Source organism: Barbus barbus (assembly GCF_936440315.1).
Source record: "Barbus barbus genome assembly, chromosome: 14".
Classification (NCBI taxonomy): Eukaryota; Metazoa; Chordata; class Actinopteri; order Cypriniformes; family Cyprinidae; genus Barbus; species Barbus barbus.
In genome coordinates this window covers 2,577,674-2,649,762 of record NC_136742.1, presented here as the reverse complement: position 1 = coordinate 2,649,762, position 72,089 = coordinate 2,577,674, and the positions used below count along the sequence as shown (strand labels likewise).

Below are 72,089 nucleotides of genomic sequence, written 5' to 3'. Positions count from 1 at the left end.
CATGAAACTCTAGATGGCACATTCTTACTCAACCTGATTTAATGACATAATTATCACAATTATCATTATTGTGCTTCTCTATCTATATCTGACTAAATAGTTGATAAAATAACTGATTAAAATGTAGTTAAGGCTTCTAAACAAAATGTGAGCTTCAAAACGCTACAATGACAGATTTAAAGTCTTAATGCTGATAACAGCTTGGTAGATCATTTAATGCATCTAGCCTACTAAAAGAAAAGAGAGAGCCCTTTTGTCTTATTAGATCTGCTCAAGGGCTCTTACGTTTAAGCTACTCTTACTTTATCCAAAGCAAACCGCAATGCAATTAACACAGAGACCTGTTTTTTTGTGGTGTGCATGGGCTATGAGATCGACTCGAACCCATGATTCTGATTAGCTACTTTTTTACCGAAATCATGCTGTGAAAATCTTCTCTAATAAAATGTTATAAATAACCAAAAGATTACTTGTTACAAATAAACAAAGATTTATTTTTTCTAAAAAGAAATTTATCAAGTGAGCATCAATCGCTTATTTGACATTATTATAGTTGCACATTTTCCATGAAAATATCTACATTAATTAAAAAAAAATATATATATATATGTACTGCTTCCTTTTTGAGTAAATATATATAAAAATAGGCATAATTTAGAGACAAAAAAAACCTGTTTAAAATGAGAGCAATATGGCAATGTTTTGTTTGTGGTAAGGAGTAATGGGAGTCACTTTTTTCACCCCTGATTGACCGTTTTCTGTGAGGGTTAATGCTAGGGATTAAATTGTGTCCCGTGCAGGCAATATGAGTCAGAATGAGCATTTTTCAAAAATGAGTTCTTTTGATTTTCATTCTCCATTAAAATACCTTCAAAATGACAAGTGACTTGGAATTGGACAAAAAAATACCTGAGCTGCAGCTGTTTGAAGGAGATACAGTCAGCAGTGATGATTTTGAGAAAAATCAAGCTGAACTTTTCTGAAGATTCCAAAGCGAACTCACCAAGCAACATCGCATATTTCCCTCCAATTCTTTTCTTTATAATAGTTACTGTATTATTAATCACAATATAACTATTTTTTATTTTATCTTTGTAATAAGAACAAAGGTGCAAATAAACAGTAGTTTAATGAAGAGCAGCGAGTGATTCCATCTTTTCTTTTAATGTTTGATTAACATTGAGACAGATCTATATTAGGACCTGTAATGCATGGATATAATATAATGTAACACATTAACTAAACATTCATGTCAGACAAAACATATTTTGCAATAATGTAGGGAGCGCGCTTGCGGAAATTTGCAGTCGTCCAGAAGTGAGCAGAGAAAAGGTACTCCTCTCAGAAAACGTACAAATAAAGATAATTTTAGATATTTAATTACTATTTGGAGCATTGGGATCGCTAGAAGGCGGCTTAATGAACTAATTTTTGTGAAAACCTCAAATTTAACCAAAACCGACATTTTTGTGGGGGTGACAACGCTGATCTGGCATACCCTTCAGCAAATTTGCACCCCTGGTGACAAGCCTAGTTGCCACCCCTCATTCTGCTCTTAACCCCCCCCCCCCCCCCCCCCCCCCCCCTTTGCCACCCCAAGTATAAAATCCTGGACACGCCCCTGCTCTCCAGTATCGGTAGCCAGTGAGCTCGCTGCTCAACATTAAAATATATAACTACTTGCTGTAGCAGTTGCAGCACACTTCAGAAACCCTCCACCTTCCCCAGCTCCACCTGTATAGATCTGCTCTGGGCTGATCATGTATGCTGTGGGGATTATTCATTTGTGATATATGTGCAGCAGCAGTATTTCTGACATGCTCACAGCAGCATGTTGTGGATGTATCGGCAGTAGCAAGTCTCGGTACTTGCTCTGCCGCAGCAGCAGCGTAGCAGATCTATTCTGCCAAAACCAAACACATTAACACTGTCATGTATATTACCATGCAAATCCTTCTGAGAGTTGTCATGACAGAACTATATATGGCAGAATAGATCTGCTACGCTGCTGCTGCGGCAGAGCAAGTACCGAGACTTGCTACTGCCGATACATCCACAACATGCTGCTGTGAGCATGTCAGAAATACTGCATATGTATGTATAAGCATGCAACACAATCTGATATTGTTCTCAGGTGTGTCAGAAGTAAATGCTGGTCTGTCTGGAGGAATCAGAGCGTGACTGAAGCATGGAGCGCATGTGTTTCTGTTAATGTACATGCACATTACTGAAGCGCCGTGAGCAATTACAGCACGCTTACATAAGCCATAATGGAGATCTTGAGCTTTACTCAGTCAGTGGGAAGTGTTAAAGGATCAGATGTTAAGATCACATCTTTATAGCTTCATGTTTTATGCAGAAAGTGCTGTCGAGCACTCAACGGGCGTTAGGACATGCTGGCTAATTAATTTCCTCTGCTTCTGGTTTCTATCATGTGCGTGAGGTGTTGAGTGCTTAGTCATGTGATGCTTCTGCTCCTCTCACACCTCACACTACTGTATTTACTTGCAGAAGAAAGTCAGTCAGTGCTCAGCTGCTTGTTCTTGTTTTTGGTGTGATGTAAACTAGCCAACTTCTCAAAACATTTACTTCAAACCTCCATCGATGGAAATTAAAAACTGAACCAGGTAAATGCATTACAAAATGTGTTCATAATAGAACAGATGTATTCAAGTCATCATGATATTACAATATCATGAGGGATAGGTTTTCATGACAATACTGTACACATGAACAAATCGTGTTTGTTTTTATAAACTGAGGAATTTGACTGAGATCTTGATATAAAATTAAGCAACATCATAACATCATCATTTGGCCATTAAATATTTCAGGATCTTTCTAACAGTAGAGCAGATACTGACATAAAATGATCTAAATATCAGTCGTCGCTCTAGATCTCCAATAATATATCTTAGTAAGATGAAATGCTCCAAACATATAATGCAATGCAGCTCAAACTCTACGTTTCTACAATTACATTAAAATAAATTACATTACGTAATAAAAAAAACTATAAACTATCAATCAGACGAAAATTGAGTATCAAATATGATACAGTAGTGTTAGTAGTGTCTCTCGTTTCAACTTCAGTATGAGAGTTCATATTTTCATTTGTGTGAGCACTTCAAACTGTCCTTTTCATTAAATCATAACTACATTTGACTAATTATATAGACAAAATACTTCCAAGGCACTCACGTGGTAAGATAAAAAGCCTTAAAACCATGACACAATGATAAGTAGATCTACATCAATTGCTCAAACGGGTATTCTTAAACTGGCGTTAATTAATAAATCATCAAAAACAGCTGGTTAATATGTGGGTGTGGCTAAGACTAGCTTCTTAGTCCAAAAAAAGAAAATTCAATAAAAAAAATATATAATAATATTAATAAAAAGAAAAGAAAAACTCAAGAGTGAGAAAAAAACACACAACAGTGTAGGAATAAAATGCTAGATCTTCAGAAAAACAATCACAGTTTTACCCATTTCAGAACAAATGTGAATATATTGAGTTGAATACACACTAAGTCTAATGTTGATGTGTATATTTTAGCTCAGTATGTGAGAAGAAAATCCCACTAAATCAGTCGCACACATCAGATGCATCCTGGCCGCGGTCAGCACGGTCAGTCGGCTGAGCCATGTGTGTTTGTCTGGAGCTGCGGGGCTGAATGTGGAGGAGAATTCAGCCGGCAGACTCCTGCTCTCATATAGTTCAAGTTCAAGTTCATTTTATTTGTATAGCACATTTACAACAGCCACCAGTCTGACCAAAGTACTTTACAGAAGAGCAAGATTATACCACTTACACAGAAAACAGACCAGACAAAAAAATAAAATGTAATATCCGTTTAAAAAATAAAAATGGCCATATCACAGTAGTCAATACACTAAGGTTTTTGCCATTCTAATATAACCATATGAGACTATTACTAACCGTCAGGCGGACAGTAACAGTAAGTGCGTTTACTTGAGTATTGTACTTAAGTACACTTTCTGAGTATCTGTACTTTACTCGAGTAATATTTTTCTGGAAACTTATGACTTTAACTTCAGTACATTTGAAAGACAAATATTGTACTTTTCACTCCACTACAGTTCTATCAAGGTCCTGGAAGTAGAAAGTCATTACTATGTAGCAGCTTTGAAAGTCAGTGGGTGATTTTGTTTATTCTCTAAAACGTGACTTTCTTTTTTTCAGACAGTTTATCAGTAATCACTCTCGTAGGGCTACATGAAGTGATTTCCCAGCATTTTTTGAACACTGACCAGTTGCAGATGTGATATTTATTTACAACAATTCAATAATAAGAAGTTAATATTAGACACAATATTGTCTCATTTTGCTAAATTGTGTAAGTGAAAATAGTACCTATAAAGCCACAGAAGAACTGTTGTGCGTCTCCCAATAAAACACAATAGGTGTTGGACTCGAAGCAGCACTGCAGACCGTTCTGTGTGTGACGTCAAAGAACTGAGAGAGCCATTAGACAGCAAATTTTTTATTTGTTGTCAAATCTTGCTGTTTTGCTTTTTCGTTAAAGCAGTGTTGCTGTTGTAAAGTTGTACAGCTACAGTTGTGTTGCTGGGTTTTAAAGCAGGTTTGATTTTTTTTTTCTTCCGTATCAGCTTCAGCAGATTTTTGAGTTTTGAGAACTGAAGATGCGTCCTGTGATGTGTGTGACGGCAGTCGAGGAGTGTTTCTGGAGGTCTGCACATTTCTAGTGGTCCTGATGACAGAGATCGGCTGCTTCAGGTGTGTGTGTTTATGGAGTTGAACCAGGAGCAAGCTGGATTACACTGCATGACTTTTACATGATTTACAGTCTGGACGAGTTGGTGCTGGTTGCCAAAAGTCAGAGAAAGTCCATTTTAATTGACAGACTTCACAGAAAATCATACAGTGTGTGTCTCTAATATTAGACAATAATAGGCAATATTGTGTCTCTGTTCTTTTAGTTTCAGACTTTGATTCCATCTACACAGACATGTTTGATATTTTGAACTGATCTCAGAACACATTGTTTTCATTTGTTGTGCATCTTATATTAACATGGCATGAGTTTGTTGCTTTCAGAACAACTTGAAAGTCTTGTAGCATGTGATATGCAGTCGTTTGGGGAAGTCGTGGCCTAATGGTTAGAGAGTCGGACCTGTAATCCAAAGGTTGCGGGTTCGAGTCCCCGGCCGGCAGGAATTGTAGGTGGGGGGAGTGAATGTCCAGCGCTCTCTCCACCCTCAATACCACGACTTAGGTGCCCTTGAGCAAGACACCGAACCCCCAACTGCTCCCCGGGCGCCGCAGCATGGCTGCCCGTGCGTGTGCACGCGCACTTGGATGGGTTAAACGCAGAGCACCAATTTCGAGTATGGGTCACCATACTTGACAATACGTCACGACTTTACTTTTTTTTTTTTTAGTGTGTGATGGCCAGTTTTCTTTGTGAGCATTTACAGTGTCTGTGCCTACATGGCAAAAAAATATTTTCTTACTCAATATTTTTTGTCTCATCTTCTAGTCTTGTTTTAGTAAAATTAAAATCAAATATTTGCTCAAAGCAAGAACAAATATCTACCAATGGTGTAAGAAAAATAATCTTAATTCAAAGGGAAAACAATATTATTTTTCTTGCCCCATTGGTAGATATTTTTTGCTCATTTAAAAAAAGATTTTTAAAATCTGTTCAGATCTGAAAAGTTGTATATTCCACCCTTGAGAAACCCGCTCATTTTGCTTTGTTAAACCTGTGAGTTTAGCTTTTACCTAACTTTTGTTGAAACGGGCCAATGCACCGCCATTAGTACAGAGTTTGGCATCTTGTGGCATTTGTTGAGTTTCTGTGGCATTTCAGTTCTTCCATACCAAGCCTGCAGATGAGTTTTGTTGAATATTGCATCTGGATTTAATTTATAAATGGATTTGCTTTCAGGCCTTTTTTCAGAGAAAGTTTTTCTGGTCAAACCTGTGAAAGACGACCACGCTCATTGCTAACCCACACCATGAATCACTGTAACAATGATCACGGTCATGACATTAAGGCAACATATTCTGTTGTTATTGTCCATTCATGGATGAGCTATTCTTTTAAAGCTATTGCCAGATGACACCCAGTGTGAAGGGTTTCTGGTTGGGGTTGATGGAGGATGGGAGCTTTATGAACTGGATAAAGTACAGTCTCAACGACTGCGATGCTTACCATGTTTGGTCTTTCACTCCAGAGCTCTGGTTTTTATAAGGCACATCTGCTCCACAACCCTCTGATTTATGTCTGCTTACAAAGTTAAGCCAACCTTTAGCACTCCAGCGCTCGCCCTCCAACTCGGTTATTTAAGACTTGTTCAGACAGACAGGGACTCAGAGGTAAACTGTCGTGCCTCTCCAGTTTCCATTGCGTTTGACTCTCTGCCTGGCTGGAAGACGTCAGGAATACGCAGCTCAGCGGCAGCATCTCGTGCTTGACTCGTACCTTTCATGTCTATCACCATTTAAAAGAATCAAGTGTTTGCCACGAATGAGATTCTTGTCTGTCCGCACTCCTTTGTCTGAAGCGAGCACACCATCTACTCTCTTCATGTTTCATTTTCTAGTCATTCTGAGTATCCATGGCAACACGGAACATCAAGGCATTCTGTGTGTGTGTGTGTGTGTGTGTGTGTGTGTGTGCGTGCGTGTGCGTGTGTGTGTGCCTAGTGAGTTAATCTACATTCACGTTTTCTTTAGCTCTGGCAAACGCACATTCCCTCTCTAGTGCTGACAGCAGTTTTCCGGTCACTTCAAAATGCATTAAATTGATGAAAAGTGACAGCAAAAACTTTAGTGTTACCAAAGACTTTTGAGCTTTATATTGTTTTTAACATTGACTATAACAAGAACTATTATTAATAACTGAACACCAATAATAACTGAGAATTAATCATTATTAATAACGAATAATTTGTGTTTTTACTATATTGTAGATCAAATAAAGGCAGCCTTTGGTAAGCAGAAGAGACTTTGTTAAAAACCAAATCAAAATGTTTCCAACATTTATTGAGCATAATGAAAATAATGAATAAAAAGTAATCCATATGACTTCTGCACTAGTCATGCTATAGCAGATTTAAGTCATTATTCATTGAAAATCATCCACTCCAGTGAGCTGTACTGAACCAGATCACTAAAAACTAGATGCGTCTGATTCATGAATGAATTGCTCACACCGATGAACCTGAGATCCAAAGACACTGCAAAGATCTAACAGTTCAGTATATTAATGAATCAAACACAGCTGCTTCTTTCATCAACTGATGATTGCATCAAAGAGAGCTGGAGTGGAGTCGGCATTAATCTGTCAATAAATCTATTGTGCAGAACTATATTAAATGATTTTTTTACAGTGCCTATACTACACGTTCTTTTGCATCTTGCATTGCTTGAAAGCACCAGTGGCCATTCATTGTAACGGCATGGAAAAAAGCAATCAACTGCACTTCTCAAATGTTTTTGAAGTTCTACAAACACGTTTGGATCAGCAATGACAGCGTGCATGCTGGTGTGTGAACCGTCCCTTGAAAGGCTCTTGACACAGGAGCTGGTTGGATACTACGGTTTAGCAGCAACATTAACTAGAGAGCAGCAGCGCAGTGACTCAGTGACTGCCAGCGTTTCACTGGACCTCAGTGTGAACCCACCATTAATACAGCAGTTAAGCAGTTGTTTTTTGATAAGCAAATGATTGTAGAGAAATCTCTCCAGACGAGGCGGTGCTGGGCCATACGCATAGCTCAATGGGCCCACGAGGGTCCCGCGGCTCCTTTAACACTGATTTGTGGCATATAATGATCCCCTGTGGCTGCTGAGATGTTTACCATGGCGCTCCAGTGTTAATTGTTACTGCCGCTGGTTTATGGGCGAGCTGTTAAGTGAACATAATTGTGAACTGTTTAAAGAGCTGAACGGACTGGACAGATCTAATACTGAGATACACAACAGCACACATGAAGAGAGAGCAGCGTTTCTGCTTCAGGCCTCAGGTGGAGAGTAAAGCTGCACTGGCTGATTACTGTTTGGACTTCAGTTCTTATGTAAATAACTGTAGGGGACGAAACACAGCTATTGTTTTACCAACAGTATTAGTCATAACCGCTAATGCTCTAATGTTCAGACTGGAGAATTTGTGAGACCATCAGCATGAGACTCATAGTCGTGGGGCCTTATTTATAAAATGTGTGTGCACAGATTTGATCTTAGAGTGTGTGTGTACGCTAAAATCCACGCCAACGTTCATGTTTGATGTGAAAAGTGTGCCACACCAGGGTCTAGGCAGACGTTCGCATTCTGAGTACTGCAGGTATTTAGAAATGTAAAGGTAGGGCAGATGATTTCGGAGAGGCTAGCAATAGCAAACTAGATAGCATAAGATTCCACCCTCCCTGCAAATCACATGATCACCTACCCTGCCTTTCAGCAATTCTTCCCGCTCGCCAGTCTTAAATAAAGGATTTGGACGTTGAGTGGCACTCTATTATATGTTAATAACATTAATTATGCAGAGTTTACATGCAGACATCTGAAACCGTTCAGCTGCGCACAGTATCTGGATCATTTGTAACATCTAGAAGAGAGGCGGATGATCGTAAGCTCAAATGTAGGACCGTTTCTATGCAATGTGTAAATAAGTAAAATGCAGGTTACTTTCTGAATTATGTTCAAATATGTGACCCTGGACCACAAAATCAGTCTTAAGCGTCAATTTTTCTGAAATTAAGATTTATACATCATCTGAAAGCTGAATAAATAATTTTTCCACTGATGTATGGTTTGTTATGATAGGACAATATTTGTCCGAGATACAACTATTTGAAAATCTGAGGGTGCAAAAAAAATCTAAATATTGAGAAAATCTACAAATATTGAGAAATTTACAAAATATCTTCATGGAACATGATCTTAATATCCTAATGATTTTTGACATAAAAGAAAAATGTATAATTTTGACCCATACAATGTATTTTTGGCTATTGCTACAAATATACCCTAGCGACCTAAGACTGATTTTGTGCTGCAGGGACACATATGTCAAACTCTGTAGCTGTTTTAAGAAATCTTTCTAGATGTATTTGTCATTCTCCACCTCCTTATTTTCACTGTTTTCAAAGGTGATTGTTCATATAAAAAGGACTCCCAAAAATTACACATCATATCATTCCAAACCTGTATGAAGATATTTTGAAGAATGTTAATGTGTATGCTTTGTCAATGAAAGTCTGGTCACGGTTTATTTTAAGGTCCATTTCTCACCATTAACAAACCATTACTTAGGACTTTTGCCTCAATAAATCTTTAATGTTATGCTTATTAATAGTTAACAAGGTAGTTTAGGATTAGGGGTGTAGAATATGGTCATGCAAAATAAATACTAATAAACAGCCAATATGTTAATAATAGGCATGCTTATAAACAACTAGTTAATAGTGAGAATTGGTCCCTATGCTAAAGTATTACCGAAAGTCTTTCATTCAGGTTTAAGTGTGATTTTATTGATTTTGATTGCTTATTTCACATCATGTTCGTGATGATGGTTGTTTGTAAGAACACTGGTTTTCTGGAGGCAGCGCAGTTCAAATTACTAACAAGACACAAGTGGAGTCCTGCTGCTGTTCTCAAGAGCCCTCGGGAGATCTCTGGCTCGCCTCCCACCTCACACTCCACTAACACCTCCTCACTAGTAAATAAACACGCTGCCAGCACTGATCGAATGCATTTAGAAGAGCTGCCCATGATAATGGCCTGGTTAGGTCTCCATGGAGACCGCATCTGCATCCTTCATCATGTGAATGCTTTACAGTGAGTTTGAGTGAAGAGCTTCTCCTGCCACAGGCGGGTTTGGATCACGTACTGAATTATGACTTTTTATTTTCTACATGTCATAACAATTGTAAATTGTCATCGGGACTAAGAAATAATACATACGAAAGAATGGTGAATTAAAACATGTTGAATAAACTTTCTAATATTTTACATTCTTTATCCAACAGCGTTTAAGAAAGAAATATAATTTGTGTGTTACTACACTGAAAAATAGGTAACACTTTAGAATACTGTTCCATCGTTAATGAATAACTATACAGGAACAAATTTAGTAGTAGTTATTAGTAGTATCCGAAGATATTGCATTACTCATGTGTTCTTGTGTAATTATTCATTAATGATGGAACAGTATTCTAAAGTGTTAGCCAAAAATGTTTGCAGTGTAGCATCAGTTACCAGAATTTCAATAATAATAACTGTCTTCAACATTTTCAACAGTCAAACAGATAGTCTTGCATTTAATATGCATTTATAGATGTGTGTAGTGTTGTAAACGCATGGGCCCAGTGATCCTAGAATCTTTCTACATCAAAGTAGTGGTGTTGGAGCAGGCACATCTCTCTCATCACTTCAACCACCTCTGTGTGCAGGTATCCGCTCTCGGCAGACTCCTGTGTGTCTGAGCAGCTCTATAAAGGAATCGCATTGCTCACCCCTATTAGGGAAGGATCTAGAAAAGGGTATCCAAATATTGGTATGTAAACCCACAATTTACGTGAAAGAGCATGAAAATCTGACTAAATCTCCTATTACACTTTACATTGTTTCATATCATTGAGGCTGAAAAAAGAAAACAACGCTGCAGACAACAGGAAAATGCCATTATTGCTTTTTTTCCATGTTCATGGAGTAGATATTTTTGCATGGCTTTTTAAAAATGCCACTATTTTCATTATTTTCAGTGCTTATGCACCCAGTCTTCCATCAGAAAAGAAGGTGAAGGATAGTTTTTATGAGACACTGGATGAGGCCCTTAGGACAGCTCCATGAGGCAAAAAAATCATGGTGCTGGATGATTTCAATGCAAGAGTGGGAAACCATATTGACATTTGGGATGGAATAATTAACGATCCACACTCTGTTGCTAATAAGCTACTTGACATTGAGCTTTTACTCACGAATGAAGAGGCAACTGACAGTATACGGAGCTTTATATGTTGAATCTTTTGGTATAAGCTATAAAAAGAAATCAGGATTATTTCTTTTTATAGCTTGGCTTGATGAAATTTCCACACGTATTTCCACTCTCCTTGAAAATATACACAGTGCCCACAAAGCCTACCTTTCTAATAAATCTTCTGAACCATTTAAGAAGGTCTGGCATGAACAGAGAAAAGTAATGCAACTACAGAATCAATGGTGGATGTCGTAAAGCTCATCGTAAAATCGTATGCAGACAAGCATGATATGCATTCTTTTTTTCTTTTTTTTTTTTACAATGCAGCGAAGGCCATTTATGGCCCAAGTTCTTACTTTGTCTGTCCTTTGAGCACAGCTGTATCTCTTGAGAACAACTGACCATCATTAAATGCCCCAAGCAGGCATTGTTCAAAGATGGGGGAGCATTTTCAAGCTTTATTAGACTAGAAGGCATCAGTACTGGAGGAATTACCATCTCTTCCAAGCATATACAGTGTCTTGATGCACCCCCTTCGTTTTATGAACTGTATGCTGCAATAAAGGAACTGAAAAGTCCCCTGGACCTTATTGTATTCCTGCTGAGCTCCTGAAAGAACGAGGGTACCTCTGCACAAGGGCAATCCATCAGTTCATCACCCTAGTGTGGCAGCAAAAAAATATTCCCCAACAGTGAAAGGATGCAAATATTGTCACAATTTATAAAAACAAGGGCGACAGGTCCATCTGTGAAAATAGTAGGGGGATCTCACTCCTTTCAGCTGCAGGCAAAGTTCTGGCAAAGGTCATGCTCCATCGACTTGTCAATACTATTTCTGAAAATCTATTGCCAGAATCTCAAAGTGGTTTCAGAGCAGGTCGAAGTACAGTGGATATGATATTTACTCACGCCAGCTGGAAGAGAAATTTCACAAACGACACAAGAACTTGTTCATTTGCTTTTGTGGATCTTTCCTAGGCTGTTGATACTTTACATCGTGATCTCCTATGGAAATTGCTTTAGCATTTTGAAAGCTCTGTAACGTTTACCACCATCTTGTGGTGGTTTCTTGATGGGATGACCGCCAAATTGACATTGGGTGGATTAGAATCTGCTCCCTTTGCAGGCAGGGCTGTGTTCTTGCACCAGTCTTATTCAACATCTTCTTAATGCATGTTAACAAAGCTTCTGTATAAAGATGTGAAAGAAGAAAGTGGAGTTATAGATTGGATGGTAACCTCTTTAACATCAAGAGGTTTTAGGCATTTACTATGCTTCGTTGGTTTGTGTGCTGGAATTGCAGTATGCAGATGATTGTGCCCAAGTATCACATACTCCAGAAGGTATGCAGTCCATTCTTAAAGCTGCTGATATAGCATACAGCAGGATGGGACTAGCTGTGAATATCAAGAAAACAGAAATCCAATGTTCATCAGATCCTCCACAAAACCTTCAGTACTCACTATTCATGAATCCCCATTCACTATCTGCCATACTTCAAATACCTTGGCAGTTATTTATGTTGGGACTGTAGTATGGATCAAGAAATTCAGTAGAGGATCAACCAGGATTTGGCACCAGCATCAGCATTTGGAAGACTGACAGTGTTCAGCAACACCAATTTACATCTACACACTAAGATTTTTGTTTATCAGACAATCTACATCCCCACCCTCCTATATGCGTGTGAAACATGGATTATGGCTCGATACCTGAAGATATTGAAATCCTTCCACATCAAGTACCTGCAGCGCATCCTCAAAGTGACATGGCAAGATTGAGTGCCACATAACTGCTGGAGTATAGAAGCAACCATAATACTTTAGCAACTAAGATGGCTTGGTCATGTTATCAGAATGCCAGCAAATCGTCTTTCTTCGGCTCGTTGATTATGACTCGATGGTACATGGCTTGATAGTACATGCCAGAAGGCCTGCCAAGAGAGCATTACAATAGTCCAGTTTGGAGAGAACAAGAGATTGGACAAGGAGTTGTGTGGCCTGCTCTGATAGGAAGGGTCTGATCTTCCTAATGTTGTATATGGCAAATCTGTAGGACCGGGCTGCTGTGAAGCTTAACCGATCATCAATCACAACACCAAGGTTCCTGGCTGCCCTGGAAGGAGTTAAGGTTGATGAACCTAGCTCTATTGAGAAGTTGTGATGAAGTGCTGGGTTGGCTGAGACCACAAGCAGTTCTGTCTTAGCAAGATTGAATTGAGGGTGATAGTCCTTCATTCAGCCAGAAATGTCTGTCAGACAGGCTGCAATGCGAACAGCTATTATCTGGTTGGAATGAGAAGTTGAGTGGAGTGTCATCAGCATAACTGTGATAAGAAAAAAATGTTTGTGAATGACAAATCCTAATGATGACATGTAGATGAAGAAGAGAAGTGGTCCAAGCACTGAGCCCTGAGGAACCCCAGTAGCAAGAAGTTGTGACTTAGAAACCTCACCTCTCCAAGACACCCTTACCGGTTTCACCTACCTGAAACCCCACTGGAGTGCGGTTTCTGAGATGCTCATCTTCATGAGGGTGGACAGGAGGATCTGGTAGTTAACTGTGTCAAAAACAGCAGACAGATCCAGGAATGAGTACTGAGGATTTGGAATCTGCTCTTGCCAGTCTCATGGCTTCAGTAACCAAGAGCAGGGCAGTCTCAGTTGAGTGGCCTCTTTTGAAATCAAAGAAGAGAAGAGAAGGTTTTGAAAAGTGTGCAAGAACAATTGATAATTTTGTTGACATTTGCAGAGAAGGAAAAGAGGAGTGACTGATACAAACTAAGGTCACTAGAGGTTTTTGATTTGCGCCACTTCCTCTCTGCAGTGATGTTCACAGAGATCATCGGACAGCCAGGGGGCAGAGGGTGCTGGTCTGGATGAAAGGGGGCAGAAGTTGTCCAAGCAAGATGTTAGAGTGGAGCAAAGAATGTCAGTAGCAGTGTTAGTGTCCAATGCTGAAAACTGAGAGCGTGGAGGAAGTGAGGATGAAACCACAGCGGATAGGCGGGAGGGAGAGTGTGAACGTAGGTTAGGCTGAAAGGTGACCTGCGAAGGAGTATGTGTTGTTAAATTTAGGTATTGGGTAGGACGAAGGGATGTAGAATATGCAGATTAAGCAGTGTTGGGGAGTGGCTAGCTACAAGTAGCGACACTACTAGCGTAACTAAATTTTTCAATAGCCTTTCCAGCTAACTACTTTTTCCAGAAAGTAGCGGTGTAGCGTGACCAAAAGCTACATTCCGTTTTGCGTTCTGTGGCATTTCCTGCCACAACTGATACGCAAGCTCCTGATCAATCCCCAGCCAGGAGTGGTAAAAAGCGACCGGATAAAATAGAAGTTGATTTTAATGATCTTTTAGCACAGGGACTTCAACGTCTCCAGGACAAGGAGGTCAAGAAACAAAGGAACGAAGAAGGAACGAAAGAGGCGGACCTAAAAGGGAACTGGATGACCAAAAGATCTTCTTCAAAATGAGAGCCATCCTGAAGTTAATGACAAGAATACTTAAGTTGTATGACTTTTTAGCTGAATTGCAAATGGCAACAAATTAATTAGAGACAACAGAACTTCAATCTCCCATTATAGACATATAAATGCTAGATGCTATACCAAGGAAGTATGTGCTGTATATTTAAGAGCATGAATATTGATTGCTTTGTGGTTATAATTGTTGATTATTTTGCTTGTTTCATAAGAGGATGGTCGAAACTAGGAGATGCGTTTTGCAACATGGACTTTCTAGATGAGACCAAAACTTAAGGTGTTACTCGCACCTGCTAGAAGTGTGATATAGTCGTTTAGACAAGTCTATACAAGTTTCACATATGTATTCTGAGGTGTTGCCGCTTTCCTTATAGTTTAAAGTAGCAATATGCATGCTTGCTGTTTGAAGGTGTTATAATTTTTTTCTGTTGAGCTTCCGACCCTGCCTTGTGCAGCTTCTGTAGCGAAGGTGACGTTTCCTGCCTGCATGAGCAGAGGAAGCAAAACACAGGCAGGGGGAGAAGAGGGGAAAGTGATGGGAGGTTTTTGTTATGTGATTAATACAAATGATATGCAAGGCTATAAAATGCTGAAACAATGAATGTGAGAGGCCGACATTCGTGGTGAAGATTTTATTCGCTGTTATTTGCTTATGAGTTATTGTTTTAATAAAACAAAACCATTGTATTGGTGATTCGTTAACTCTTTTAAACAAGTCTCTGAGTGATTAATAGATAATAACTAGTTATCAGAACCTGAATTAAATCCTTATTACGAGTCCCAAGAGGCCCGAACTTGACTGAGCCAGGACGGACACCGGGGGAAAAGGACGGAAGACTTCTGCCAATATCAACTCAGCTGAAAGGTGATTATATATCTATTGACAATGATCCATTTGTGAGTATGATAGATGCGGATCAGAGGTTTTAATCCTTTTATTCGGTATATCAAACACAACAGTTCTGACGGGTCACAAGCCTGTAATGCATTGAAGTAGTGAACACACACCTGGAGCAGTGGGCAGCCAATGCTGCGGTGCCCAGGGAGCAGTTGGAGGTTTTGCTAGGGTCTACAAGGGTCTCTCCTCAATCATGGTATTGAGGGTGGACGAGAGCGCTGGTTATTCACTCCCTCCACCTACAATCCCTGCCGGACCTAAGACTCGAACCCACGACCTTCAGGTTACAAGTCTGACTCTCTGTCCATCAGGCCATGACTGACATGACTAGATCACACACTAAAGTAGTTCATTACAGCCATCTGTGGCGATATCACGCATCTCCTGGCTTTACAGTCTGTCCACCGACAAGAGATCATCTGATGATTTTGCAAAGGATGTATAGGAGAGGATATTTCACATGAATCAACTGTAATTTATGCAAAACAAAGATTAAAATGCGGTCTACGCCAAAGACTTAAAGCACATACAGGAGGTGAATAATAGCCTTTTTAAACTGAATAATTTTTCCTCTTTATTGCACTCCAATCAAATGTCTATTTTACAATGATGAACGGTCATAATATAATCTGTCCCCCCACAGTTATGTAATGAACACTAACCGAACAGAAAAAAAAAATCACGATAAAGTAGTGTGCTTAGTGTGCGATTGACATCTCAGAGTGTTTCCATTCAGTCAATACTGCATATGCTATGAGTTTAACCTGCTTATTTTACGACTCCTCCGTATCCAGTTTAAGTTGCATGCATTTTGTTCTTGCATTGATGTTATGTTAGTAACAATTTTGCACTCTGACAGTCAGTTTGAGAAGAGAGGTGTATCGGACAGTTTACAAAATCAAACAATTGGGACACTTTTTGTCGTTGAAATGGCTTGGAAAAAGTGTCCCAATCAATCTGAATTCATCCTACTCTTTGAAATCATGATTGCATTACAGTATGTTGTTTTAAACCCCAGATATTTTACTTATAACTTCATTATAGTTTACTAATAACTTTATTACAATTCTTCATTAGCAATTATTTAGTGAATTTGTAAAAGTTCTGAATTTGTAATGTTAATAGTAAAAATTTTATTTTATAATAATTTTTTTTTTTTAAGTAGTTTCAATGTAGCTAGTTACTTTTTGATAGTAACTTGTCGTGTAGCTAGCTACTTTTTCAGAAGGGTAGCCTGAATGTAGCTTAACTACTTTAAATTACGAGTACAGTTTTAGAGTAGCTTCCCCAACACTGCGAATTAGATATTAATATGTGCTTTATACATACTAATAAACAGCCAATATGCTAGCAATATGCATGCTAATAAGCAGCTAGTTACTGGTAATTTTGTTGTCTAAGCAGAGCAAAGAGCAGTTTTTAAATGATTTCCAAACAAACTTTGTTTTGGCCTAATTTTATTTGAAATGATGTCACACCAGTTCATTCTTCAGTTTTGCTTGAAGTATGCACAGAAAATTCCCATACTGTGTGCAAGAACATATGAAACACTGTCAAAGCAGTTCAAGAATCAATCCTGCGTGAGTGTGTGTGTGTGTGTGTGTGTGTTGGGCAATGAGAAACAAGTGTTGAGACAGTCAGCAGCTGTTTGTGGAGCCGGTGAGCTCGTCCACAGGAGATATGAGCTGAGGGACTGCAGAGAACAGATCGAACGATTCATTCATGATGAACCTGTGTTAATCGTTCACAGAAACATTTAGCAAATGTCAACCAAATGCAGCAATTTACATGAGAATGGCTTTACCTCATTCATGAAGGAGGCCTGGCTGACCGCTCTCTGATTATGATGACAGCTCCGTTCTGCATGAGGACAGTAACTCGAGGTCAACGGGCCAGACGGAGGAACTGTAACTATGAGTTAATGGGTTTAAAATCAATGTGTGCTTGTCAGATATTGGGCGACTGCTTTGTTAGACGCTAACGTCACAAAAGACAGTTTTTCTGTACTGTCAGACTCGCTCTATTTGTCTTTTTACATCTCTGTCTCTCATTATGAGCTGTGAGTCAGACTAATACACATGGATGGCCTGAGCATGATATCCTGTGGAGTTGCATTATGCAGCTTTATATACTGTCAATGGCTTCACTAATGTACTCTGACTTTGTTCAGGACTCACACTGGGGGTCAAAGGATTTTTGGGACATTTTAGAGCTTAAGAAGATATTTAGTCAGTCTAATGTTGCAGAATAATATCAGCTGTTTTGAAAACTCTCTCTCTGTGCTGTTTTCTATTATATTTACAAATAAAACAAAAACCATGGTTTTTGTTTTATTTGTAAAAAACCAATAACTATGTAAAAAAAAAAAACCCAAAAAAACTGTTTTTGGTAGTAAAACTGTGGTTATACAAACGGTAATCAATACGTTAAAACCATGGTTACTTACTACACTTTTACTATAATAAAACTATGGTTAATTTTCATAAGGGTAAGGCAAGAACAGCTAAGAAACTGATAAATGTCTGGGGGGAGATTTGTAATGAAAACAATTCAAGTGTAAATCATAATGCTATAAGGATAGTTCAGCCAAAAATAAAATTTGTTGTTCATCAAACTTATTTCTTCAGTAGAACAGTAAAGAAGATTTTTAGCTGAAACCGTGCTCCCTGGTGATTCATAAAATGCGGCTGCCTAGCTTTTTTAGAATAAAAAAAACTAGTTGAACCAGTTCACCAAATCGGACCATTTGAAACAGTTTGCGGCTCAAGCAGCACAGATCTACAAGTTACTTAATCAACACTCACTTTCAGACAAACTCTTGAATGAAGGGGCCAAATGAACGTTTTATGGGTTCTCACCGTTTATGTAAAAAGTTGAGCTGATAAATACTAGTTTATTAACTTTACATGCTTTAGACATGTAAAATATCCATGTTTCACATCATTATAGGGTGATTTAATAATATAATTGCATCTACATCACATCATTACGTTTGCTGGTGAGTCAGTGTTTTGAACATGTTCATTGAATCGAATTGCCTGAGGCTCTGGATTACAGGTAATAATGTTGTGAATAATGTTCAGTTTCTTGCACAGACCAATCATTTCGCTTCACAAGTCCTCAATATATTGTCAGGAGCCATGGTTATTAATTTTGTGTTGCTTGATATGTTTTTTTTTATTATTATTCTCAAATATGGACAGCCGTTTGAACTAAAAAATCTTCTTTTCTGTTCTGCTGAAGAAATAAGTCGCCTACATTTTGGATGGCCTATCTCTTTAATAAACATACCAGCTTGACATTTGTGCTTTTAAATCCTCTGGTACTCCTGCCCCATTGACTTCCACCGTAAGTGCATTACTGAGAGCATGATTTGCATTTGTTTTCATCTTAAGGCAGCAGTGGAAGTGATTTGCAGCAGTAGTCCATCAAGCTTGTATTGGAGCAGAGCATGTGTTGTATCTGCACTGTCAGACGTCAGAGCTCATGTTTTTCTCTCTTGGACATCATGCTGTAATTACAAGCAGATGAACGCAGCAGCTACTCTTCCCGCACCGCACACGCCGCCTAATTGATCTCCTCACAGCTTTGCAGGAACAGCTGTAATTAAATGACAGATCGATTTTATAGTTATTATGAACAAGACAGGGGAGAAACAGCCTTCCCGATTTGCAGCTTTTTTAAATGTAGCCTGTGTGTTTGGTAACAGAGTAATGCAGCAGTTTCCCAGCATTCACAAACAAACAAACCCAGTGCCATTACCTGTCTGAGGAAAATATGAGCTTTAAAACATTCATGCCCAATGACATTTCTCCTCATGAATAACGGAAAACAAATACAGACATCAGAGGGCATTAGATTCAGCTCATAACTCGCAGTTATTTCCGCAGTAAAGATGAAGCTGGGGAAATACCCTTTAGAGATCTGGCAAGGTAAAATAGTCAAATATTTACACCTGCTGGTTGTTGCGTTGGTATTTCAGACACATTTTTGTTGAGGTTACAAATGCCTTGAAAATGTGTAAGAAAGGAAAACTGTGTGTCTGAAATGCACGACCCTGTTTCCAACTTCACTGTAATGAAATACTGAATTAATTACCAAAAACATATTTATCTGTTTAGATTTTTAAATGCAGCTTTGCTATTGCATAGTTTTTGGCCATTACAATAAAATGTAACATTACTTAAATGTGTGACACCCAGGAAGTGAAATTTTTTTAACATTAACAGTTAACATTAAACACGTTCAAATACAGATAATACAGTTTAAACATATGTACATACAACTATACAGCTATACAAATGAGGACATTGTAGAAAAATAAAGAAATAGATAAAATGGCATAAGGCGCATGGTAGAATAGATAGAGTGCAAACCAGTTAAATAAAACAAAACTGTGCAGATATATGTGTAGTGCAAGAAGAGCTTGTCAGTAGGGAGAACAGTCCTTATATCAGACTATCCGAAGAGGTAGTTTGCAGTCAATGCTGGATGAGGTAGTGATCAGTCCAATGTTGCACAAGTGACAGGTGCTGGTCACAGTTTTTAAGTTGGTGAGGGGGGGGCTCATAGTGTCAGAGTTCAGTGTTGCATGGGGTAAAAGAGGGGAGGGGGGGCAAGGACGGGAGGGAGTTCAGCTTCCTGACAGCCTGATGTATGAAGCTGTCCTTCAGTCTGCTGGTCCTCGCCTGGAGACTCCGCAGTCTCCGCAGCAGACTGAAGAAGCTGTGTGTCGGGTGGGTGGGATCGCCTGCAATGCGGAGGGCTTTGCGGGTGAGACGGGTGCTGTAGATGTCCTGGAGGGAGGGGAGAGAGACACCAACGATCTTCTCAGCTGCTCTCACTATGCGCTGAAGTGACTTGCGGCAGGATGCGTTGCAAGCGCCATACCACACAGTTATGCAGCTGGTTAGGATGCTCTCGATGGTGCCTCTGTAGAAGGTGCACATGATGGGGGCCGGGGCTCTGGCTCTTCTGAGTTTGCGGAGGAAGTAGAGACGCTGCTGTGCTTTCTTGGCCAGTGCTACAGTGTTTTACATTTGAACAGGTACAGGTATTCCTCCAAAATAACTATGAACAATTTTGCGCGCAACATCACATTTTGCTAAAGACTTTAAAAGAGTGACAGATCACCTGAGATGGATATTAATATGGGTTGTAAATGGCTGAGGTCAGGGATTCTCCAGATCAAACTCACATCTTCAAAGGTTCAAAGGTGGAACCATAAATGTTTAGTTGCATGTCAAGTCAAGTCAATATTATTTGTATAGTGCTTTTAACAATGCAAATTGTGTCAAAGCAGCTTTACATCGGCTTGATATAAAGCTGGGTGGCTTTATATCAGCTTTACAGTATTTAGACGGGGAAATAGTTTGTGGAAATACTAGTGTCATTCTCCTCTAGCCAGACAAAATCAGCAGTTTAAATCTAGGCTAAAGCAGAATCAGGTGACCTCGGAATAAGAAAGAAACAGACTAATATTAGCGTAGATGCCATTCTTCTAACAATGTAACAAGTACATCAGGTGTTTTGGGAAGTGTTCCCGGTTCAGGTTGACCTAATTAATGCAGCCTAACCATCCTTTAACGGATTTGAATTATAGAAATGCGATAGTGTATTATGGGTAAACCAGATTAAAGAGATGGGTCTTTAATCTAGATTTAAACTGACAGAGTGTGTCTGCTTCCCGAACAGTGTTAGGTAGATAGTTCCAGAGTTTGGACGTTAAATAGGAAAACGATCTCCCGCCAGCAATTATCAAATGGCCAGAGTTTTGAGATCTCAGCGGACGTGAAGGACTATAATGCGATAAGAGCTCACTCAAATACTGAGGTGCCAAACCATTCAGGGCTTTATAGGTAATTAACAAGATCTTAAAATGTATACGATGTTTAATAGGGAGCCAGTGCAGTGTTGACAGAACCGGGTTAATGTGATCATACTTCCTGGTTCTAGTAAGAACTCTAGCTGCTGCATTTTGAACCAGCTGGAGTTTGTTTATTAAATGTGCAGAGCAACCACCCAATAAAGCATTACAATAATCTAGCCTCGAGGTCATGAACGCATGAATTAATGCTTCTGCATTTGACATTGAGAGCATAGGTTGTAATTTAGATACCCTGTTCCATCTAAGCTCCTAAAAGAGCTGCTTCCAGAAGTAATAGATCCTCTTCTGAATATTATTAACTCATCATTGTCATTAGGATATGCCCTAAAACCTTCAAACTGGCTGTTATTAAGCCTCTCATTAAAAAACCACAACTTGACTCCAAAGAATGAATTAATTACAGACCGATCTCGAATCTCCCTTTTCTGTCAAAGATATTAGAAAAGGTAGTATCACAACTATGTTCCTTCTTAGAGAAAAATTATATATTTGTGGATTTCCAGTCAGGTTTTAGACCATATCATAGTACTGAGACTGCTCTCATTAGAGTTACAAACAACCTGCTTTTATCATCTGATTGTGGTTGTCTCTCTCTATTAGTGCTACTGGATCTTAGCGCCGCGTTTGACACTATCAACCACAACATTCTTTTAAATAGACTAGAAAATTATGTTGGCATTAGAAGAAGTGCACTGGCATGGTTCAAATCGCACTTATCTGACCGCCATCAAAGTGTGGCAGTAAATTAAGAGGTATCATACCAATCACAAGTGCAGTATGGAGTACCTCAAGGCTCAGTACTTGGCCCCTTACTTTTCATGCTTTACATGTTACCCTTGAGAGATATCATTAGGAAACATGGTGTTAGCTTTCATGCTGATGATACCCAGCTCTATATTTCTTTGCGACCTGATGAAACGTACCCATTTGCAAAAATAACGGAATGTATAGTTGATATCAAAAACTGGATGACTAGCAATTTCTTACTGCTAAATTCTGAAAAAACAGAGGTGTTAATTATTGGACCAAAAACTTTTGCATGTAATAACCTAGATCACTGTCTAATACTTGATGGCTGCTCTGTAAATTCTTTGTCATCAGTTAGGAACCTAGGCATACTTTTTGATAGCTATCTTTCCTTCGAAAAACATGTTTCTAGTATTTGTAAAACTGCATTTTTCCATCTTAAAATTATATCTAAATTACGACCTATGCTCTCAATGTCAAATGCAGAAACATTAATTCATGCATTCATGACCTCAAGGCTAGATTATTGTAATGCTTTATTGGCTGGTTGCTCTGCACGTTTAATAAACAAACTCCAGCTGGTTAAAAATGCAGCAGATAGAGTTCTTACTAGAACCAGGAAGTATGACCACATTATCCCGGTTCTGTCAACACTGCACTGGCTCCCTATTAAATATCGTATACATTTTAAGATCTTGCTAATTACCTATAAAGCCCTGAATGGTTTGGCACCTCAGTATTTGAGTGAGCTCTTATTGCATTATAGTCCTTCACGTCCTCTGAGATCTCAAAACTCTGGCCATTTGATAATACCTAGAATATCAAAATCAACTGCGGGCGGGAGATCGTTTTCCTATTTAGCTCCCAAACTCTGGAACAATCTACCTAACACTGTTCGGGAAGCAGACACACTCTGTCAGTTTAAATATAGATTAAAGACCCATCTCTTTAATCTGGTTTACACATAATACACTATCGCATTTCTATAATTCAAATCCGTTAAAGGATTGTTAGGCTGCATTAATTAGGTCAACTGGAACCGGGAACACTTTCCAAAACACCTGATGTTACTTTGTTAGAAGAATGGCATCTACGCTAATATTAGTCTCTTTCTTTCTTATTCTGAGGTCACCGTAGCCACCCAGATCCAGACTCTATCCAGATCAGATGGTGGATCAGCACCTAGAGATGACCTCTACAGCCAGGACACCTAGATGAGCCCCAGAGACTGATCCCCAGTGAAGACCTTGTCTCCAAGACGGCCATCGGGACAAGACCACAGGAACCAGATGAGTCCTTTGCACAATCTGATTCTGCTTTAGCCTAGATTTAAACTGCTGATTTTGTCTGGCCAGAGGAGAATGACACTAGTATTTCAACAAACTATTTCCCCGTCTAAATACTGTAAAGCTGATATAGTCACCCAGGTTTACATCAAGCGGATGTAAAGCTGCTTTGACACAATTGGTATTGTTAAAAGCGCTATACAAATAACATTGACTTGACTAAAAGAGACATAAAGTAAGCAGATCTAGCAGTTTTTAATGCTTTTCTGTAGGATAGGGTACTTTCACGCCAAGCAACACGAAATACCTCTAATTTAGTTTTTCTCCAGCTGCGCTCCATTTTCCGGGCTGCTCTCTTTAGGGCTTGAGTGTGCTCATTATACCACGGTGTTGGACTTTTTTCCTTAAGCGTAAAGGAGCAACCGTATCTAAAGTACTAGAAAAGTGAGAGTCGATAGTTTCTGTTACATCATCAAGTTGTTCTGAGCTATTGGATATGCTGAGGAATTGAGATAAGTCAGGAAGATTATTTATAAAGTAGTCTATTGTGGTAGAAGTGATGGTTCTACCATATTTGTAACAAGGAGTTGGCTTTACAGCTTTAGCTATATGGAATATACACGAAACTAGATAATCATCTGAGATATCATCGCTCTGCTGCAATATTTCAATGCCACTGACATCAATTCCATATGACAGTATTAAATCTAGAGTATGTTTTCGACAATGAGTCGGTCCTGAAACGTGTTGTTTAACACCAAGGGAGTTTAGAATGTCTATAAATGCTGATCCCAACGAATCTCTTTCATAATCAACATGGATATTAAAATCACCAGCAATTAGGACTTTATCTGCAGCCAGCACTACCTCAGATAGAAAATCAGCAAATTCTTTAATAAAGTCTGTATGGTGCCCTGTGTACAGTAGCCAGTACAAACATTACAGGGGATTTATCATCAGCACTTGTTTCTTTGGATAACGTTATATGAAGCACCATTACTTTGAACGAATTATACTTGAAACCCGAGCTCTGAGAAATACTGAAAATATTGCTATAAATTGTGGCAACACCTCCCACTTTACCTTTTGGACACGGTTCATGTTTGTAACTGTAATCTTGGGGGGTAGACTCGTTTAAAGTAATGTAGTCATCTGGTTTTAGCCAGGTTTCTGTCAAACAAAGCACATCTAGTTTATGGTCAGTGATCATATCATTTACAAAAAGTGCTTTTGTAGAAAGGGATCTAATATTCAATAAGCCAAGCTTTATCATTTGTTTATCTGTATTATATCTGTTTTTTATTTGTTGAACATCAATTAAATTGTTACTCTTACTTTGGTTTGGATGTTTTCTGTATTTTCTAGTTCTGGGAACAGACACAGTCTCTATAGTGTGATATCTAGGTGAAGGAGTCTCTATGTGCTGAGAATTAACTGACTTCTGTGATGTGAGGCGGCTAGCAGACGGTCGGTTTAGCCAGTCTGTCTGCTTCCTGACCTGGGTCCCAGTTAGTCAAGTACAAACTTTAAGACTATGTGCCATATTTCTAGAGAGAAGAGCGGCACCACCCCAGGAGGGATGAACACCATCTCTTTTCAACAGGTCAGGTCTGCCCCAAAAATTATTCCAATTGTCTATGAAACCTATGCTATTCTGCAGGCACCACTTAGACATCCAGCCATTGAGTGACGACAGTCTGCTATGAATCTCATCACCCCATTAAGCAGGGAGCGGACCAGAGCATATTACAGTGTCTGACATCGTACTTGCAAGTTCACACACCTCTTTAACATTATTTTTAGTGATCTCCGACTGGCGAAGTCGAACATCATTAGCGCCGACGTGAAAAACAATCTTACTGAATTTACGTTTAGCAATAGTCAGCACTTTTAAATTTGCCAAGATGTCAGGCGCTCAGGCTCCCGGTAAACACTGGACTATGGTGGCTGGTGTCTCTATTTTCACGTTCCGTACAATAGAATCGCCAATAACCAGAGCACTTTCATCAGGTTTCTCAGTGGATGCGTCACTGAGTGGGGAGAACCTGATGTTCTGATCGGAACGGAAGAGCGGTGTTTTGACCCGTGACTAGGCCGCCTCACAGTCACCCAGCTGCCCTGCTGCATGGGCTCTACCGGAACCGAACAATGTACAGGACTCCCTGAGCTAGTCCAAAGCAGTATCTACAGCCCTCACATTCTTACTGTCCTCAACTAAAGTTTGGATGAGTGTTTCTAATTCTGAAATCTTCTCTGTCAGCCTAACTATTTCCCTGCATTTATCACGTGAATTTCGTCGCCGACAGAGAGAGATAAACTATACATGTGACATAAAGTGCAAACAACAATAGCAGGAGAAGAAGCCATTACTCACCGTGATTGAAGAATGATTCGCTTACCACTGTTGTTTGATGAACTCGTGAAAAACGCAGCGAGAAAAAAAAGAAAACAATAACAGGCGCGAATAGAAACGCGAATGGAACCGCGAGTGACAAGCTAACCGGCTAACGAATGCTAACGCGCTGCACTCGCGGTTTTAAAAAGTGAACGATCAAATTAGTTTGATAGATAATACCAGTAATATGGTGGTAATTAAGTTATATATTATCACTTTAAACAACAGAGTAAAATAGAAAGTAAGATAGAGATTCAACAGAAAAGCGAAGCTACACGGAGCTACAATCGCAAACCTCTCAGCAGCACGACAGACGGAAGCAATCGATCATAGGGAGTGTAATTCTAGTAATATGCATGCTAATAAGCAACTAATTAAGAGACCCTAAAATAAAGTGTTACTGAAGCTTCTCTTCATCACTTACTCTTTACACTTCCATTGGCCTAAAAGTTCAGCTGTTATCAATTTTTCTAGTGATCAATTTTTAAAGAGCATATATTGGTCTTGATAGAAAAGTACACAATATCAGCTGTCATATGTAAAATCATTTTTTATAAAACATCAAAACGCCAAGGCTGCATTTATTTGATCAAATATGCAGTAAAAACAGTAATATTGTGAAATAGGATTACGATTTATAACTTTTCAATGTAAATATATTGCAAAATGTACTTTATTACTGATGCAAAGCTGAATTTCCAGCATCCAAATTTAGCTTGAATATCGATTGTAATAATGTGCTGTTTTGTAATGACATTTACTGTAAAGCCATGTTTGAACTGACCTTCAGCCACAAAACACTCCGAATGATTGTTGCACCAACCATGGTTAGAAAAAAAATTATGCCGATTATAATATAATACATATTAATGTCAATTGTTAATTTTTTTTATGTATTGTGTGATTTATAACATGATGTATTCACATTTTACACACATCAGACTGTATTCTTTTGGGAAGAGCTGCTCTGTGGTTCTTTGAGCCTTCAATCAGTGATTTATTGACAGTTCAGAAGAAACCGTTTCAAATGAAACCATAAAAATCAGGCAGAGAATGGACCATATACATTCAGAATGACTGTAATAGCAGCCATGACAGTAAAAACGATGGCTGTTGTATCTCAGAGCATTATGGGATTGGACAGATCCATCTGTGCTGAGAGAGTTCAGAGACGCTCTGTCTATCTGCTGCCTTCATGACACTCGCTCTACAGTCTGACGGGAAAGTGATTCAGGAATACACTCCAGACCTTGTTCAGATGGAGACTATTTCTCAGAGGGGCAAGATGATTTAAGCAGCTCCCACAGGCAGTGAACATGTAATTTAATTGTGGTTTGAATTGAAAATATTCCTCCCATGTCTCAGGAAAAACCTCTGGGCCAAACTGCTTCCAGTTTTTACATGTCATCTCTGATTTCACTAGGAGGAAGAGCAAAAGAGCTCTGTGCGCTGTTACTGTAAGAGTTTGTATGTTTTAGGTATAATGAAGGACTGTTTTGGAGAGATCGTCAGCACAGATTTTAAGAAGAAAGAAAATATCATGTGAACTGTTCATAAGCAACATGACCATTTTACTGCAGTTCAGACGTTTGGGGTCAGGAAGATTTCATAATGTTTCTGAAAGAAGCCTCCTCTGCTCACCAACACCTCATTATTTGATCAAAAATACAGTGAAAATGTGAAATATTATTACAATTTCAAAAAGTCTTCAGTGTCACATGATCTTCAGAAATCATAATAATATACTGATTTACTGCTCAACAAACATTTCTGATTATTATCAATGTTGAACACAGTTGTGCTGCTCAATATTGTTGTGGAAACTGATACATTTTATTTTTCAGGAATCACAGATGAATAGAAAGTTCAAAAGGACAGCATTTATTTGAAGTAGAAATATTTTATAACAAATAAAACAGTTAATTGATTGTTAATTGTTAAAAAAAAAAAATTAAGTGCAAGTTAATATGACTCAATAAATAATAGTCGTTTTAATTTAACAATTATATTATATACATAGTATATTATATACATATTAGGTGGCAATGAGAGAAGTGAAAGTCCAATTCATCAGATTTCTATTTTTTTTTTAACTTGTCCTCAGTGAATTATTTAGCATCTGAATTCCTGAGTTTTATCCATGCAATCATTCTTCAACAGACGCCCTGCTGTGAAATAATTACCAAATAGGGCTGAAGAAACTCATTCTCATTTCTGCCTATGATGGCTTCACCTCGAATAAACCTCTTGATCTCGTGTCAGAACTCCAGAGCCTCGGATGTGTCTTTGATTTCTCTCACGCTCAGCAGACGGCAGCCAATATGCTTATTTCAGAGGACGAGAGAAAAATAAGAGGCGTTGCTGCCCTGCCAACATGATTCTGAGATACAAGACTGATCTACAGTATGAGAACAATCTCAACCATCATTAACACCGAATGAGTCACATCCACTCGCCGTCACCTCCTCCTTTATTTTTAAGAGTAAAAAAAGTGACAGATGGGAAACGAAATGCTAAACCAATGACATCATAGTACTGTTTACATAAAAAGACACATTTTGGTGAAAGTACGCATCTGTGAATGAAAGGAAACTGAAAGGGCATGTTCTTCAGCAATATAACAAGGTGTGATTTCTCTAAGGCCACTGTGGCTGCTTATCTGAAGCATTATAGATATCAAACCAGCTCATATACATTTTAATTCCCCCAAAAATCATACAATAAGCTTACTTCAGGCCGGCCTCATGTCAGTATGAACTAATGTGTGTGTGTGTTCTGCTGTCGGTGAAGGTCTGTGTGTGTGTGATTTACTTTGAGATGGTTGTGTGTGTCCATGAGCTTCAGTGTTGACTCCCTCTGATGGACGACTCGAGCTCCTGTTGGATCTTAGCTCGAATGTTTTCCTGTGCTAATAGTGTCTTTATGGCCTCTACCTGCGTCCGCCTGCGCTCTCTTTCCTGATCCATTCTGCTCTGAGCAAACGCACACCCTACGGCACAAACAACACACACACACAAACACTGCAGATCAAACAGCGTGTTCAGAGTTCATAAGCGGTTCTGATAGCTCTGGTTTGCATCGGGCTTCAGGCCTGCAGTTCATGAGCAGTCAGATTGTCAGATGTGAATATGACAAAGCAACACTGACAGACTCGAACACCTCCGGACACTACAGCAGCGTTCTCTGAAGGATCCGTCACAAATAAAGTCAAAGGTTTCACTTTATTTTGATGCTCTCTTTAACACATTCCGTTGACTGTAAGTAAAATTGCACCTATATGTACTAAGTCTCACTAGAGTGTTAGTAGTGTATTAGTCGACTGGTAGGGTTAGGGTAAGAATAAGTTGGCACGTAATTGCAAAGTTACTTATAGTCAGTAGAGTGTCTGTTGGGAGACCATCACAATAAAGAGTAATCTGACATTAAACAGACAGTCTACTAATACTGTAATGAGAGTTAGTCGACCTGTAGGTGCAAAGTTACTTATAGTCAACACATAGGGCAGCGACGATAAATCGATTCTGAGATCTTCCGAATGCATTGCGATTCTTCTGGAATGGATTTTAACAGCAGATGGCGCTCTTCTCTAGTTTTTATCCGAACACACAAATGCTGATGAAAACGAGCGCTGAAGAGCACTTGTGCTTGAGTCTGTAATCTCTCCTCGGCTCAGAATGCTTTTATGACGCGAGATTAATGTAAACAGCCCAGAAAACAATTTTTTTTGAATTTGATGAATGATTATTTTAGGTTCGAGTGCGTGTAAGGATTTGGAAATGAGCAGAGTACGGCTGTTTCTAAAGCGTGCAGCGCCATCTGTTGTTCAAAACTAAGCTCAGAATCGACTCCAGAAAGAATCGCCATGCATTCGGAAAATCTCTGAAAAGATGCTGAATCATTTCTCGATTCGCGATGCATCGATTTATTTTTCCAGGCCTAGTCAACAGAATGCTCAAAAGGGATCATCAAAATAAAGTGTTGCCAAGTCAAACAGACAGGAGTGATGCAGGACGGGGAAAGGCAGGAAAGTAAAGTAGAGTTTGAGGGCTGCGTGTGTCCAGAGATCCGGCCTGATCTTGGCTTCGCTCGTGCTCCACAAGCCTTTTCTTCAGCTCAAATGCTCTCGGCTGCGCTCTGACGCCGCTGGCAGGTGGAGGCGTTTGCGGGTCTCCGCCGGTCGGTTCAGGGGACGGCTCAGGGCTCGCGCTCTCATTTGGTGGTGTTGAGTTTGTTGTTGGCCCCCGGCGGAGCCTCGTCTCTCGGTGTGGCACCATTCTGCTGGGTTTCCTCCATGTACTGCTGCATGGCCCGCAACACGGCATCTTCCACCAGCCGCTTACTAAGACTCACTAACTCCTCATCGTCCGGTGCCGGGGCCTTCTTAACACCTACACACACAGAGGAATCAATAAAAACACACACACACACAGATCTGAAGATCACACACGTCTGCCTCAGGTTACAGGTGCGAATGAGGACCGTCACAATTACAGCTAAAGCTCTTTCTCAGCCTTCAGATATTGTGTTCATCATTAGATTGATATAAACAGGAACATTAACAGGAATAATGTAGGGATGCACAGATATTGACATATTGGCTGATGCCAGTAATTATTCAGCTGATAACCGATAAATACATTATTTTTTAAAAGTTTAGAAAAAGTATGATTTTTGAATGTTTTCAAAAGACGTCTCTTCTGCTCTCCAAGGCTGCATTTATTTGATCAAAAATACCATTAAAAACAGTAAATATGTTAAATATTATTGTGATTTGAAATAGCTGTTTTCTATGTGAATATCTGTTAAACTGTCATTTATTTCTGTGATGCGCAGATGAATTTTCAGCATCTTTACTCCAGTCTTCATGCTATTTTTCAGAATTCACAGATGAATAGAAAGCATTTATTTGAAATAGAAATCTTTAGTAACATTATAAATGTCATTACTGTCACTTTTGATCAATTTAATGCATCCTTGATGGACAAAAGTATTAATTTCTTAAAAAATATATACTGATATATAATTGTGATAATGTTTAGTACTTTTGTTTTAAACTTGACAGTAAAATAATTTACTGTAATTCTGACAATATCATAAATATATACCATTTTGTATGTTAGACTGGATCAACAATCTAGACTTGTACTTGTCTAATTTAATGCTTAACGCAGGAAGCAAAACATTACTTTCACACATGCTGTGCCTCCTATAGTACTTCTGTAACCTGGCACAGAAAAATAACTCACTGTTGGTTAAAATAGACACAATAAGCTGTGATACTATCTGCTTCCAGCATATCAGCCCAATCAGAGATTTGCTCGGTGATATATTGTGCATCCCTCAAACAATGGAGAAGATGACAGTATTGACTACTGCAAACACAGTGGGGTGAATCTGTGTCTATAGTCCCTCAGTAGTAGGGTAGTGAGGGGTTGAAGTACACTACACACAGACATGAAGGGAGGAACACGTACTTGTCCGTGTGGCACGCTGCCTGCTTTGCAGAAGATCTGCAAGATAAACAACATATTTAGCAACCTGAAGTGATTTCCTCACAATCTGAGCATCATAAACCATCAGAATCACACAGATGGTGTGATGAAGGACGAGATGCTGCTGATTCACCGTCATGAGCAGTGTTGGGGGTGATGCATTACAAGTAACGCAAGTTACGTAATCAGATTACTTTTTTTTAAGTTACTAGTAAGTTTTAATTTAGAAGGAAATAGCTGAGTTACTTTTTCAAAAAGTAACGCCAGTTACTCTGTTTCTCATGTCTTGACTGACAGCTCTGGTGTTGCCATGTTGAGAGAAATCAGGAGTAAGTGCAGAGCGTTGTGTGTGAACATGATCTTACTGTAGATCTAGACTAAATATCTACATGTATTTACTCATCTCACATTCAGCGCTCCTCAAAATCAATAAAGACCGTTGAACGACGGCTTTGATTCTACAGCTCCACCAGCATAACAATAATGGCATTGCTTGATTGATTATTTTCCTTGATACTGTAATGCCTTATTTCACCATATCTACTCCTGGGTGATTAGAATAAGAGCAGCTGTAGTTCCTGACACTCATTCCTCATATCACTCATTGCTCAACTAGAGCAAAAACACGTTCTAAACACAATCCACAGATACAACAGAAGCAGCGCAGCAACCAACACTTTATTGACACATTATTTTCCTTTTTTTGATATTGTGCAGTGCTTTGACACAATTTGCATTGTAAAAAGCGCTATATAAATAAAGGTGACTTGACTTGACTTGACTTCACGACGAACTGCATCATCATCATCTCGATTACTTGTTTAATTGTGCAGCATAATTGATTCGATGCTCATATCAGTACACTGTGTACTGTGTGCCCTGTTTACCACAACACAATAACTGACTGGTGTTAATTGAATCAGCCATCAAATCACAGGCCAAAACACAACACCAGCCTCTCCAGTGTCTCTGTTATTCTCGCCTGAAACAGATTCTGGCTACATTAAATTGGCAACATGCTGTTTGATGTTTAAACAATTTCAGAGTCACATTAAAACACTGGGATGCTTTCATAACATTGATCTGCTTGAGCATCAGAAAGCCTATGAGACGCACTTAAAATACATTAAAAAAAACTGAGAAGCAATGCATACATTTACAACATCCAATCAATCAATTCATGGTTTAAATCACTTCTTGCACTATGTTTGACTCATTGATCATCTACAGTCCAGATCTCACATCTCTCACATTCTGCTCACGATCCAGCCAGCACCAGCTTCAGCATCTGATTCTTGTGAGGTCAATCTGGGAAAAACTTTCCTAACAATACAGCAAAAAACTCTCTCTTAATCACTGAGACAATGAATTGACCTTACTACAGATAAATGACTGACAGGCCAAACAGCCAATCAAATCACTGCACTGAGAAGCCTTGTTGTCCATCAAGCTTTACTGAACTATTGGATGCATCCTGTACAAACTTCATTTTTTTGTGGAAAACTCCTTTAACAGTGGTGAAAGGGTGTTGTTATGACACATGTAAGTCAAGATATCCAGAGTTGGCTAGTTAATGGAGTTTCATTCATTCTGTTCTCAAAATCAGCCAGGAATCTTGAAAAATGCAAGCGCTGGATCAGACTTGGACTGGCTTTTGTTCATTTTACACTTCTGTGATGTTTTCTGCATTAAATAAAAAGACTACAAATGAAATGCACGAGTTTTCATTAACGCTACATCTAGATTTGATTTGAAAAACTGAAGAAGGCTAAATGGACTCTGGTGTGAAGCTCCAGTTTCAACATCTCTGTGCTCTGATCATCAGTAATAATTAATGTGACTTCCGAGAGCTACGTTTATGACACTGGGGTAGGTTTCTCACTTGAAATGTGACGGATTTCTCATACTCTACTGTTACAGTGTTTTAGTTTTAGTGTTTCAACATAACGTAGTACAAAAGCCTGCGATTCCTGATTTTTGTTCAATGACAAATTGTAATAAATCACTGTCACTTCCAGCTAAAACAAGTCCATAATCCATAATAACGATTCCTCCAGTGAAAAAGTGCATCTCCTGTTGTCTCTCGCATCAAAATCCAGCCACAAGCTTGTTTAGAGCTGTTTTGGACTGTAAATGCTGCTTGATCTGTGCAGATTTCTCTCCTGATTCAGACCAGACCACTTTTTTCACTGGAGGAAGCGTTATTATGGATTATGGACTCGTGTTTTAGTTAAAAACATCTTAATGCTGGATTTGTTTCAGCTTTTGTCTTCTCCAGATGTTAACTGATGGACTGGAGTGGTGTGGATTATTGTGATGTTTTTATCAGCTGTTTGGACTCTCATTCTGACGGCACCCATTCACTGCAGAGCATCCATTGCTGAGACACTGATGCAGAGACACATTTATACAAACCTGATGAACAAACACACTCATCTACATCTTGACCTGAGGGTGAGCACATTTTCATTTTTGGGTGAACTATTCCTTTAAGTAACCACTGAAGTAAGGTCAGTTCAAAGATATATTCTCTAAAAAAAATATCCTGAAGCAAGTTTTATGCTGTTTTCGCCCTTTAATCACCGGTTCAGACACTGATTTGTGGGTGTGTAGAATGCATGTCTGTGTTTCTCTGAAGGCATTTCCTCAGGAAGCCTCATCTCCTGTCTCTCTCCTGCGGGCCTGAGGTCAGGATCTGTGCTGGAGAGATCAGTGTTATGAGCCGTCTCACCTCTAATCAACCAGTGCTTCCCATCGAGGAACAATGTGCATTTAGGATGGTCTGTTTGTTTTCCACCCACTTTAGAAAGCAAAGCGCCAGCTGCTATTTCAAGAACTCAGTTCCAGTGAAACGGTGCTGGTGCGTGGCCAGTAAGTCTCTCAGTAACAGCCCACAATTGCACTGCCTGAGAGCCAATGATGCCAAAACTGTTACTACATAACCTGCCAACAAACAAGCATGCCCTATCATGGCCTTTGCTTTTCACATCTTACATTTTTAATGTCCAAATTTGTTTAATTCATCTTTGTACCATTATGAGCTACTTATAATGCTCATATAAGTATATAACCAATCAACCTTTTCTTTCGTCAGTGTAGTCATATGGTTTACATGGTTCACGGCAGCAGTTTTAAGGAGCCGGTGTAGAGCTGTTTTTGGTTCTCCAGTGCAACTGTGACATGTTTCAGAAAGGCCACTGCCTAAATGGGCTAAAAATGGCAATTTGTACAGCCATCTAATGCACTGGAGTCAATTTGGTTGTCAATTAGTCCCATCTATTGTACTGGAGTGAAGCTGGTTTTCATTCAGTTTGACAATATTGTCTTGCTCCTGGTGTGAACAGGCCTTTCATCTACAATTTGTCTCGCACTTGGTGTCCAAGACCATAATTAACTTGAATTGACAATTGTCAGTTTTTGATTACCAATACGTTTTCTGTTTGGCAATAAGTGCTGGAAGCGGGACTTTTATTTTGACAGCACTGAGACAAACAGCACAGGAGCTCCTGTTCTCATCTTCATTAGCTCACTGTCTGTGTTTAACGGTTCCGCTTAATAAATTATGAGACAGAAATGTTAAACAAAAAAAATAAATGGTAAATGAAAGACTATTATAGAAATAAAATATAAAACATTCATTTGTGAAAACCTAACCTAACCCTAATTGCAGAATTGAAAAGATTCTATATAAAGTTTAAAGCAGGTCTATTTTTCAACTTACGAAGTTCAAATTATTCGACAAAAATTATTGCCATTTCTGTGACTCCAAATGCAATATAAGGTGGCGTTTACAAAACACTGCTCTCAACTAAAAACGGAAAGCGTTTTGTGCGCTCTGGCTGTTGGTAAACCTGAAAACCCAAATGGATTTCAAAGTGCCAGTTTTTGACAATTACACATTGATTGTGTCTGCGTAAACTACAAAAATGCTAATTTGTGAAAACGGTGAGGTCATGTCCATGCATATTACATGTTTAGTCTATATGCATGTGTGAGTTTCTTAAAGTGACATCGCCATCTACTGGCCTGGCATGAATAAAACAGCCTTTTAGTCGTTTTCACAGATCAGTGTGAATGGGGTTCATTTTCCTACAATGTTTTTGTCTGTATGCAAAACTTTTCAATGTTTAGTCCACAGTTGTCGTGCAAACACACCCTGATATACATCAGCTTTCTACGATCATCGTGCACCTCTCAGATGTCAGCACTGGCCATCATAAAATCCTCTCGGCCGACTGCTACTGCTGACTGAAGCGCTGTTGTTTGTTTGTGTGAACAAGCCTTCAATCTGGAAACAGATCTTTCTTGGTGATTCATAATGCTTTTTAGTTTAGTCTCAAATCTGAAAATTTGGCAAATCAGCTTTAGCTCAAATAAGATTCATAAAAAAAGTGAATCATACACAGACGTGTCCAACATTATTTTTGGTGTGCCGCTGAGAGCTCTGTGAGTTTGGGAGCTCTTATCTGTGTGCGCTTTATCTCTGGAGAACCGCACAAGATAATCAAATCTGACCTTACACACACACACACACACACACACACACACAGTCAAACAAACAAACAAACACACACACACACACACACACCCGTGTACTTTCTGAGCTCAAGGCTGGCATTTCTGCTCTGATGCATCACCGTCCTTCAGTTCATCTCAGCAAACAGAAGACACACAGCAGAAGAGAAAGTCATCAGCCTCTGTTCATCTACTGAGTCGTTTTTAAGAGAGCAGCATCTAACGCTGTTCCTCAGGGGTGCGCGTGTTTGTGTTCCTCATCTCCAGGACATCCGACAGCAGCGTGTGAATGTGCAGAAGGCCATGTGTGTGTATGTCAGTGTCTATTATTTATATGCATCCCACTGCTTTAACACAAAGCTCCGGCTCGGAGAGCATCACACACACACACACGCTGAGCTCTCGCCGTGACCCCGTCAGCCTCATAAACACACTGTATTTCTGAGCCCCATGCATACAGCGCGCTGCTCTCTCGAGCCTGACTTACTGCTTCTCACCGTCATGTGAGCTCTAAGTAGGACACAAGCTTTAGTGCGCACCATGTGCTGCGTCTGCACTCCCCGCCGTCAAACTGAGGCTCATCTAAACAATGACGGATCGCTGTGGGGCCCCGCGGCTCTGTGGAGGCCCCTCTCTGGGGTGACTGAGAGATGCATCCTAATGTCAAAATAATGTGGAATTGTGCTGCCTTCAAAATGGGAAGCTTGCACCGAACAAAACATGGCAGTAGCCCCCGCTCTTAAAACAAAGCTTCCACAAGAAGGTTTTCACAGTAATTCCATAGATTATTTTGTGTAACACTTTAGCATAGGGACCAATTCTCACTATTAACTAGTTGATTATTAGCATGCCTATTATTAACATATTGGCTGTTTATTAATACTTATAAAGCACATATTTTGCATGACCATATTCTACATCCCTAATCCTACCCAATACCTAAATTTAACAACTACCTTACTTGCTTATTAACGAGCAGCAAACTAAGAGTATATTGAGGGAAAAGTCGTAGTTAATGGTTTGTTAATAGTGAGAATTGGATCTTAAAGCTGCAGACCATAAGTTTTTCTTCTTTGTCGCCATCTCTGTTTGAAAATCTGTAATTGCAGTTATTTGTGCAATAATCTTCATTACATGGGGTTGTGCAGCGGCACGGCTCCAGCACAGATGAATCTAATGCTTTGAGTAGTACTTAGGAATCACAGATTCTAGCCTACGTCTTGGAATATATGACCCAAATAAGAATTTTCACCGGATATTGTCATCTGAACAAGTAACAAGTCTGCCACATTTGTTCTGACCAAATGAGGAAAGAAGCATTACCATAAATCGTGCTACCAACAGTGATTTCATCTAAAGATCGTTAGCTCATATCACATCAAACCGTGCAAATTATTCTTCTTCTTCTACTTTGTTCTCAAATGATTAATGTTAACAACATCAGCATTGCGTGACTATGAGTATAGTGTGTATTAGCGTGTCGATTTCAATTTCTGTACAGTCTAATCTCTAATTTTCATACCATTTGAATTTCAGATTTAGAAATTCTTTTAACCCACAAAAGCAAACTATGCTTCCTTCGAACTGGTTTTCTTTAAAATACAAAGCTTGTGTAATCCCAAAATATCTGTAATCAGAAGCACATTTAAAACTGGAATATAATTTAATTTAGTTTCATAAACACATAATCCTATCTGGATTACAATCTGCCATCAAAATGATAAATGTAATTATTCTATCTGCTGTGAGAAAAGGCTATAAACGAGTTGCCACCTGCAGGATCCTCAAATGCGATATAGCTTACTTTACTTTTTGCTTTTACTTACTTTTAAAAAAAACTAGTAAAAAATAGTAATACTAGTAATACTTTTAATACTATTTTAAAAAATAGCTACTCTCCTAGTTTTCATAAATGTTAAAGGTTCTTTGTGGAACCATCAATGCCAAGATATATTGATAAACAGAAAACACAAAAAGTACATCTGAATTCAAAATAATGAAAATTATTCATTTCTATCACTTGGTATCTCAACTAAATGTTTGTCGCTTACATGTGAAAGTCGGTCGATTAACACTTGTTTTTTATAAGCTGTTCCATACATCATGCCTTTAAAACGATTACACGTAAAATTTAAATTACTTGCAAAATCAATTATTATAATTCACTACAGAGCTGCTCAGTGAACTACAGATTATAGATATATTACAGATCAGTGTTTCTGCCATTGTTTTTATTCGACACACTTCCAACATCACCACTCGTGCATCATCTACAATTAGAGCTTCCCACTTGTAAATATGACTTTACTCAACCATTCATATGATCAGACTTAATTATGATATTTCAATTCCACTTGAAGCATAGATTACACCGCATTTAGGAACGGTGATGTGAAATGACAAGAACACGTCATGCACAACATAAATACTCTACAAGAGACAACAGTGAAGCACGACTAGCAGACTACAAAGATGTTACAGGAGTTCTTCCACAACACTTCTCCTCATCTAAAGCTACAGTTCTCTTTCTCCAGCCTGGTGCACCTTCATTACAGACTGACCTGATCTGATCATGATCCTAACCCTAATTCTAGACCTAAATGTCATTATCACGCATCTAAATGGTTTTTCAGTGGGTTTGCTGATGCACACATCCAGAGCACAGTCACCCCCCCCCCCCCCCAGCCAGACCCCAATCAGCGAAGGAAATCACGCTAACCATCCGAGCTCAAGCATCCTCCAGACAGCCTCGGCGCTCACGACGCTCACAGATCCCTGAACCCAAACACTTACTGAGCTTATCCTCCGGTCTGGAGAGAGGGAAGCAGCACAGCTGCCCCATCACGCCTGCCTTTGTCTAGCCTCTCTGTCCTCAAGCGCAGGAGCAGCGGTACAATCCAGCCATGAGCGTGCGACTGTCTCTCGCTCCACTGCGATTATGCAAGCGCGTGTGTGTGTGTGAGTGGAGGGGCTGGTGGGAGATTGGCCGACTGTAGCTCCGCCTCCATCCTCATGCCAGCCTGAATAATTGCTCTGGAATGGACAGCGGCTTGTTGCTCTGTGTGTGTGTGTGTGTTTGAGCTCAGTGAACTAACAGAGCTTAAAACATACATCTGGCTGCTGCTCACACACTCATAATCCAGAGCAAGAGATTTCTGTGCAAATAAAAACAGCCATGTGTGTGTGTGTATGTGTGCTCGCTTCATTAATCACAGTTTAATCTGACATCAAATGCTCTGACAATAAAATGACCTCATATTACACTTGACAGTGACTATAAGCCATTACATTACTAATTACACTACCAGACAAAATAACAGCTAATTAGGTTTTACAATTCATTAACTATCCTGGTATTTTCAACAAAGTGCTGGTGAGATTCTCACACACACACACACACACACACACACACACACACACGTTGGTTTTTGTGGTTTATGGGGACTCTCCATAGGCGTAATGGTTTTTATACTGAACAAACTGTGTGTGCTATTGCCCTACACCAACCCTACACCTAAACTTAGCCCTCACAGGAGACTTTGTGCATTTTTAGATTTTCAAAAAAACACCATTTAGTATGTTTTTTAAGCCTTTTGAATTACGGGGACATAGGCAGTGTCCTCATAAACCACCTTCATATTGTAATACCTCTGTCATACCCATGTCATTATACACATTTGTGTCCTCATAAACCACATAAACATGCACACACACACACACACACACACACACACACACACACACACACTCATCTATAGTAAATAGAGACATTCTAGTGGCTTTTGTTTTTGTATAAAGATAGCTATACATACTACAACCTAAGCCAAATCAACACTAACCTTAACCAAAAAAAATAATTGTTCTGAATGTTACAGTAAAAAAAAAAAAAATATTACCCCCCCCCCCCCAATTCTTTTCTGTTTTCTGAATTAATGGTTTCCAAAATTTGCCAAATTCCACAATATTTCGTGTTATACAGTAAATCCCATTTTTATGACTGGATTCTGTTTCATCGCTGAAATCATAGGGACCTAGTTTTGTCAGATTTAGTTCACTTCTGGGTACAATTTTGTCCCAAAAATAAGCCTAAGTAGGTGCGCACACACACACACACACACACACACGGGCTGGACACAGTTTCCAGCTTCCTTCCTTTACTTATCACTGTGTCCAGGCAGAATGGTGTTCCTTATTGTATTACAGTAATGAGAATCATCACCAAGAACGATTTCAGAATGAAATTAGAAACCAACATCTGGACACAAGTTTTTGGGGAAAACGTGCATCATTGCCATGAAAAACTTCACATAATGTCTTCCTCGTCTCAGCTGATCGTTCACAGACATTGTACAGTAAGTCCTTAGCAGACTGATTCTGTTTCGATGCAGAAAAGACATCGCCTCTAATTCACACAATGCTGCTTAAAGTGATCATTAACCTAAAAATCATCATTAACTAACCCTCATGTTGATCAAAAACATGACTTCCATGTTATTACAAACTGTTCAGTGTCCATTATTCTTCAAATGATCTTCTTTTGTGTTTGGGATGATATGAGGGTGAGTAACTGATCATTTTTGGGTGAGCACTTTAATGCTGTTCATGCAAAATACAATTTCCACAATATAATAACAAATACAAATGGTCTTCTGATTCTGAAGTAAATTATGACATGTGAGATTCACTGTAAGTACAGTCACAAGCCCATCCGCATCTAACACAAACACACATGACCACCCCACCCGATGACCCGGTCACTCCTCTGAACCCAGATTCGATTAGCCTGTAGTCTGGCTGTCGTATGGCAGCATTAGAGCCGGTCGTCTGAGGCCGGACACAATGTGAGACGTGTCTCTGCTGCTGCTAACTCTGTGAAATGTCACACGCTGCTGACTCACGCTATTACTAATGCCATAAATGTTACACAATGCTATAAAGAGCCCACAGTTCAAACTTTAAGAAGCCAAAGTCCACAGTAAGAGGCCACTGCAGCAACAACACATCATTAAACCCTCGATAAGACTCCTGCTTATAACAGTTGAGCTCATGTTAGGGTTCACACTGCTCAAGGGTTATTATTATAGTTTTTATTTTGTTGATATCGCCCATTTCAGTTCAGATTCACAATTTTTTTCTTTTGAATAAATACTTCTTAATTTGTTTTTATTTCCATAACTGCTTTGAAAATTAACATTTGGAATTTTTTTATGACAGTCACAGATTAATATAACACTTTATTTTAAGGTCTAATTCTCACTAGTAACTATCATGCATATTATCACCGCACTGGCTGTTTATTAGTACTTATGAAGCACATATTATTGCCATATTCTGCATGAGCATATTGTAGATCCCTTAACCCACCCATACCTAAACTGAACAGGTACCTTCCTAACTCACAGTTAATAGTGAGAATTTGTCCCGAAACTAAAGTGTGACCCAGATTCATTTAATCAGACCACAGAAGACACTGTATTTGGCATGCTAATGGTTTCAGTTCAGTTTTAAACGAACTACCTTTTTTTTAGCATTTTGGTTTCCCCCCAGGTAGTTTTAGTTAATGATAATAATCCAGCACTTGTTCTAGCTGTATCATCACTGAAGAGGCTGGGAAGTAAATAACTGCACAGACTAGTTATAAAGTCTATTAACTGGTTTCTTGCCATGACACTATAGAGATGCATACTGCACATATGCCAACGTGAAGACTGATGCAGAAAGAGAGATGCTTGAAGTCACATCTCCACAGTACGACAATCAACAACAAACGGTCAGAACACACACAACACACACACTTCAGCAGCTGTAGAGGCTGTTTAACAAGCGGTCACTCAGTGAGTCCCGAGGTCTCTTGTGATTGCAGTAGTGATCATGGGACATTGACTGGGGTGTGCTTCTTACGTTCAGATTACGGACAGCAGACGTGTGTTTGAATCAAAGTGAATGTTTGCAAAATGCCTGAAATCAATAACAGCACATTTAAGACATACTGTAGACTAATTTGGAGTACAGGTCACAGTTTGCAGCTGCGTGCGTTTTGAAGAGGAATAAGAGGAAAAAACAGTATTGGATGTCAGAAATACTGTTGTCAAAGATACCATTTGAAGCTAAAAACAGATGTTTAAACCTGCTATGATTACACTACTTTTAAAGCATAAATTTGATTTAAACAGCAGGTCTGCATAATATTGATATATGGAGTTCATAGGGGACATATTGTATTAGCCTTAAAGTTAGCATTTAAAGCATGAAATATTATTTAAACATAACATTTACATATTTAAATCTCACATTTCTGACTTTTTTTCTCACAAATGCAAGTTTATAACTCGATTATTTACTCAACAACAGCTAGTTTGTCAGTTCAGAAGACGGATATAAACTCATGATTCTGAGCAGAGGGGAAAAGAGAGAATGACCTGATGGTTTGAGAGACATGATCTCGGAATTACAAGAAGAAAATATACACTAAAAATGACCTTTTATTGCATGGCTTCCATGGACTGCTAATTTAAAACGGTCATTTTCTGCCACCAGATAAAACAAAAACCCTCATAGCTGTTTGCAAACACCAAATTGGTCTGTAAGCACATCTCAGATGGGTGTGTTAATGTGGATTTGAGCAAGAATTGCTAGGAGAGGCATCTAGCAAACTCAAACGTCGTCTGTTGTTCAGCTCATACATCTTACGGTCAAAATATGTTTACCATGCCATTCATCATTTCATAACAGCATCACTCAACACCATCAGTCAATACTTCTGGACCACATCATTTTAACTAACCTCACGAACAGGGCTGGATTATTCATAGACGGGATTGGGCGAGTGCCCTGGGGGGGACCAAGTAATTAAGTTAATGACTAAACCTTTCAAATATTTTGTATATATTATTTTGCTGGAAGAGATGCAGATGCATAGAAAATGAACAGTTAATGATACAATGTATACAGAGAGAATATCAAATATATGCACGCATATAAAGAACTGCGATTGGGTCAGGTCACAGTGTATGTGCCCCCTCCCCGTCGAGTCGAGCCCACCAATTTATATTTTTGTGCAGCATTGAGTAATGTATCGCAGACATATGTTGATTCCTTGAATGCAATGTTAATCAGAATCCACTCACTGCTCAAAATACTTGTGTTCATTGCTGAGTTATGCAAGCTCACAAATCCTCTCATTATAACAAACAAAGTGTAGACAGGGTGTAAATAAGAGATTCCTTGATTATAGTGGAGCTTTGTGAGTTTGCGATGAACTGAAGTGAGTGACAGCTTCTAAAGATTATAAGCGAGTTTGCAAATGTGATATAAAATTAACACAACAGTTCAATAAACAATAAATTAATATAAAGTGATGTACATTGTATGCATTTAACAATATTTCCTCATTTTGCTCTATTTCGTCAAGGAAAATAGTTTCAAACAGTAACAGCTGAGCCGCTGCGTATCTCCATTCAAACACAGCGGTGTTTCGTTTATAAATGAACCTAGAGTCAGTGATTCAATTACCCATTGATGAAGACTTCCTGAATGAATCAGCCGTTCAAACGAATCAATTAAATGAATGATTCAGTGATAAAATCAGTGACTTGCCGCCACCTGCTGGCAGTTTTATTTTTATGTTTAAAGTGTCATTTCAGTTATTTAAATCATTTCAAGTTCTATTTTCAAAATGTTATATTTAAAATATTAATCTCGCAAACATTGTTATGAATTTAAAACATCCATGCCACCTCTGAGCCTCTGTAAATGTCTGTAAATTTACCTACATGCCACTTTTGTGCTCTTCTGTACCACCTTTGTAGTGGAAACTCATTTCTTTTGATTGGTAACTTATTCTTATTATTCTACCTGTTCTTATTCTTATTTTAAATTTTTTATTAGAAATTTTGGAAAAACTTACAAATATAGATTTTTGAATTTGACAATGACATACTTTTAATAAAATTAGGGGGAAAAAATGCCCCTGTAAATCACTTTAAGGAGTCAAATGGGAAGCTAATTTTTGTTATTGATCAGAAGGCGCTCCTGAATATTTGAGGAGGGGGGGGGGGGGGGGGGGCACTTCAAATGTGCTCACCCTAGGGCACTACACTGTGTTAATCCGTGCCTACTCACGAAGGACAAACTAGTGCCTCATCAGAGACAAATCAGTTCATTCTTACAGTCTGAACAATACAGTAACATCTTCACTAATGCTGACACTGTTATAGGCCGAGATGAAGGTACGTTGCTTTTGACTGCAAGGGCCCTATGAAGTGGACTGAACAGATCTGAAAGGAGTGCACATGTTCAGTGTGAAGGTCACAGAGCAGTACAGGGAATAAGGGAACATCAGAGGGAAATTTACCCATCAGTCATTGCTCATCCCTCCAGCACTAAAGATATTTGACTCAAATAAACAGAGTGTAAATGATTGGAGACTTGGGTGCTTTTATTGAGTTTTATTAGTCCCAGGTGTGGTTTGTACGAGGCTGTTTGTGGGTATAAACGTGTGAGATGAGACAGTTACAGTACAACATATATTGTCTATTTTATATATTTTTATATTATTCCTTTTATTATCTGTGTCCTGTCTTGTCGCTGTCATTCTGTGGAGCTTGTCACTAAAATAAATTCCTTGTATGTGTAAACATACCGGGCAATAAAGCTCATTCTGAATTTGATTCTGATGATTGTTTAAACAGGATAAAGCACATATCTGTTACACTGCAAAGGTGCTAGCATTTACTGTAGGTGAGCTAAAGCACAGCGGTTAGAACTGTATGCGTGACACTAGCGGCTGAACTGGGTCTAAGCCACAGTTGCTCATATTTAAACAAAAAATAAAAAAATTGGAACACAATAAATGTTAACTGAAATAAAATATAAAAAAGCTCCAGTTAAAATTAAAGCTAGTTCCCATAGCAACAGTTATCATTTTAGATATTTTACCTCAATGTACTAAAATACATAAAAAAAAAATAGACATACATAAAAACACAACAAAATTAAATTAAAACTTAAAATTAAAAACTAACAGTTTATTTTTACAGTATGTTGATAATACTACAATAACACTGGTCTGAGCAGGCATCATTTATCCCAGATTTTCTAAGTCATTATGCCTTTACATTGAATTTTGATCAGGCACAGAGCAGCCTTAGCGGTGTAAAGACACCTATATAATATAACCAAGTGTTACAGATGTGGCCGTTATGAATGCGCATCACAGGGAAAGGGGTCATTGAAGTTTAAACATTACTGTTCAACTCACTTATGCGGAGTTATTATTAAATTTGAGTCCAGTGAACACTACTAATATTTTGTGTGTGCATGTGACACACAACACATACTCAACCACTGGAGTTTTTCCTTTCAAACTGTTACTCCATTATTAGTCCATTAGCGCTTAAAACCACAACAATCAACGTAACAAAGCAACCCACACATTATTGCTTCACAACCATACACAACATGTGCTTTTATCCAGAGTCACTAACCATTAACACATGAAGTCAAAAACAATCATCTCTCTAGCCATTATCATCAGTAACACCATCAATCATCCCCAGTATCATATGTAAACGATTGATTAACATCAGTCAGGCTGGAATTTCTTCTGCTCTGTGAAATGCAGTCTCACTGAATACTGAAGCGGCTCCTAAATACATCTATCTGTCACTGCTCCTTATCAGCGCACTAACACACGCTGATCGATACTGGCCACAGCACAAACACAGCTCATGTGAGCAGCAGCTCGGAGAAACCTTCGACCTACAGGTCTGCGCAAACACACCAAATCTATACTGAGAGGAGATGAAGTCAAACCAGAGATTAACGTCTGCCTTCCACTGAAAACATGCGAACACTCGAGGAAATCTCCAAATAAATGATGCACAAGTGACACTTCACAATATAATAACCTAACACTACTATAAAAGCAAAAACAATGACAAAATGATGTGCATTAACTAAAATAATAATACAAATATACAGTTAAACTATAAGGTATTTTCAGTCAAGTGTGATTTAATTCATCTCTCAAGCATGAGTATAATCTCAAAAAGAGCCAATCAATCAGAAGCATCACAATGACCCAGAGATACTTTAGGATCACTCAGATACTATTTACTTTCGTTCATTTTTTTTTCTGATTTTGGTTTAATTGTATTGATTTTGTTTTAAAACAAACACACAAAAAAACATTTATTTGTTTCAGTTTTAATTTTAAGTAAATAAAAGTAAGAACTGCCTTGGCAACAAGGGGAAATAGAATAAGTTTTATTTCAGTTAACATCTATTTCAAGTAAGGTTTTTATATGAAATAATGAATATTGTAGTAAATCAGAATAAATCACAATGCGTCGTGCCCTTGATATTCACATTCATGCATTTATATGTCATAACTGGACTTATCTGCGGGAGACAGACAGCAAAGCAGTGTAATGTGTTAGACATGCGATAGCAGTGTGATCCGCTGTCATGAACCATCTTGGGTTTGCATGATCTAAACACCATAATGCGATGCTCTAACAATGCAAAATATTACACACAATGCAATGTGAACGGAACACCAAACTGAAACAGAAACACACAAGAGAAGCACTATGGTGAGAGACATCTTTCCTAAATAATATCCAGGGATTCAGAGCACTGCATCTGAAGCAGACAGATGTTCTCAGATCAGAACTGAGGAGTATTCAGCAGTGATTCCTGGAAATGAGTGGATGAGCTGTGTTGGAGGATTAGAGAGCTGAGCTTATCCGAGATGAGACACCGTGTGTGTCTGCACGCTTAACGCTGACCGCATGACAGGTTTTAACCATAAACCCATCTATGAACCAATCATGTCACAATAATACTGTATCTACAAAAATATGACTTAGTATAGTAAGATATTTAAATGATCCAAACATATAATCCAAAGCAATCCAATGATGATTGAGAGATGAAGAAATAAATGCTCCTCAAAATTTCAGATTCATGGATCAAGTAAGCACATCAGTCCGTTGCCAAAAAGCATCTCTCTCTCACTGATGGTCATCCACATTACATTTACACTAATCAAAGAGACTTACACTGCAGTCAGGATCAGTTCCTGTATTCCCTGAATCAAGCCCATGAGCCTGGTTTGATGTGTATGCATTTGTGCATTCTGACAGAATACAGTTCAACTTCCTACAGAATCAAAACAGAGATCTGTGATTGGACGGGAGCAGGTATGTGAAGGAAGTGTGTTGTTTTTTATAATACTATAATACTTTAAGGTATCCATAATACAGAGTAATTACCTAGTTAAGTAGCCATTGTACTTACATGAAACTAAATGTACTTATGTAACTAAGTTATGGAACAGCCAGTAATTACAGTTTGTTATTATGTAGATGTAATAGGCAGCAACTGTTACACATATATATCAGACCGATTGTTACATATGTGTTTCAGACTTTATACAACATAATTATAAATGTAAGTACACAGACATAAGCTACTTAAAATAAAGATTGTACTTAAGTGTACTAGTAGCGGTGTACAGACTCGGTTTGTTACATATGTGTAACAGTAGCTTCCTATTACATCTTCAAGTTCAAGTTCAAGTCTGCTTTATTATCAATTCTTCCACATATACATACAGAGAATTGAAATTGTGTTACTCTCAGACCCTTGGTGCATACAGTTAACATTTAAGACACTGACAGTAGACGTTCAAATACAGATAAATACAGTTTAAACATATGTACATACAACTATACAGATATAAAAATGAGGACATTGAAGAAAAATAAAGAAAGAGATAGATAAAGTGGCATAAGGCACATGGCAGATAGAGTGCAAACCAGTTAAATAAAACAGAACTGTGCAGATATGTGTGTAGTGCAAGAGCTTGCACTACACATAATTACTACATAATTACAGGCTGTTCCATAACTTAGTTACATGATAAATACATTTTGTTGCATGTAAGTACAACGGCTACTACTAAGTACTTAATTAGGTAATTACTCGCGGTTTCTTTCACAGTACAACAAGCTGGATGCTAAACAGTCAGGTTTCAGGAGTGGCCATTCAACAGAGACTGCGCTACTCTCAGTCACTGAAGCCCTGCGAACTGCAAAGGCTGATTCCAAATCGTCAGTCCTCATTCTGCTGGATCTCTCTGCTGCTTTTGACACTGTCAATCATCAGATTCTCCTGTCTACACTCGCATCACTGGGCATCACTGGGATTCCACTTAGCTGGTTTGAATCCTATCTCACCGGTAGATCCTTCAGGGTGGCCTGGGGAGGGGAGGTATCCAACCACATCAACTGATCACTGGAGTTCCTCAGGGATCGGTTCTTGGACCCCTCCTCTTCTCCACATACACTACATCGCTGGGTCCCATCATGCATGCACATGGCTTCTCCTATCACTGCTACGCCGATGACACACAGCTCTATCTCTCTTTTCAACCAGATGACCCAACGGTAGCTGCACGGATCTCAGGCTGCCTGGCGGACATCTCGGCATGGATGAAAGAACATCACCTACAGCTCAACCTGGCAAAGACGGAACTTCTGGTCTTCCCTGCCACTCCGACTCTACAGCATGACTTCACGATTCAATTAGGCTCATCAATGATTACCCCATCAACTTCGGTCAGAAATCTTGGTGTAATCTTTGATGACCAGCTGACCTTCAAAGAGCACATTGCAAAGACTGCTCGATCCTGCAGGTTTGCACTACACAACATCAGAAAGATCAGGCCCTTTCTGACAGAGCATGCTGCGCAACTTCTTGTCCAGGCCCTGGTTGTTTCTAGACTGGACTACTGCAATGCTCTTCTGGCTGGTCTGCCATCAAACGCAATCAAACCTCTACAAATTATTCAGAATGCAGTGGCACGACTTGTCTTCAACGAGCCCAAAAGAGCGCATGTTACACCTCTCTTCATCTCCTTGCACTGGCTACCAGTGGCAGCTCGCATCCAGTTCAAGTCACTGATGCTTGCGTACAGATCTACCACAGGCTCTGCACCCTCCTACTTCCACTCACTATTACGAACCTACATCCCCTCCAGAAGTCTGAGATCTGCTAGTGAGCGACGCCTTGTGGTACCATCACAGAGAGGCTCAAAATCACTCTCCAGAACATTCTCGTTCACCATTCCTGGCTGGTGGATTAATCTTCCCACCCCTATCCGGAACGCCGGATCTCTGGCAACCTTCAAGCAACAACTGAAAACTCATCTCTTTCGGCAGTACTTGACTTCATCCTAAACTCAAAAAAAAAAAAAAAAAAATGTCCCTCTATCTTTCTCTCCACCTACTAGCTTGTACTTATTTGAACAATGACTGAGACTTGGTGTTACGAGCACTTCCTCTGTCTGACTGCCTCTTCAAGATGAATCGCTTTTTGTATTCCCCAATTGTAAGTTGCTTTGGATAAAAGCGTCTGCCAAATGACTAAATGTAAATGTAATGTAAATGTACTCTGTATTATGACCCCTTAAAATAAAGGGTTACTGATTAGAGTCATTAGTGCTGCTGTGTGCCGGTCCAGATCCTACATGCTGCTAGTCTGACTATATTGTTAGTCAAAGTCTCTTGCGTCAAAGGAAGTCATCTTTACTTTGACAACCATCAGCAGCAACTCTTGACTGAAACTACTCTTTGCATGTGAAGTGAGTAAACCACACCTTCACTGAAGACTGAACAGATGTTGATATGGTGGCTATATGCTAATGAGTTGATCTTTATTATTATGTCATAATTGCTGTTTAACTGAGAGGATGTCTGAGTTCAGTATGTGGAAAAGCACATCTTACTATGAAAGAGCAAGGCGACCTGTTCCCTCACAGTGTTTGACAGTAAGCCACAGTGAGCAGCAGAATGCGTGTCAGTCGAGGATTCAATTAGAGCTTCCTCTGAACGTATTGATCAGCAGGAGACGCTGAGAGACAGTCCAAAACATGAATACACTCATGAATTACACACTCATCTGTCCACACTAACACACACTCACAGCCAATGACAGTGGATAAAATAAACGGTTGGCCAGTAGCTTCATTACAACCTAATAAATAAAACTATTTTAGGGCTGCAATGAACAACTATATAATAATTGATTATTTATTCGGTTAATTGGATAAAATTCCAAATGTTAATTCCAAAATCATTTTAATAAGAAATAATTCATTTAAATGCATAAATTAAAAATGTTATTTCACATCCAGAGCTCGGTAGATTACTTACAAAATTGTAGTCTGTTACTGATTACACGATGAAAACTGTACTTACAGCTACATCTCAAAACATTTGAATATTGTGAAAAAGGTCAGTATTTTTTTGTCACTCATTTCAGAAATTAAAACCCATATATTATATATATATTCATTTACACATAGAGTGAAATATTTCAAGCCTTTATTTCTTGAAATTTTGATGATTATGGCTTACAGATAATGAAAACCCAAAATTCAGTGTCTCAGAAAATTAGAATATTACATAAGATCAATAAAAAAAGGATATTTTAAACAGAAATGTCAGGCTTCTGAAACATATGCTCATTTCTATGCACTCAATACTTGGTTGGGCCTCCTTTTGCATGAATTACTGCATCAGTGTGTCGTGGCATGGAGGTGATCAGCCTGTGGCACTGCTGAGGTGTAATGGAAGCCCAGGTTGCTTTGATAGCGGCCTTCAGGTCATCTGCATTGTTGGGTTAGTCCAAATCATCACTGACTGTGGAAACTTCACACTGGACTTCAAGCAGCTTGGGTTCTGTGCCTCTCCACTCAAATGCAAAATTTACTTTCATCTGAAAAGAGGACTTTGGAGCACCGAGCAACAGTCCAGTTCTTTTTCTCCACAGCCCAGGTAAGACGCTTCTGACGTTGTCTCTGGTTCAGAAGTGGCTTGGTAGCCCTTTTCCTGAAGACGTCTGAGCGTGGAGACTCTTGATGCACTGACTCCAGCTTCAGTCCACTCCTTGTGAAGCTCTCACAAGTGTTTGAATCAGCTTTGCTTGACAGTATTCTCAAGCTTGCTTGTGCACCTTTTCCTACCCAAATTCTTCCTTCCAGTCAACTTTGCATTTAATATGCTTTGATACAGCACTCTGTGAACAGCCACAGCTTTCAGTAATGACCCTCTGTGACTTACACTCTTTGTGGAGGGCGTCAGTGTTCATCTTCTGGATCATTACCAAGTCAGCAGTCTTCCCCATTATTGTGGTTTCAAAGAACAAGAGATAGCCAGAATTTATTCTGTAGAGATGGTCATTAATTGAAACTCATGTAAATATTCTAATATTTTGAGATACTGATTTTTGACTTTCATGAGCTGTAAGCTCTAATCATCAAAATTAAAACAAAAAAAACTTTTGAAATGTTTTACTTTACATGTAATGAATCTAAAATATATGAAAGTTTCACTTTTTGAAATAAGTTACAAGAGAAAATGAAAATTTTCATAATATTGTAATTTTTTGAGATGTACCTGTACTAATGGGATCTAGGTTACTCATTTGTGGTAATGTATTTAACTACTTTTTAGATTACTTGCTAGTAGACGTGTAGTAGCAAAGTTACTTACTGTTAGTAGAATGTCTAAAGTGGACTATCCAAATAAAGTGTTACCAAATTTGGTTTTGGAAATTCGTTTATACATTGGATAAAGACTATTTATAATGAACCCAAGGCATCAGTTGTAACGAATGGAAAATTATCACATAGCTTTGTACTACAAAGAGGTACTAGACAAGGATGTCCTCTATCTCCTTTATTGTTCGCTATTTTCATCGAGCCACTGGCAGCGGCACTTCACCAAAATGTAAATATACAAGGCATATCTATTGGAAATATGGAACATAAAATTCATTTGTATGCAGATGATATATTGTTGTATCTTCGAGATCCAGCTAATTCATTAACGGAACTTAGCGGAAGACTATATCATTATATTGACAGATTTCTGATTATACTATATACTGGACAAAATCAACGATACGCTCAGTACCAGCTAATTCATGGAATCCTCCATCCCAATCCTTATTCTCATTAACTTTTAGAGATCATTTGAAATATCTGGGTGTAATAATTTCTTCAAATCTTTCAGCAATTATTCAGTTAAATTATTCTCCGGTATTAACGGGAATTAGTAATGATTTAAAACGTTGGAATACTTTGCCTCTTTCTTTAATAGGGCGAATAGCAAACGTCAAAATGAAAATCCTCCCTCAGATTAATTATTTCTTTTCAATGGTTCCTATCTTTAAATTCTGTTATATCTGGTTTTATTGGAAAAATAAGAAAGTCAGAATTAGTTTGTCAACTTCACAATAAATAAATAAATAAATAAATCACAGGGGGGTTTAGATGCTCCAAATATTTTTAATGTACTATACAGCAAATCAGTTACAATTGCTTATTAAGTGGATACATATTAATTCAGATAATGAAGGATATTAAATTAGGTGATCTACCTTTTATTGGAACATCCATTAAAAAACATAACTGTTTTAAGAATAAATTAATAAAACTTGGTGGAAAATACAAAATATAACTAATTCTTCAATGGACCCATGTATACATCCTATTTGGTATAATCCTGATTTTTATTTTAACAAGAGACCTCTTTGTTTTAGTAAGAAGTCAATGTGGCATAACTCATCTACATAATTTATTGTGTGATAATAAGTTTATTTCCTTTAAAGATTTAACGTCTCATTATGCCATTTCCAAGGGAGAATTTATTCACTATTTACATATAAAGGAAGTAATCAGAAGTAAAGTGAATATTAAGCACAATACGCTTCTGTATTGGAACTCAGATCAGAACACTTGCACCATCAAATAATTTATTAAAATGCTATCTAAATTATATAAACTATTACTCAGTATAGATAATTTGATGTATCTCCCTATTGAAAAGTGGGACTCGGATGCATCTTTTCTTATGATGTTAATATATGGACACAAATTTGTAAAAAATACTTTTTCTATGATTAATAATTCCAATTAACAACTTATTCAATACAGGAGAGTACATATTACACAATATATAAAAAACACATAAAATGGGTAATACCAATTCACCCATTTGTGTTCAATGTAATCTTGGTAGTACAGACACCTTCACTCTTTATGGTATTGTACTCCTGTAATCTTTGGTCTGGGGTTATAGACAAATTGCACATGGTACTCGATATAGAAATACCTTTATCTCCGTCGTGCTGTTTATTAGGATTATGCTTGGAGATGGATGTTCCACCACATCATGTAAAATTGGTTTACATTGCTCTATAGCTAAAAAAGCTATTCTCCAACATTGCATTAAATAATGTATTATTAGATCACATGGTAATGGAAAGGATGGCTGCTGTAGCTAGGAAGAGATCCTTTCTGGAATTGTGGCCACCTCTTATTTTATTTTGGATTAGAGGAGTGATTCATGTATGTATGTATATGTTTTTTCCCCCTTCTTTTTCATCTTTTCTTTTTGTGTGTGAAAATAATATAAGGTATTCAGAAAATCTCTGGAAGGCAGGGCTTTGTGTTCCTTAATTTATACAATTTAGGTATCATTAATTATATAAATCGCAAAACTGACGTTGTATATTGGTATTTGAACATTATTGTATGTTTTTATTATTATTATTTATTGTGTAGTGATGTTAAATGTATATAAATTCTACTCAGCGGTTTTCAACAACATAATAATATTGTTGAAACATGAAGGCTTCTCAGCCCGACTGAAACATCGACCCATTATAGATTGATTATTTTTGGGTGCATTTAAATGTAGCTATTTTTATACAGACAGAAAATCCACTATCTACTACAGAAGCCATCAATATTTTGTGTTCCCTAAAGATTTTGACCTCAGTGGAAATGAATTAACCCACCTAAACAAAAGCATGAGAGACAGACACTGACTGACCTCGATGACCACTAACCAAGTCAAACGTCATTCTTTCAGATGTCAGTGGTGCTGATAGCAAATGATCATAGCTTTACTGCAGTGATTATGATATTTGGCACAAACTCGTATCAAAATGTTGCAAGAGACAAAGACTGTCTGTACAGAATAGTGTACAAAAACTAAGACCAGTTCAAAGAACAGCACAGAGGCTTTGAGACGAGAAACAGAAGCACCACTGACCTCTAGTGCCTTCATGTGCATTATCACCGTGCGCTTCCCACAAACCCTTTCCATCAGGATAAACTCAAGGGAACAAAACAAGCCCACATGTGACCCTGCAGCACAAGACCAGTCATCAGTAACACAGGTATATTTGTAGCAATAGCCAACAATACAGTGTATGAGTCAAAATTATACATTTCTCTTTTATGCCAAAAATCATTAGGATATTAAGTAAATACCATAAATATATCAGAACTTCATTTTTGATTAGTAATATGCATTGCTAAGAACTTCATTTGAACAACTTTAAAGGAGATTTTCTCAATATTTAGATTTTTTTGCTCCCTCAGATTCCAGATTTTCAAATAGTTGCATCTCAGCCTAATATTGTCCTCTCATAACAAACCATACATCAATGGAAAGATTATTTATTCAGCTTTCAGATGATGCATTAAAACAGATGGACCCTTATGACTGGTTTTGTGGCTCTGGGTCACATATGATCTCTAAATCTAGAGACCTAGAGAACACGATGAGATTTAGCAATGCCTAAAAGTCTAATATTGGAAATTCCCAACCAACCTACATTACTTTTTAACTAAAAATAATTTACAAAAAGAAATAGCTTAATTAGAATATGGAAATATCTGGTCCTTTACCTTCTGATCACACTGTTCATCCTCAGTATTTTTGTCTTGTTTTCCAGTGTGAATGTCTGAAGAGTCAAGATGCATTTACTCAGCGGCAGAAGATGATAAGTCTTGCTTTTTGTGAAATTGAGTTTATGACTAAAACGAACATATCTACCAATGGGCTCACAGAGCTTAATTAAAAGGATAAACAAGTGTTCATGCCCCATTGACAGATTGACAGATGTTCTTGTTTTATGCACAAACTAAAACAGACATAAACAGAGATGTTAGTGCTCCACACAGAGATCTGATCTGATCATCATCAGTCTGTCTGGAGTAACATGAAGAAACAGAGCAAACTGAGACTCAAGCCAGAAGACTAAACCATGTTATAGCTGCTGAAAATACTAAAACTTTCACTCAGTACTGTATATAACACTTATGGAGTGCCTGATGTGAGGAATAATATAAATACAGTAGATATCTAAAATCCATCTTCAACTCTAATATGTCAAAAAATAAAGCATGAATTTTGAATCTGATGATAACATCTTTACGTAACATTCGTTTACATGGAGAGGGCGATCAAAATGTTTAGGCTTCACCTTTCAGGACATGTGACACATAGTTAAAGCTGGATTAAAGAGTTTGTGCCCTACTACTGTCATCTAATGGAACTACAAACAGTAAACCTAAGCAAACGGCCCGTTTCTCACGACACACCTCCCCCAACTCAAGCATCACAAACACAGTCTCAACAGGTAAAAGTTGGCTACTTTCAATAAAAGGTCCAACATGTTAGGAATACCTTTAACTTGAAGTTTAGCATATCTGTCCAGAAACTCCACAAGTTTGTCATAATCCAAAATATTCCATCAAATTCTTTATCTTGTAAAAACACTGTCCGTGTTTACCTTTGTTTTACCCTGTTGACTGTCTGTGTGTATTTTGTAAGTTTTTGAATTTGCTTGCACTTCTGTAACAGAATCTGAATATGTTTTTCCACACAGCTAAACACTATACAGTTCCTTTCACACAGTAATACCAGTAAATTGCCGTAAAAGTACCGGAACGACTTTCCCGGTAAATTAAAAAATGCTCTGTTCACACAGGCAACGTTCTGTCTTTTTTCCGGTAAAGCACCATTCACACATCGCTTTCAAATTACGTGTGACGTCATTAAACGACCGCACCTCCCGATGTTGTGTTTGTAAACATGGAGGGGTATGCACGATCAGATGCTTTTATTTTTGTGTCAAAGCAGCGCTTTAGGCCCAGAGACCTCTGCTGCGTCCCAGTTCGCCTACTCTTACTATGCCCTAAACGTATGTGCTCTTTTGGTGAAGAAAAAGTACATACTTTTGAGTTTGTAGCAGAATAGTAGGCAAGCTTTGGGACGTAATACTTCATCATACCTGCATCATTAACAGATGCTCTGTTGCTTAGTTACGTGCATCCTGTAACTGTTTAAACTGCCCTGTCAATCATCTTGTCACAGTTAACATCATCCACTTGTCGTTTAATTTGATTTCCTACCGTATTGGAGAGAAATGAAAGGTCTTTCAATCCGAGAACACTTAAAATTTAACTTAAAAATAAGCATTTAAAAGTTAATGACGAAACGTATAATTATAAAAGTTCACAATGTTGTAGGTGAAATATAACATGGATAACATTAATTAAATATTTTTTCATCAGGTTGGACATTGATTATTTATCACTCAAACCCCTGTCCGTTGGTCTCGCATATGGGCCATGTTTGTAGTTTTTTAACACTTTTTATGCGTGTTTGTAGTTCTAAACGAATCCTCATCCACCGCGCAATGTGTTGTGGGCAATATTAGCCGTTAAAGTATGCATTGATCTGCACTTTGAATTCTAACCGGAAGTAGTAAACCATCCAGGAATCTTTGGCATACTCTTTTCAACAATTTGGGAAATAGTAATTCTATTTTCGAATACTATTTAGGACAGATAGTATGCGAATTGGACTTCAAACCAAACTAGACAGCGTGGAGTAAATCCATCATCTGCGTCAGAATGTCACGATTAGCCCAGAGCCACTGAATTTGAATTTCCTTGGTTCTGGATCAGCCCAGAGTACGTCTTACGTCAGTGTGTTCTGAACTCATTCATGCTCATACCGGTAATCTTCATTCTGCGTTCACACACAGCATCATTCCAGCAATTTACTGCTAATGTAACAACTTCTCAAACCAGTAAATTGCTGGAACGAATTCAAGAATTCTCTTTACGGCAATTAACCGGTAATTTTCCAGTAAAGTCTATATGTGTGAAAGGGGCTTCTGGCTCCGCCTGGTACAGTAGCCACGCCCCATAGGGGCCCGCGTGATCGGGGACATCTGTTCAGCGGTGTTTGCAAATATTTTCGGATTATTTCTATAGTACTAGTAATTAGTAGTGTTACTGGATAGATGTTATAAAGGGGTCATCGGATGCCCAAGTTGGTATGATTCTTTAGGGTCTTAATGAAAAGCTAGTGATGCTAGATTTTTATTTTCGTTAAAAAAAAGTGTTTCTCCTTTGATGCTCGAAAACGTTTAGTAGAAAGTACTCTTCTATCAGTATTGGATTATGGTGATATCATTTATATGCATGCACCTGAGAATGTTTTGGAAAAACTGGATGTAGTTTATCATGCTGCTTTACGATTTGTCACTGGTACAAGTGTCCGTACACATCACTGTAATTGATTTGAAATGACAAACTGGACTTCCTTGTGCTTAAGGAGAAAAAAAACATGTGGGTAAATTACCACAGTATATATGTAGGTTGCTGACATATTGCACAAATATTAATAACACCAGAGCAACAGATAAACTTTTACTTAAGATGCCGTTTTTTCATACAGAGATAGGTCGTTCTGCTTTTTCTAATTATGCTCCGTATGTGTGGAATGAGTTTCAAGCTATGTTACATAGAATCTGTACCATCTCTTGATACGTTTAAAAATATTTTCAAGTCTGTTTATATAGAATAGTGTACATGTTTTAATAACTGACTAGGATTTGCATTGTTTTTTTCTAGAAAATGATGTTTTACATTTATCCATTGTGTGGTGATGTCTGTTTCTTTGTAATTGTGTCCTTTGCTGCCTATCTTGACCAGGGCTCCCTGGTAGAAGAGATATTGTATCTCAATGGGACCTTCCTGGTAAATAAATAAATAAATAAAAAAAGTCTATTACATACTTTGATAAAAATTTCTCAGTGGTAGTGTAAAACAACACCCTTTTTACCCTGTTTTCAACAAGCCGCTTCAGTCTATGTTCCTTTAAATGCTAATGAGCTCTGCTGACCCCGCCCCTCTCTTCCGTGGATTGACAAGCTGTTCTCGTGAGACTGTTGACTTTAGTTCTGTAGATGAAGCTGGATCACGAATGATTCGCGCGAACATAGACGCATTTAGGTAGATTGGGGTGCATTCCCTTCAAAAACAAACTAATCCTCTGCGTCTTCAGCAGCTCAGATGTCAGGAGTAAGTGACGACTGCTGTGTTCATTATTACATCCAACAACAAAACACCTCAATCACTTAATCAGAGACATTCTGGTCTACACCTGCTCTGGCGTTGGACTGTTCACAGCTCACTCAGGGCGGGTCTAAGGTTAAACGCTACTGTCAATCAACAGCCGTGGGAGGGTCTTGTGCCTGTGTGACGTCACACTTACAGGCATCTCGAACGGCTCGATGTGAGAAAGGGGAAATGATTTAACGAGATAAAAAAAACATTGGGTGGATCTTTATCATTATAGGGTGGTTGTGAACACACACTGCCAACACACATTTCAATTCAAACAACTTGTAAAAGTGCATGTAGCATCCGATGAACCCTTTAAAATAACAGGAACATGATGGATTAGTGTTACATCAGCCCTCCCTCCATCAATTTCATTTGCAAACCAACGCCATTTATTATTATTACAAGACCGTCCTGCAAAGCTACATGAAAAACTACGTGCAACTGTAGCAAGGAAAAAAGTTTTAAATGCAAAGTATGGTCAGACCTAGTTAATAGAAGTTAATTGAGAAATAAAATCTATTTATAACACTATTTTTGAAGGCATTCTCACTTTACAGCATTTAACTTTGCAGGAGGTTTCTTGATGCGTCTTGGAGACAGTTCTTCTGGATTTAGTCTGTCTCAGTTTGTTCTGTTTCTTCATGTTATTCCAGACAGACTGATGATGATCAGATCAGATCTCTGTGTGGAGCACTGGCTGCTGTCAGACAAAAATCTCACTGGATTATTACAATTAATGGAAAAATAATGTTTGGAAATGTAAACTGATATTTCCTACTGACACACTACAGCAAAAGATAGAAATAACTGACTTAACATTTTTTAGCTGCTGAAAATACTAGTGCCTAAGACTTTCGCACAGTACATTTATACAGTGCCTTGCAAAAGTATTCACACCCCTTCATTTTTTTTTTTTTTTTTTTTTTTTTTCTTCACATTTTGTTACGTTGCTGCCTTATGTTAAACTGCTTTAAATTACTTTTTTCCACATCAATCTACACTCCATACACCATATTGACAGCAAAAACAGAAGTTTCACAACTTCGTAAATTTATTAAAAATAAAAAAACTGGAATAAGTACATTGCATAAGTATTCATACCCTTAACTGAATATTTAGCTGAAGCACCTTTACATCTTCAAGTTTTTTAGGTTTGATACGACAAGCTCTGCTCATCAGCATTCGGCAATTATCTGCCATTTGTCTCCTCACCTCTTCACCTCTCAAGCTCTGTCAGGTTGGATGGGGGCAGATGCACATTTTCAGGTTTATACAGAAATATTTAACCAGGTTTAATCCCAGGCTGTAGCTGAGCCAGAAAAAAACTCACTCACCGCCTTTAAAAAATGCATTGAAATCTACAGACAAATAAAGTGCAATAAATAATAAACACTTAAATGTGTATTTTGGATGTTTTATTTGCACTAGCCCAAAAAACACACATTATGGAAGCAAAATAGACAAACATCTCAAAAAACAACAACGACAACAAAACAATGGTTTTGCCTGCAGTGTCTCGTCTTAAAAAATACTTATTCAGTACTGAGGTATATTTCACAGAACTATGAAATGAAAGCGTCTGCAAATGACCTGCAAACCTGAGCCCAAATTACATAAGCAGAAACCTAGATGTGCTCTACAGCAGTGCTTCTGAACTGACTTTACTTCAGGATCCAGAGCAAACACGAGAACTGAAGTGTGGAGAAGAGCAGACGTGATCAAACACAGGTGAATACTGTATATCAGCAGTGTTTCTCCTCTTTCACTCAGTCACGTCCGTGACCGGTCAGTCCAGAAGCACTGGTTCACACATTACTGATGCACAGTGCGAACTATCTGTGAGAGCATGCTGATGGGTTACTCACTGAAGCTGACGCTCTTCTCGCGGTGGTAGTATCCATCTGCGCTCTTTTTCTTCAGCATGGAGCACAGGTCCACTCTACACACGCATTCGTCTCCAAACACACGGCCCTTAAACTCGGAGAACAGCGCCGGATCCAGCTTCTTAACGCCCTGCGAAGACACATGCACACGTCACACAGTAATCTAGAGCAAACAGAAGGACTGGCGAGGGAAGAGAGAGTACAGTAGGGGTGGAAGCGTCTGTCGTGGCTGATAACCTCAGCAGGAAGCGTGTCCTGCGGGAAGATTATAGACGCGCCTCCTATCTGTGTCCTCCACATGAAGAAGAAGCACCCTCACGCTGTACTGTCTGTCTGTCACATACACACTACACACACGTTTGTTTTGGTGAATTGTAGGGACTCTCCATAGGTGTAATGGTTTTTATACTGTACAAACTGTATCTATCACCCTACACCTAAACCTACCCCTTACAGGAAGATTTCTGCATTTTTACTTTACACACTCATACACATACACACACACACACACACACACTGACAGACACAGAGACAGATACACACTCACACACACACACACACACACACACACTCTCGCTCTCTCTCTCTCACACACACACACACTGACAGACACAGAGACAGATACACACACACACACACACACTGACAGACACAGAGACAGATACACACTCATACACACACACACACTCTCGCTCTCTCTCTCTCACACACACACACACACACGTTCACGCTCACACACACACTGACAGACACATAGACAGATACACACACACACACACACACACACACACACACTCATACACACACACACACACACACACACACACAAGCTCTCAAATTCAAATGAGCTTTATTGGCATGACTTGCACAGTATTGCCAAAGCATTGTCCATTACATGAATAAGGAACAAACGATTATATAATACATAAAACAGAACAGATCTGTAAAATAATTAAGTACATGCATTCTTTCTTTTTTTCCACAAACAAGAAACATATCTAAGACATTGCTTTACAAAAAAAAAAAAAAAAAAAAACACCTTTGTACAACATGTAAGAAATGATCTTCAGTTTTGTCCACTGGCTGATAGTCTTAATGTGTGACAGGCTGAAACATCTTGCTGCTGTTATCATTTTGGGATTTTCCCCTAAAATTTGACTTAATATTTCTGCATTTGATAATGCCATAAAATTTGGTTTAATTAGTTGTAATTTGTTGAAATATGCAGATCTGATGTTGTGACAGTAATCACAGTGCAGTAAGAAATAGTCCTCTGTTTCCAGCTCTTTCTGCGAGCACAGTGAACACAGTCTCTGTTCTCATGCCGTCCTCTCTCTATAGCCAGACAGTGATCACTCAGTCTGTACTTCGTTAGTGTCTTTCTTCATTTGTGATCTTTTACACAGCTCAGGTATTCTGCTGGTTTGTAGTCTCTTTTCAGGTGTAGATACAGCTCCATCTTCTTTTGTATTTTAGTAGCATCTTTCCATACAGTGCAATTGGTTAGATTATTGCTTTTAGAATTTTTAGCCAGGTTTTAATTGGAATTTGATACTGAATTGTATTTTTGATCATGTAGAAGACTCTCAGTGCCTTTGCTTTCAGTGCATTCACAGCCAGATTGAAGTTTCCTGTTGAGCTGATTTTTAGTCCCAGATAGATGTATTCATGGGTGTGTTGGAGGACCAGGTTTCCTGCTCAGAAAGTGTATTTATTTCCCATGTTTGACATGATGTCGAGGAGCTGTTGTAGTCCCTCTTTTGTTTTTGACAGAATGACTAAATCATCTGCAAAGAGGAGACATTTGATTTCTGATTCAGTTAGGGTTGGGCCGGGGGCAGTCCAATTGTTTAATTCTTTGGCTAATTCATTTATATACAGTGGTGTGAAAAACATTTGGCCACACTTTAGGCCTGATTACTGCCACACCTGTTCGCAATCAAGAAATCACTTCAATAGGACCTGCCTGACAAAGTGAAGTAGACCAAAAGATCCTCAAAAGCTACACATCATGTTGAGATCCAAAGAAATTCAGGAACAAATGAGAAAGTAAGTAATTGAGATCTATCAGTCTGGAAAAGGTTATAAAGCCATTTCTAAAGCTTTGGGACTCCAGCGAACCACAGTGAGAGCCGTTATCCACAAATGGAGAAAACATGGAACAGTGGTGAACCTTCCCAGGAGTGGCCGGCCGACCAAAATTACCCCAAGAGCGCAGCGACGACTCATCCAAGAGGTCACAAAAGACCACACAACAACATCTAAAGAACTGCAGGCCTCACTTGCCTCAGTTAAGGTCAGTGTTCATGACTCCAGCATAAGAAAGAGACGGGGCAAAAATGGCCTGCATGACAGAGATCCAAGACGAAAACCACTGCTGAGCAAAAAGAACATAAAGCTCGTCTCAGTTTTGCCAGAAAACATCTTGATGATCCCCAAGACTTTTGGGAAAATACTCTGTGGACTGACGAGACAAAAGTTGAACTTTTTGGAAGGTGTGTGTCCCATTACATCTGCCGTAAAAGTAACACAGCATTTCAGAAAAAGAACATCATACCAACAGTAAAATATGGTGGTGGTAGTGTGATGGTCTGGGGCTGTTTTGCTGCTTCAGGATCTGGAAGACTTGCTGTGATAAATGAAACATGAATTCAGCTGTCTACCAAAAAATCCTGAAGGACAATGTCCGGCCATCTGTTCGTGACCTCAAGCTGAAGCGAACTTGGGTTCTGCAGCAGGACAATGATCCAAAACACACCGGCAAATCCACCTCTGAATGGCTGAAGAAAAACAAAATGAAGACTTTGGAGTGGCCTAGTCAAAGTCCTGACCTGAATCCTATTGAGATGCTGTGGCATGAGCTTAAAAAGGCGGTTCATGCTCGAAAACCCTCCAATGTGGCCTATAGGCGTAATGGTTTTTAAACTGTACAAACTGTATTTGCCCTCACAGGAAACTGTGCATTTCTACTTTCCCCCCAAAAAATGATTTATAAGCGTTTTGAAAAGTGGGGACATGGGGCAATGTCCTCATAAGTCACCTTCTCCTTGTAATACCTGTGTCATTATACAAATTTGTGTCCTCATTTGTCACAAAAACATGTGCACACAGACACACACACACTCTGACACACCACCACCTTTCTTCATAAACAAACAGAGTTTCAGTCCCTCTTTCCAGCCGCAGTCTCTTTCATTCTAATGGAGAAGAGCAGCGTGAACATTTGGTTAAACATCTCCTGTTTGATAGAAAGTGGAAGCACATGAGGTTGATTGAGGAGACTCTTTAAAGTGTCCGGTGGATTGTGGGAAGGTTAACGCTGTGTAATGCGTGTTTGATTTGATTGTGGTGGACTGATGAGAAGATCTGGCGTCAGGTCTCAACCCTCACTGTCTGAACAGACAGAATCAACATCAACACCTGACAGTGAATTATTATTACAACTTCAAATAGCTGTTTTCTATGTGAATATCTATTAAACTGTCATTTATTTCTGTGATCTGCAGCTGTATTTTCAGCATCATTACTCCAGTCTTCAGTGTCACATGATCTTCAGAAATCATTATAATATACTGATTTACTGATCAACAAACATTTCTGATTATTATCAATGTTGAAAACACAATATTTTTGTTAAAAATCATGATGGGTTTTTTTCAGGATTCTTGGATGAATAGAAAGTTCAAAAGAACAGCATTTATTTGAAATAGAAATATTTTGTAAATGCATTCACTGTCACTTTTGATCAGTGTTTACCAACGATAGTGTATTTAATCAAAAGCTTTCAAAATTAAAATGATAATGAAAAACATGACAAACTTATTCAGTCTATTTATCTACAGATAGACCATATTATTTGACTATCACAAATAAATAAATAACTGTTATATTGTGGTAAAAACAGCTTTAATGCTTTGGTTCTCATTCAGAAGAAACTGAACTTTGTTTATGTGAAAAGGAAAGAGTAAGATGTCAAACTTAAACTTAATTTCCATAATGCAACTGAAAAACTCTGTAGTATTTGCTTATGATTAGATCAATCAAACACAACCTCCTTCTTCAGCGCACACACACACACACACACACAGGAGTCCTCCTCACCTGCTTGCGTAGTTTAGGTGCTCGAGAGAGTTTGAGGAACGTCAGATGAGGTTTGAATGCTTTGTCATCTCCAGACGCGATGCCTCGCTCCTCAAACGCCTTCCTGATGCTCTCTGGGTGGAGAGAAACAACACTCAGCCTCAGAGAGACAGATGCATCCTGGGATAGTCTATTTACAGCCTCCGCGGCCAGACCCGAGACTACTCCACTGTCCTCAATGTAAGACAAGACCATGATCAATACAGTGAGAGAGAGACCGTTAGCAGCCGAGCTCTCAGGATCTGTCTGCATCTGAATCTTCAACACACTTCACTGGGGTTTTCAGGAAGCATCCAAAATACTGTGCTCATGTAATTATCAGCCAGTGTTTGTTTCTCTTACGGTCATATCAATCTGATTAAGCCAATACTGGAAGCACTGCGATACTGGAAATCTAAATTCAGTTTGATTCATTTGATTTATGTTGGTAAATGCTGAATATGTTATGAAAGCTGCAGACAGCTGTAACAATCAAACACATTCACAGCCAGTGTTGGGGGTAACACATTACAAATAACGCGTGTTACGTACTCAGAATACTTTTTCAAGTAACTAGTAAAGTAAGGCATTATTTTTACATTTCAATTATAAAATACACTCCAAAAATAAATGGTGCTATATAGCACTAAAAGTGGTTCATTGGCTCATAATCATAGGGGAACCACTTTTGGTGACATTAATGACTTCATATGCAGCTGCGTATAAAGTCATGATGAATCATTATGAAGATGCATTTAACATTATTCACAGGGTTTGACCATGATGCCTTGCAAACATGGACAACAGGACAGTCACACGACATTTGGTTTGGGGTGTTTACACAAATACCCCAATGTGTAATGCAATATTACTGTAACCATAATCAAATATTAAATCAATGCATCTGAATTTTCATTCTTCACAAAAGAAGATATTTTGAAGAAAGCTGATAATCAAACAGTTTTAAACTCTAGTAGCATTCACTGTTAGGACAAAAAACAGACATTTTGTGTTCCACTAAAGTTCTGGAATGACATGAAGGTGAGTAAAGGATGACAGAATGATCATTTTTGAATTAACTATCCAGTTGAACTGTATTACATGCATTAGATATTTGTACGTATATCTGCATCATCAGCCATAATATTGCATAAATAGTTAGCTATAAATTCTAAACTACAACTGTGATTTTTTTCCTCGAGCAATGTTGTGAGATTGGGTCGGGGCTATCAGTCTGAAGCACGAACACAGTGTACTGATGACCGCATGCAGAGTGGTGTACCTGCCATGAGCGCGAGCGTGGTCAGATGCTCTCCGTCTGCGATTTGAACGAAAGCCACTTCCTGTTTAAAGTGTCCGATTCCACAGAAGGGCAGGGTCAGCCTCCGGCCCCTCAGCAGTGCGTTCAGAGGCGACTCCAGCTCTGATAATGTAGACGCAGCGCTGCGCACACAAACACCACAAACATCCTGACAGTCAGGTCCTGCATGCTTCTGCCGTCACTCTTCCTCTTCCATTTAATCACAGATAATGAGAGCGAAGGCATGTCTTAATTACTGCTGTGGTGTGTGAGATGAATGCAGATCAGTGTGCGTTCTTGGCCTTTAAAAACATAATTCCAGAACAAAGACTGACCACACAAAAGAGAGTAAAAATATTACTATTATAATAATACTACTATTATAAACTTTCTTTTACTGAACTTAACTGTATCAACATTGAAGTGACTCAAGCTGAAATTAACCAATATTTGCCCCTGGACTTGATTCTTTTAACCTTGTAAGGGCAATTTTTATCATTACACTATTAAATGTTTCTGTTAAAAACTTCAATCGATCACAATGATAAGCCACTGTTTCTGCAAAACAGCAACTAAATGGAGTGTGAAGCTGCAGTATCATGATTGTCCATTATTGCTCTTGATATTGTAATAATGATTAATAGTAGGTTTTGTGGGGAAAAGCACATGAGATTCTGGCTACAGACAAATCAAGCTAAGAACCACTCCTGAATTTGTATATGGCTTTTTACGGATTAGAAAACAAAGGCTTCACATTGCTTATCATTTCAGTGGCATGACAAATAAAACTAACTAAAACTAGGATTAAATTAACGTGTGCGATCAATTATAATGCGCAACACTGCAAACCACGTGTAACAAGGAATCTGATTCAACGTGAGCAGATCTGCTGTAAATGTAATGTCGCAAACAACACGTTTGTGACGGCTGTAATAGATCTAACTTAATTGGGCATATTTTGACACCTTTTCTTGAATTTGGGGGCAACTTCCAAACCTGCTGCACACACAACATGTATAACACCAGCTTAGGGTGATTCACATGAAAGCGAAATACATGTGGCAAGATCTCTGCAGCGGTCACTGAGTGTGTGTGTGTGTGTTCTCACAGATCCAGCTGCTCCTGAGTGCTCAGGTGAGTCACCAGTAGAGTGATGTGTAGCGTGCCCACAGGTATCAGTGCTCGGGACAGACGAGAGTCCTTCTCCAGCAGCAGCTTCTGCACCTCCTCCACCGCCTGCTTGATCTGAAACACACAGAAACACACTCACGGCTCATGACGCAATCCAGTACTGAAACAAGCCACTTTTCAAAAGGAGGAGAAAACTTCACATCTCTTTTCTTCTTAAGGAAGCCAAGTGACACTTTTGGATTTGATTATCTCTGCTGTGCATGAAGCTGTCACAACCTACTCTATTAATCTAGAGTAGTATATATAGCAATTAATCTTTAATGAGCCGAAAAGAACGTACGTCTTATCTCTGTTCATCAATCTGCACTGGATACCAATAGCTGCTCGCATTAAATTCTATTTCCCCAATGAAAACGGTTCCACACAAAGCCACAGCAGAACCGTTGAGTGTCTCACAGAATGAATCGGTGTTTTAAACGAATCAACGATTCAATGATTCATTCACTGCATTCCATTCTGAGGGGCTCACCAGCTCCATGTTTCAATATTCAAAAGACTATTTTTAAAACATTAATCACATAGCATTCTTTATGCAATTGTAAACAGATCTAAACACCACTTCAGATGTAGCTTGTGTGCCTCTTTCTGCAGTGCAAAGCTTGTTTAGACTGATTTCATCCCATTGGTAACAGCTTATAGTGTCTTATTATAACTCAATTTATTGATTATATGTAAGAACTTGACATAAAAGATGATGCATGCCTCTAATAAGACTAGAGAAAACTGTCCTTATGAAGGTCAAAACACCCCAGGAAATCAATTCAAGGGAGTAAACACTGCTTGGTATTTCTGTCACCGCTGTGAACTGAGCACCGTTCACAGAATATGAAAAGAATGAGTTAGCTGTCCAAGACAGGCCTACACCAGCCAAGATGCCAGCACAAAAACAATTATCTAATTATCTGTATCGATAAACTCCCAGAAAACATAGAGATATTATTTATTGTCAGTATGGCACACCCCTATGAGCTTGACTCGTACCTCAGGGTTTGTGATTGGCACAGAGACAAAGTAGTTTGGGCGAGCAATCTCCTTCTTCTTCTTATCTCCATCTTCCTCCCCCTCCACTCGACTGCTGTCTCCTCTCTTACGCTTCTTCTTTGTGCTCGATTCTGCGCTGGAGACTGAAACACAAACAAGCATTCAGCCATCAGAGTAATGAAGCAGCGTCCAGCAGCATTCACACCGCACATTAAAAGAAATAGTATAAAACGAAACAGAATTGTGCATTATTTCTAGGTGACTAATTTGATGGACTCTTGTCACGTGAGTTGGTAAACTACACTACTGTTTGCATTTCAATTTGCTGCATTAGCAAACGAATAAATGCGTGATAGTGTTTCTATGACTTTCCAAAAGAGGGAAAACATTTGTCAGAGGAGAAAAATATGTGTCCCTGCAGCACACAAGCAGTCATCAGTAACACAGGTATATTTGACACTGTATGGGTCAAAATTATACATTTTTCTTTTATGCCAAAAATCATTAGGATATTAAGATCATGTTCCATGAAGATATTTTGTAAATATATCAAAACTTCATTTTTGATTAGTAATATGCATTGCTAAGAACTTCATTTGAACAACTTTAAAGGAGATTTTCTCAATATTTAGATTTTTTTGCTCCCTCAGATTCCAGATTTTCAAATAGTTTCAAATGATAAGAAACCATACATCAATGGAAAGCATATTTATTCAGCTTTCAGATGATGTAAAACATGTCAAATGTGCTGTGACTTCCTCAGCCGTTGCATTAGAAACACTGACTAGTTTTCTGTCATTTAATGCCAACGTAATATAAAAAGTATGTTGTCATGAATTCATGTTCAAAAAATGGTTATTTAACACAAAAAAATACACTGCTAGATTTAATAACTGTGGAAACGTGTCACAGTCTGTAAAAAGGCTCCATTGTCAAAATCTCAAGTCATGCTGGAGAACATGATTATCGGGTTCAGTTCACTCACAATTATGCTGCTATTCAGCTGTTCATCTGAACACCGATGCTGACATTTTCATTTGTAGTGAAAACATTAGCATCAGAAACAGGAGCATGTTCACTAGTCAGACTGTAAATCTAAGAATGTGAGCGCCATTGAGTTCATTTCTGAACTCCGCCGCACAGAGGAAACGCCAAAGCACCCAACAAATGTTTTATTCATAGCATGTAGCCAGCTGGGGCATTTGAATGCAAGAGCAGCTGCGGTACTAGGACGATCCACGCATCGCTTGCCAAGCAAACATCGTCCCTCAGCTCAGTGCCGCTTCATACAATGATTCCTCCGCCCGGAAGATGAGACGAGCCGACAGGAGCCGCTTCACACCGCCGCTTTAAAAGGTAAGTGAGCTCTGTTGTTGTTCTAGGAGCAAGTGTGCACTCACAGCCCAGCTCCTTCCAGACCTCTGTGTTCGTGAAGGGGAGCTCGGTCATCAGGCTGCAGGCGCTTTCTGCCTCCTTCTGCTTCTTCTTCTTGCCTGACACTTTCTTTGGCTCTTTCTTTGCTTTTTTGACCTTCTTGATTGCTACAAAGAAAAGAAAGAGAGCAAATAAGGACAGAAGCGTAACACTGCCGGTGCGTTGTGATAAATGACCTTCAGACTCATAGATGTTTGCATGCTGCAGGTTTTACATTGCACATCAAACCCAAACCAAATACATCAAATAATGTAGTACTGAGGCCGGATGATGCAGAACATTATTGCATGCTTGATTTCCTAGAGTTGAGTGAAAGTTTCCCAAAAAGTAAAATACTTGGGGGGGAAAAGTCTGCACGCTCCACCAAAAATCATATGCCAGATGAAAGCTTACTGAAAAAACAAGGCATTTCGTTTTTCAGTAAACTTATCTCGTATGTGATTTCTGGTGGAGCCTGCAGACTCCTGCAGACTAAAAATATGATTTGTCTATTGTTTTTGCTACCATATCCATGCTAATATGGTTGCATTTATTATTTGCATTCAGCATTGCGTTCCCTCCAGTCTAAGACTCAATCTATAAGACCTGACTTTATACCGCCACTAAAAATCACCAAAACACCTCTGAAATTAATAAAACTGATTTATAGTGTCAAAATACTATTTGTCACCACTGTATGTAGTTAGATAGTCTTAGTAAAATCAAATGATTTGGCATCTGTTCATTTAGTCAAATCTTGAGGTAAAGCACAGGACACGTGTGCAGTAGTGTGCATGTCTCACCCTTGGTAGTGTTCTTCTGTTGTGTAGTGATGTGTTGTTGTTGTTGTGTGGACACAGAGTTGTTGTTGAGCTCCTCCATGATGTTTGAGCGCTCTTCTGCACGCTGTCTCTGTGTCTCATATGACTGAGATCTGACACGCAGCTTCACCTGACCACACTTGATCACTTCTGAGGGCAGGTCTGCTTTAATCACAAGAGCCAGGCGCGTTAGTGCTCCTCTAGCGAACAGCACGTGGCGGCTGATCATGTCCAAACAAACCACACGGATGTCACAGATCGTTTCTGTGACAGCAAGTTATGTAGAGAATGTACGTGAGTGTAAATAATGTAATATAATAATCACGTAAAGAAGCTCTTGATCTTACAGTCCTGCCATTAAGTGCGTTACAGGATCAGCTTTCATGTTAAAAACAGAGCTTACCGTGTCAACACGACACACATGGTACGGACAGTCAGAGAGGACACGCGGTGCTCCACGAGAAAGCGTTTCCAAAAACAACGGTAATATTATATGATTTTAATATGAAGTCTTTACACATATATGAATATTAAGACATAATTCATTCACTCTCGTGTAGTTTCAAACTTGATTTTTTTTTTTAAGTGGAACACAAAATAAGATGTGGCCAAAAGTATTTGGACACCTGACACCAACAGGGACTCTTTATAAATACACAGATCAATATGGAGTTGGTCCTGCCTTTGCAGTTTTAACTGCTCCCACTCTTCTGGGAAGGCTTTCCACAAGATTTTGGAGTGTTTCTGTGGGATTTTCTTCTTATTCGTCCAGTAGAGTATTTGTGAGGTCAGGCACTGATGTTGGAGGAGAAGACCAGGCTCATAATCTCTGTTCAGGTTCATCCCAGAGGTGTTCAGTTGGGTTCTTTAGAGTCTATCAAGTTCTACTTTCACATTAACCCTAACCCAAACTCATCCAACCATGTCTTCATGGACCTCGCTTTGTGCACCCAGATGAAAAAAGGTGCACTTCCATTATAAAGTGCGCACTACTTAATATACTAAACATTATCCTTTAGTACTTCTTAGGAGAAACTTAACATCATCTAAGTGTACTCAACTGTGCTATTTTGGGACACCATGAATATGAACTCAAATGCACTTTTAACACTATCTCTGTAGCCTTTTCTTTTTTAAATGTAGTTTGAACCATCTTTCATACACTAGTACACTAAAGTTTACCACAAGTGGTGACTAAGTATTTTTTTAAATACAGAGATAGTGTTAAAAGTGCATTTGAGTTCATATTCATGGTGTCCCAAAATAGCACAGTTGGGTACACTTAGATGATCTTAAGTTTCACCTAAGAAGTACAAATAATTTTTTACAAATTATTGCACGGAAATAGAGCACTTTTAAGTACAAGTATATTTTTTTTCACCTGGGCACAGTCAAGCTGGAATAGTAAAGGGCCTTCATTAAACTGTTCAAAGTTGGAAGCAAAGTATTGTCTAAAATGACCTGTTATGCTGAAGTAAGGAGCCGAGCTCAACCCATGAAAAACAGTCCCATCCATTATCCCTCCTCCAGCAAACTTTCCAGTCGGCACAATGCAGTCCGGCAGGTAATGTTCTCCAAACCCAGACTCATCCATCAGACGGGGACTGGTCGCTCCACAGGACAGGTTTCCACTGCTCCAGAGTGTTTGCATGCTTTACTCCACTCCATCTGATGCAATTCAAAATGATTCAAGATTGACCCTATGATGAAGGCCTGGCTCATGAATATTAATGACATAATTTGAGGTTTACCCAGCAGGACTGACTGAAAAGCAGGTAGATGCTGGTAAGTGTTGGTCATAATTATGGGTCATACTATTGTGAAGGCTTGGATTAATATGAATATCAGCATCAGTAATATGAATATCATGTTCAGGCAGATTAAGAGGCAACATCAGCGAGACCAAATGAATATTCATGAGCTAAGCCTTTGCCGTAGTGGAAGCTGTATCTTTGTGGCTTGAATTGATTTTTTTGTTCTTTGTATCCAGCGCTTCCTTCAGTCCACACTGAGGCCTTTATCTCCAAACACAATTCAGTCAAAACCGTCAGCCTAGTCAAACCATGACACAGACAAAGGAAAAGATTAGCCTCACCGTCCAGTGATTATCATGCTATTAAATATACTTCTTCTTCTTCTTTAACTCACCAACACTATGTTCAAAGAGACAAACAGACCCATACAGAAGTTTAATATGACATATACTGCTCTATATCAAGAGTGATATTGCCATATATGTTACCCAGAAGGCGATATATACATTTCACAGATACAGTGTGTACATGCTCTGGGTAGATAAAGATATGCGTATAAAAATCCCCATAGTAAGATTTGTGTACTTCTGTTAATAATATCTATTTTATTTTTATATGGTATTATATGTAGCAACTACTGTGTGTCAACAATATACAATACAT

General features: G+C 38.7%; 1 protein-coding gene across 8 annotated transcripts; it reads right to left on the bottom strand.

Moving 5' to 3' along the window:
* Positions 1-28,124: 28,124 nt before the first annotated feature.
* akap7 (A-kinase anchoring protein 7) lies at positions 28,125-70,108 on the bottom strand. 8 transcript variants are annotated; one of them, XM_079434133.1, is made up of 10 exons: positions 69,655-70,104; positions 68,839-68,979; positions 67,439-67,581; positions 66,375-66,511; positions 65,249-65,409; positions 63,949-64,061; positions 59,830-59,977; positions 53,808-53,902; positions 31,147-31,182; positions 28,125-30,060 (listed from the first exon to the last, which is right to left on the bottom strand). In XM_079434133.1, the coding sequence occupies exons 1-10, from the start codon at positions 69,899-69,901 to the stop codon at positions 30,022-30,024; spliced, it is 1,260 nt and encodes a 419-aa protein (XP_079290259.1). In that variant the 5' UTR covers positions 69,902-70,104; the 3' UTR covers positions 28,125-30,021. The 8 variants fall into 8 exon arrangements, with proteins under 8 accessions (XP_079290259.1, XP_079290256.1, XP_079290258.1 ...); XM_079434130.1 differs by lacking the exon at positions 53,808-53,902 and having other exon boundaries at positions 69,655-70,108; XM_079434132.1 differs by lacking the exons at positions 31,147-31,182; positions 53,808-53,902 and having other exon boundaries at positions 69,655-69,936; positions 70,076-70,108.
* Between the last annotated feature and the right edge of the window lie 1,981 nt (positions 70,109-72,089).

What these genes read in the sequence shown, in the direction of transcription:
- akap7 (XM_079434129.1), bottom strand. Translation starts at nt 69,901, where the DNA reads ATGATCAGCCGCCACGTGCTGTTCGCTAGAGGAGCACTAACGCGCCTG. An exon ending in CACGCTCGCGCTCATGGCAG is followed by an intron (nt 64,062 to 65,248) that starts GTACACCACTCT and finishes CTCTCCACCCAG; the next exon opens with AGAGCATCAGGAAGGCGTTT. An exon ending in CACCTAAACTACGCAAGCAG is followed by an intron (nt 59,978 to 63,948) that starts GTGAGGAGGACT and finishes GTGTCTTCGCAG; the next exon opens with GGCGTTAAGAAGCTGGATCC.